The sequence below is a fragment of the Mobula birostris genome, chromosome 3 (assembly GCF_030028105.1).
Source record: "Mobula birostris isolate sMobBir1 chromosome 3, sMobBir1.hap1, whole genome shotgun sequence".
Lineage (NCBI taxonomy): Eukaryota > Metazoa > Chordata > Chondrichthyes > Myliobatiformes > Myliobatidae > Mobula > Mobula birostris.
Genome location: NC_092372.1, coordinates 24,449,095 through 24,521,183, shown reverse-complemented (window position 1 = coordinate 24,521,183; position 72,089 = coordinate 24,449,095).

The following is a 72,089-nucleotide window of genomic DNA, read 5'->3' as shown; positions in this document are numbered from 1 at the left end:
GCTGCTTACCAAGTTAAGAGCCCATGGTATTACAGGAAAATTATTAACATGGTTTCAGCATTTGGCTGATAGGTAGGAGGCAGCGAGATCCTTTTCTAGTTGGCTGCCAGTGGCTAGTGGTGTTCCACAGGGGTCAGTGTTGGGACCACTTCTTTATATGTTGTACATAAATGATTTAGATGATGGAATAGATGGCTTTGTTCCCAAGTTTTCAGATCATATGAAGATTAGTGGAGGGGCAGGTAGTGTTGAGGAAACAGGTAGGATGCAGAAGGATTTAAACAGATTAGGAGAATGGGCAAGAAAGTGGCAAATGAAATACAATGTTGGAAAATGCATTGTCATGCACTTTAGTAGTAGAAATAAATGTCCGGACTATTTTCTAAACGGGGAGAAAATCCAGGAATCTGAGATGCAAAGGGGCTTGGGAGTCCTTGTGCAGAAAACTCTAAAGGTTAACTTGCAGGTTGAGTCGATGGTGAGGAAGGCAAATGCCATGCCAGCATTCATTTCAAGAGGTCTAGAATACCAGAGCAAGAATGTGCTGCTGCGGCTTTATAAGGCACTGGTGAGGCCTCACATTGAGTATTGTGAGCAGTTTTGGGCCCCTCATCTTAGAAAAGATGTGCTGGCATTACAGAGGGTCCAGAGGAAGTTCACAAGGATGATTCCAGGAATGAAAGGGTTATCATACGGGGAATGCTTGATGGCTCTGGGTCTGTACTCGCTGTAATTCAGAAGGATGAGGGGGATCTCACTGAAACCTTTTGAATATTGAATGGCGAAGACGGAGTAGATGTGGAAAGGATGTTTCTCATGGTGGGAGAGTTTAGGACAAGATGGCACAACCTCAAGATAGAGGAGTGCCCTTTCGAAACAGAGATGAAGAGAAATTTCTTTAGCCAAAGGGTGGTGAATTTGTGGAATTTGTTGCCACATGCAGCTATGGAGACCAGGTCGTTGGGTATATTTAAGGCAGAGATTGATAGGTTCTTGACTGGACATGGCATCAAAGGTTATGAGGAGAAGGCTAGGAACTGAGGTTGAGGAAGAGAAAAAAAAAGGATCAGCCATGATTGAATGGCGGAGCAGACTCAATGGGCCAGATGGCCTAATTCTACTCCTAGGTCTTATGGTCTTATGGTCTAATAAATAAAGTAAGTAGAAAATGCTGGAAATACTCAACAGGTCAAACAATATCCATGAGAAGAAAGGCAGAGTTGATGTTTCAAGCAATGATATTTTCTTAGAACTAATAAACATTTTGATATGGAATGTGAATACTGTCACTTGGTAGGTGGTACTAGGATCAGTGTTAATTGCTTTCTTGTGTTTCAGATTCAAATTCAAAGCAATGGGGATCTTAATTTCAGGTTGAAGAGCTTGTCTTTCGCTATGCCATGCTTTTTAAATAGAAGCCTTGATGGTGGAGCAGACAATTTGCTACCTTGAATCTGTTTATGCCTCACCCTTCCCACGTGCTTCATCTGATCAGCTGGCATCTTATTTTGAGATGTAGGAAAAGCAAGCCACGTCCTGAACAAGCGATATAAGAAGATGGCAGTCCATTCATCACAGCAAGTGCCAGAACTAATGCATAACAGCAGCTAAACCTTTTGTCAGCAAAGCTCAGGGAGAAAATTATCCAACCTTTAGCTTCTGCTGGAATGCCTGTAGTTCTCTAATATGTAGTAAATAGCCCTTCTCTTCTGGGACATATTACAAATCGAAAATATGCATGGTGTTACATCACTATATTTAATCCAACACTTCAAATGGCAGATCACACACTAGGCCAAATTCATAGCATCCAGCTTGAAAAGAAAACCAGATCAATTTTTATTGATTTATCCATTGTATGCAACACTGCTTGGAACCAAGGCTTAATGTTAAAACTAGCCTGAATCATCCCATAAAATAAGATCCTATGTATCCTCCACTGAATGACAGGCACCTGTTCTTTCTTCACCTGCCTAGGAAGCAACACCAGTCGCATTATGAAATTCCACGATGGCATCCCCCAAGGGTCAGTTCTGGCTCCAACCTTGTTTGAATCTATACCTCATTGACTCCTTGAAATCAAATCTGCCAAATTTGGATATGTTAATGAGGGGGCCATAGCCTTCCAATGGGATGATGTCAAATCCTTTGAAAAAAAAGTTACTTAAGACATCAACTCCTGATCCAAACACTTTTCATAGTGCTACCAAAGTATGAATGTCAACAAAACATTAACTCCCGTATAACATCAAAACAACCAACTAACCGAACCTAAACTTAAACTCAAATTAAATGGCAAATAGCTACCCAGCGCTCCACACCCCAAGTACCTAGGAGTCATACAAGATCAAACTCTCTCATGCAAGATATAACCAATTAACCATATAAAAATTACAGCACGGAAACACGCCATCTCGGCCCTTCTAGTCAGTGCCGAACTCTTACTCTCACCTAGTCCCACCAACCTGCACTCAGCCCATAACCCTCCATTCCTTTCCTGTCCATATAGCTATCCAATTTAACTTTAAATGACAACATCGAACCTGCCTCAACCATTTCTGCTGGAAGCTCATTCTACACAGCTACCACTCTCTGAGTAAAGAAGTTCCCCCTCATGTTACCCCTAAACTTTTGTCCTTTAACTCTCAACTCATGCCCTCTTGTTTGTATCTTCCCCACTCTCAATGGAAAAAGCGTATCCACGTCAACTCTGTCTATTCCCCTCATAATTTTAAACACCTCTATCAAGTCCCCCCTCAACCTTCTACGTTCCAAAGAATAAAGACCTAACTTTTTCAACCCTTCTCTGTAACTTAGGAGATGAAACCCAGGCAACATTTTAGTAAACCTCCTCTGTACTCTCTCAATTTTATTGACAACTTTCCTATAATTTGGTGACCAGAACTGTACATAATACTCCAAATTTGTCCTTACGAATGTCCTATACAATTTCAACATTACATCCCAACTCCTATATTCAATGCCCTAATTAATAAAGGCCAGCATACCAAAAGCTTTCTTCACCACCCTATCCACATGAGATTCCACCTTCAGGGAACTATGCACCATTATTCCTAGATCCCTCTGTTCTACTGCATTCTTCAATGCCCTACCATTTACCATGTGTGTCCTATTTTGATTAGTCCTACCAAAATGTAGCACCTCACATTTTTCAGGATTAAACTCCATCTGCCATCTTTCAGCCCACTCTTCTAACTGTCCTAAATCTCTCTGCAAGCTTTGAAAACCTACTTCATTATCCACAACACCACCTATCTTAGTATCATCTGCATACTTACTAATCCAATTTACCACCCCATCATCCAGATCATTAATATATATGACAAACAACATTGGACCCAGTACAGATCCCTGAGGCACACCGCTACACACCGTCCTCCAATCTGACACACAGTTATCCACCACTACTCTCTGGCATCTCCCATCTAGCCACTGCTGAATCCATTTTACTGCCTTGATATTAATGCATAACGTTTGAAACTTCCTAACTAACTTTCCGTGTGGAACCTTGTCAAAGGCCTTACTGAAGTCCATTTTGATCCACCTTCAAAATGTTCCAAAGAAACTAAAATACAGAAATGCCATGATAATGAAGACAGCAGGAACCAAACAGTCAGTCCTATGATCATTTAGCCTAGTACTATGTTTTTCAGTCACCGAATATTGCTCACCCACCTGGGGGAGAAGTGCTCACACAAACATCATCAATACATACTTCCATACTTCTATGAGAATAATTTCAGGAGACCTAAAATCCACACCAGTTCAACAACTCCGAACAATGAGCAGAACAGTACCTCCGGAGATCCATAGAAGAGTAGTTTCCGCAAAATTCTACATACAGGCATATCCAAAATATGCCCAGCACACCCAGATGGATTGGAGGAGTATACTGGTGGGGATAATTGCAGAACAGAGACAGCTGAAGTTTTTGGGAATAGTTCACAAGGTGCAGGATAGTTATGTCCCACAGAAGAAGTTCTCAAATAGCAGGGGTAGGCGACCGTGGCTGACAACGGAAGCTAAGGACTATATCAAAGCCATGGAAAGGGCATATGAAGTCGCAAAAGTGAGTGTGAAGTCAGATGATTGGGAAGCTTTTAAAATCCAACAAAAGGCAACTAAAAAAGCTACACGAAGGGAAAAAATGAAATATGAGGGCAAACTAGACAATAATATAAAGTAGGATACCAAAAGTTCTTTTCTGTTACATAAAGAGTAAAAGGGAGGTGAGAGTTGATATTGGACCACTGGAAAATGATGCTGGTGAGGTACTAATGGGGGAAAAAGGAATGGCAGATGAACTTAATGGGTACTTTGCGTCAGTCTTCACTGTGGAAGACACTAACAGTGTGCCAGAGGTCTGTGCATATCGGGGAGTAGGAGTGAGTGCCATTGCTATTACAAAACAAAATGTACTAGGCAAACTCAAAGGTCTTAATGTGGATAAGTAGAAGTCACCTGGACCTGATGGATTACATTGTAGAGTCCTGAGAGAGGTTGCTGAAGAGAAAACGGATGCATTGATCATGATCTTTCAAGAATCCCTTGATTCTGGCATGATCCTGGAGGAATGGAAGATTGCAAATGTCACTCCACTTTTTAAGAAAGGAGGAAGGCAAAAGAAAGGAAATTATAGGCCAGTTGGCCTAACCTCAGTGATTGGGAAAGTGGTGGAGTCTATTATTAAGGAAGAGGTTTCAGCATAATTGGAGATTAATGATAAAATAAGCCAAAATCAGCATGGTTTCTGTGAAGGGAAATCTTTCCTGACAAATTTGATAGTTCCTCGAGTAAGTAACAAGCAGGGTGACAAGGAGAGACAGTGGATGTCATTTACTTGGATTTCAGAAGGCATTTGATAAGGTGCTTCACATGAGGCTGCTTAACAAGATAAAATTCAATGGCGTTATAGGAAAGATACTGGCACGGATAGAGAAATGGCTGACAGCAGGAGACAGTGAGTGGAAATAAAAGGAACCTTTTCTGCTTGGCTGCCAGTGACTAGTGGTGTTCCTCAGGGGTCAGTATTGGGAACACTGCATTTCACATTGTTTGTCAATGATTTAGATAATGGTATTGATGGCTTTGTGGCAAAATTTGAGGATGATATAAAGATAGGTGGAGGAGTAGGTTGTGCTGAGGAAGCGATGTGATTGCAGCAGGACTTAGTCAGATTGGAAGAATGGGCAAAAAACAGCAGATGGAATACAGTGTCGAGAAATGTATGATAATGCATTTTGGTAAAAGAAATAGTGCAGACTATTATCAAAATGGGCAGAAACTTCAAACATCTGAGGTGCAGACGGACTTAGAAGTCCTCGTGCAGGACCCCCAGAAGGTTAATTTACACGTTGATTCTGTGATGAATATTGGCATTTATTTCAAGGGGGATAGAATATAAAGATCAAGAGATAATGCTGAGCCTTTATAAGACACTCGTCAGGCCACCCTTAGAGTATTGTCAACAGTTTTCAGCCCCATATCTCAGAAATGATCTGTTGTCATTGGAGAGAGTCCAGAGGAGGTTCACAAGAATGATTCCGGGAATGAAGGAGTTAACATATGATGAGTATTTGCAGCGTTGGGCCTGTACTCACTGGAATTTTGAAAAATACAGGTAGTTCTCACCTACCGAATGTTGAAATGACTAGATAGGGTGGATGTGGAGAAGATGTTTCCTATGATGGGGGTATCCAGAACGGGAGGGCAGAGGGAAGAAGAAATTTCTTTAGCTAGAGAGTCGTGAATTTGTAGGATGCTCTACCACAGGCTGAGGCAGGGGCCATGTCCATGGGTATTTTTAAGGAAGGCAGAAGTTGATCATTTCCTGATCGGTCAGGGCATCAAAGGATATGTTAAAAAGGCAGGTATATGGGGTTAAGTGGGATCTGGGATCAGCCATGAGAGAATGGCAGAATAGACTAAATGGGTTGAATGGCCTAATTCTGCTGCTATGTCTTATGGTCTTATCGTCTCATTCCAGTTCGTAAACTCATCGAAAATGCTCCTCCAACTATACGACTCAAATCCTGAAAAGCTTACTACAACTTGAAAAGTCTCAACTCCTATAACAAACACACTGAATGGTGCCAATACTGCCACACCACTATGCCACCCCCCCACCCCCACCCCCGTGGAGATCTGATCGATGACGCCACCATGCTCCTCCCAGGCTTTACAACAGCTCCCAGAAAAAAGCTGGACAGCTGTGAATAGACTCAGAAGTCAACACACCAAAACAGCGTACATACTACACTGATGGGGAGCCCAACAAACCCCAGCCTCCCACTGTGCTGCCTCAGCACAGGATGTCCTCCACTTGGTCCAAAATGCACTCTCACCAAGATACGAGAAGGCTTTGCCATGGTCTATCGATGTGGCCACGAGCTGGAGGAGTAGCTTGACAAAAACCAATTAGAAGTGTGACGAGAAAAACACCTGCCACACGATACAGCAGATAGCATCCAGCAGGAAATCACACTATGCTTTGAGATAAATAAAATCAACATTTTCTCAATTTTTTTTCCCTATATATTGGGTGAATATACATGGTGATGGACAAATACAGTTTGAAAGCACAAAGAGATGGCTGTGGTCACAATAAATCACAGCAGCAGAAACTTACTAAATCTTTGATGCATAGGAAATTCTGCACTGGCCAGAAAATGCTTTGTCATCTCGCAGTGAAAATAGCAAGGCAGATAATATTTTATGTCATCTGTAAACTTATCACATGCACTCAGTTGCTGTATTGCCTAAAAATGAGACTCCTTTTCCCGTCTGTCTTACAACCTGAAAAGTGAACAGTTACATTAAAATGTGTTGATATAAACACAGATGCAAAATAAAGCCTAGTTTGACATTAATCCATACCAATAATATTTCACCTGAAATTGTTGTGATCTCTAAAGTAGTTCCTCCAGTCCTATTATAAATAGTCATATTGATTCTATCTCATACGTGATCAAGTGCACATTTGCACAATTAAAACATTGCTTCCGCAGCTGATAAGCTCTATGCTAATTGCCAATACCTCAAAGATTCAAAGTACATTTATTATCAAAGTAGGTATGCAGTATACAACCCCGAGATTCATCTTCCCGCTTGAAACAGAGAAACACCATGGAACCCATTGAAAGAAAACATCAAACATCCCCTGTGCAAAAAAAGAAGCACATCAGAGCAAATGGCAAAATGTGAGATGAGAGAATAATATTCAGAATATGAAACACCAAACAGCAGAGTCCTTGAGACGGTCTAGGAATGTTCAATCCAGTTCAGTTCAGTTCAGTTCAATTCAATTTAGTGCTGTGTAGCTTATGGACAGCAGGCTGCAGAGCCAGTCTGCCCTGAGCTAATCATGGAAAGAAAAAAGGAGTAACCAGAAACCAGAAACATCTATAACATTATCTGCAGTCTCCTCTAAAAACAAGTTCAGCCCATAAACTGCACCGATCAAACTTTGCCGAAGACCCAAGACTCCTGCGCCTTCCTGTGTGAGAAGGAATGGGAGACCATTCAAGCACACACATAGGGTGCTGAACAATCCACTCATCTTCTGCTCTCACCCTCATTCACTTCAGTCTTGCCTGACACTTTAATTGGTGAGATCAGAGAGAAGTGGAGCTGACCACTGGTTTGTGCTCTGCCATTAGGTACACTTCGTTCTCCATCTCACTCTCAATCACAGCAAATTCCCTTAGACAGCAAAAGTGCCAGATTGCTCGGTCAGACCAAAAACACATTATCAAACTGTAAATTACAGGCTCCAATCACACACAGATTAGTAGTAGAAATATATTTAAAAGAAGAAGTAGTAGTTTTGTGAACTGTCTGTAGGGCATCGCCATTAGGTGCATTGGTCACTTGCTTGCATAAAGAGTAGGAATTCATATCTTATAGAAAAAATTGTTAACAATTTGGAATGAGAGTATGATACAAGCAGATTAATTTATAGTCTTTAAAGGGGAATTGGATATACAGTACATATATTCGAGGAAGAGAAATAGAGTAATGTGCTGAGAAAAAAGTCAGGGGAGTGGGACTAAATTCCAAAAGTGCAAAAATTACCTTCTGTTATGCTTTTATGTAGATGTTTGTTGTTATCATAATTCCTTCATTAATGAACAAACTTGTTTTTCTTGCAGGGATGACTAGAAAATGACTTGCTACAACATTTGTCAGTTCAAATGGGTATGTGTATTTTATATATATATATACAGTGTATGTAGAAGATGTCTCATGCTCAACATAAGTCAAAATACACAATGGAAGGTCAAGCCAATAACCAAGAAATCTGTTTAGTGTTACATCTAATTAATTATGCATACCATTCATCTTTGTACATCAGTGACTCTCATTCAACCTTATAACAATTCATCATTCTTGGCAAGCTATAAGTAGCAGTGTCACTAAATCTTTACTTAAGACTAATTTTATTAATTGATACGGCTACCTCAGGAGCTGAATTGAAGATCCCTGAACACATATGGTAAAGAAAATTATGTATGTGCATTACATTGTTTTCAATTATCACATGCCATATATCCTTACAATATGAGATAAACTCAAACATAGAGCAGGATCTTTCTTTTTTGTTGTACAACAGCAAGTGATAGTAATGGCTTTTGACAGACAGCCATTCACATCACAGCAATCTCAATCTTAGAAAACTAAGATTCCCTGCCAAAACATTAAATGGAATATGTTTACAAAACACCTCGAATTCAAATCCATATGTCAGTATTTATGTACATATATAGCAAGTTGAATGCATAGCCAAAATTAAAAGCTAATTTTTAAAACTAATTTATGAATAGACCTTTTACATGACATAATACATGAATATTGGAGCACTATTTCTAATAAGGCAACATGTATTAATAAATGCTGAGGTGATATATTATTATATATTCATATAGAACTTGTTTCATGGTATTCCTGGGGGGAACTGTACGGATAGGCATGTGGCATCCTGATTGTATGAAGCTACTTTAATATATGTCCAAAAATGACTCAAAGACTTTGCTATTTATGGAAGGTATCATGCATTCATTTTGAACTAGGAATCTCAAATTAATTACTCTACAAATAAATTAAGTTGCTAATATTGCAAGGTTACAATGTCAGAAATGACTATTAACATCAGAATTATAACAGCATTTAGAGGACGTACTTAATTCATTTATATGTTATTAAGATGCCTAAATACCAATCTACTTCAAGAAATTTTCATCGTATTAAAATGTCAGATGGAATAATTTTACATGTATGAGCTGTATCTATGTCATATAATAACAGTATCAATAGCAATTTTAATACTTATAATTCTATGAGTTATACTTAATGGTAATTATTATTGTTCTGGCAGTATATATTTATAGGAAATTCATCCAATTTTGAATCTGTGTGATGAAATATCTGTTTCTTTTTGTTTTTGTAAAAGTGTTCATATGTACTTCAGAGCAGAATTAGGCTTTCGGTCCATCAAGTCTGCTCTGCAGGACCATCATGGCTGAAATATTATCCCTCTCAATCCCATTCTTCTGCCTTCTCCCTGTAACCTTAACTAATCAAGAACCTATCACTCTACCTTAAATATACCCAGTGACTTGGCCTCCACAGTTGTCTGTGGCAATGAATTCTGAAGATGTTCTACCCTCTGCTTCAAGAAGCTCCTCCATATCTCTGTTCTAAAGGTTTGTTCTTCTATTCTGAGGCTGTGCCTGCACGTGCTAGACCCCCCCACTAGAGGAAACATTCTTTCAATGTTCACTCTGTCTGGGCCTTCCAATATTTGTTAAGTTTCAATGAGATATCCCCTAATTTTTCTAAACTCCAGGTGTACAGTTCCAGAACCATCAAAAGCTTCTCGTACATGAACTATTTCATTCCTGGGATCATTCTCGAGAACCGCCTCTGGGCCTTCTCCAATCCCAGCACATCCCTTCTCAGATAAAGGGCCCAAAACTGCTCATAGTACTCCAAGTGAGGCCTGACCAATGCCTTACAAAATCTCAGCATCGCATCCTTGCTTTTGTATTGCAATCCTTTCGCAATGAATGGTAACATTGCATTTGCCTTCCTCACCACCAACTCAACTTGCAATATTCCAAGTATAGTCTGACCCCTAAGAGGATAGTTATCACTTAAATATAAATTAACAATAATCTTCTTACCAAAACAGGAACAGTTACCGTTGCTTATTTATGTCATTTTCAGTTCACCACTTTCTTGTCAGTTGATCTAAAAACTGTGAGATACAGAAATTCAGAGATTCTTGAGAACAAGCTTTCCTGCTGCATGTAGTCAGACTCTACCATGGCAGTGACAGAAACAACCCATGGACAACTAAAGATGGAATCCTGTATTTCATCTGAAAAAAAAATTCAGATAATAGAATTAAAAAATAGAAATTTTTGAGAAAACAGGAGGTCATTAAGTACTTTCCAAGACAATAATAATATTTTGGATTGGTATCTGTCATCAAAACAGGAATAATGGAGTAAGAAGTCATTTGGGTTCGTGGTCAAAATTCAAAGTAAATTTATTATCAAAGTGCATATAAGTCACTATATAAAACCCTGAGATTCGTTTTCTTGCAAGCATTTTCAATAAATCCATTATAGAATAATACACAATTATAGAATCAATTAAAGATCCCACCAACTTGGACGTTCAACCAATGCACAAAGGACAACAACCTATGCAAATACAAAATGAGAGAAATAATTATTAATAATTAAGCAAAAATTATAACAATTATGAGATGAAGACTCCTTGAAAGTGAGTTCATAGGGTGTGGGAACATTTCAGTGACGAAGCAAGTGAAATTGAATGAAGTTATCCCCTTTGGTTCAAGAGCATGATTGTTGTGGCGTATTAACTGTTCCTGAACCTGGTGGTGTGAATCCTGATGTTTCTGTACCTTCTTCCTGATGGAGGCAGCAAGAGGAGAGCAGGTGTTGGGTGGTGGGGGTCCATGAAGATGGATGCTGCTTTCCTTTGACAACTCTTCATTTTGATGTGCTCAATGGTGGCGAGTGCTTTACTCGTGATGAATTGGTCCATATCCATTACTTTTTGTAGGATTTTCTGTTCAAGGGTATTGGTTTTTCCGTTCCATACAGAGGTGCTGCTAATCTACGTATTCTCCACTACATATCTATAGACGTTCGTCAAAATTTGAGATGATATCATATACCAATTTGAATTTTTTTTTGCAGGCGTTTATAGGAATGTTGGCAGCATAGAGTTAGAGGAAAGGTATGACATATGATAGAAGGTGGAGGAGGTTAAATGCCGAAGGGAATGGTAGTGCAAAGCTAAGGAATGTGTTAATTGAACAAATATGAAAATAAAACATGGCTCCAAAAGGGTGTAAATGACTATGAGAAACTCATCACCAAAATTCAGAATAAGTAATTATGATTTGAATTTTTTTGGAATAAAGAAATGAATCTGAAAGATTAAGAGTCTAGTTGGACATTTCAGTATCTTGGGTCCATGCACTACAATGTAGAAATTGACTACCAGGATTTTTGCTTCCTTACGTAAATTGACCAGCACATTAGTCTTGACTTTACAAGGTGCACTGATCTGATTCAAAGTATTCTCCAGCTACACAATTAAGTGCTACTGGACAACACATGGAATGATAAGTGATAAAGGACCATTTGCATTCTTAACATGATGCATAATGTCCCAATGGCCAAGGCTTCTTGGCATGGGTCTTCATCATTGCATTATTTGCTTGGGGTGTATGGGGTGCCAGGAGGGGTAGCACCTCTGGTGGGGGAACATGCTGCATCCTTTTCAAAGCGGTTAGTCCACCTTTGGACCCTACCTGGCACTAGCTCTTACCTGTGGCTCCTCGTAGCTGTTTGCATGTGACAGCAGCCACACCCTGGGCAATGGCTTCGACAAGCTGGCTAAACCAGGTGAGGGTAGCCGACGGGTCTCAAACCCTCGGTAAGATAGGGAGTTGTCTATCCCAGCACGTGAAGACAGACTCCGGCGGATGGAGTGGACGAGACCAATGGGAGGTCCAACGGTCAAGAAAGCGGTCTCTGCAAGTGTCGTGGAACGTGTAGAGCAGGACAAGACACAGAAAGCGTCCTGGTCATCCACTGCGCCTAGTCTCATCTCCAGTTGTCTCGCCACTGGATCCAGATGGGAATTGGGAAGACAGAGTGAGGCAGACACTGCGCAACTCTCCCTCACTTAAATCCAAATCACGCGCTAGTGTCAACACCATTAATGGTGTCGAGGTCCTCATCGACGTTGACAATAGACGAACACAATTCGCTTGAACACCCAAATCATATTGGCCAAGAGCATATCAGTGATCAGAGCAGTGATATGAGCGACTTCCTAACAAAGCCACAAATGTTGCACTATGATGTTGGAATAGCAGAAATATAAAGAATTAGGTTTGTTAGTTTTTCAGGCCTCTGTGCATGAGTGACAAAGGTCATTGCAACACACATCAAAGTTGCTGGTGAATGCAGCAGGCTAGGCAGCGTCTCTAGGAAGATGTACAGTCGATGTTTCAGGCCGAGTCCCTTCATCAGGACTAACTGAAGGAAGAGTTAGTAAGAGATTTGAAAGTGGGAGGGGGAGGGGGAGATCCAAAATGATAGGAGAAGACAGGAGGTGGAGGGATGGAGCCAAGAGCTGGACAGGTGATTGGCAAAGGGGATATGAGAGGATCATGGGACAGGGGGCCCAGGGAGAAGGAAAAGGTGGGGGGAAACCCAGAGGATGGGCAAGGGGTATAGTCAGAGGGACAGAGGGAGAAAAAGGAGAGTGAGAGAAAGAATGTGTGTATAAAAATAAATAACGGATGGGGTATGAGGGGGAGGTGGGGCATTAGCGGAAGTTAGAGAAGTCAATGTTCATACCATCAGGTTGGAGGCTACCCAGACAGAATATAAGGTGTTGTTCCTCCAACCTGAATGTGGCTTCATCTTTACAGTAGAGCAGGCCGTGGATAGACATGTCAGAATGGGAATGGGATGTGGAATTAAAATGTGTGGCCACTGGGAGATGCTGCTTTTATTTTTTTGCTTAAGAATCCAAATATTATTTCAGGGTGAAGCAAAAATTCACTTACCAATCCAGTGTACTGCATTTAGAGTTCACGACATGGCCTCTTCTAGATAGAAGGTACCAAATTGGGTAATCACCATGTCCTCAGGAATGACCCTCAGCCTCCACTTAATTGCATTTTAATTCATCTGTATCAGAGATCTGAATGAAGAAAAGATATATAACGATGCTATCAGGTCTTAAGGACCTGAGTTACAAGGAAAGGTTGAACAAGGTGTGACTTTATGAGAAGTATAGATAGAGAGAATGCATGGAGGCATTTTCTCCTCTGGCTAGTGAGATTAGAACTAGAGGTCATAGATTTTTGGTGAAAGATGAAATATATAAGGGAAATCTGAGGGAGAATTTCTTTACTCAGAGGTTGGTATTAAGCATGGATGAGCTACCAGGAGGCATAATTGTAACATTTAAGAGAAGTTTGGATAGGTACATGGATGATGGGGTGTATGGAGGATGATTGACTGGGTACAGGCAGATGGGATTAGGCAGAAGTTCAGGTCAGCACAGACTAGGTAAGCCAAAGGACCTGCTTCTCTACTGCTATGCTCTATAGTTCTATGATTCAATGTAGATTTAAAGTGAGACCCAACACAAGCTTAGGAAACAACACCCACCCCTCTCATCGTTCCAAATCTACCACTCACTGGCACACCAGGGATAACCTACCTATGAACACTTATATCTTAAGGATATCAATGGAATTCTTTGCCATGGCCAGTGGTGGAGGTCACAGCTTGGTCAGGGCAAGGAGGAATATAAGGGGAAAGCACAAGACTGGGGCTGAGAGGAAAATTGTTTCAGCCACAATGAAATGTCAGAGCAGAGTCGAAGGGCCAAATGGCCTAATTCTGTTCCTTTATCTTATGGTCTTATGGATGTGGAAGGAAACCAGAGCATCCCGAGAAAATCCGTGCAGTTGTGGAAGCTGCAGCAAAGTAAAGGTTAAAATAGTGAGCCGACAGATCAAAGTACAGACCATGTACAGACTCAAGTTGAGAACTGGACTCCCTTTTCTACAGCCTATTCTATGAGTGAAAGTTCAGTACGGCAAGAGTGAAGGTGATATCTGACAGAGACCATGTGCAGACATAGTGCAGTTATTCAGGCTGAACAGGACCCTGGAAAGCCCACCTCTCCTTTGTACGACCTTTCTGTTCAAACCTTGGTAATGAGGTTATCAAGCATACCAAATACAAGGTAAAGATGGAAACAGAGGATTCTAGCACAAACAAGAGAAAAAGTGCAGATGCTGGAAATCCAAGCAGCACACACAAAATGGCGGAGGAACTCAGCAGGCCAGGCAACATCTATGGAAAGGAGTAAACAGTTGACCTGATGAAGGGTCTTGGCCAGGATCACTGACTATTTACTCTTTTCCATTGATGTTGCCTAGCCTGCTGAATTCCCCCGAAATTTTGTGTGTGTTTCGAAGGAGTCTAGCAAATGATTTCAGGGCAATACCTACTATTGGACAGTTATTTTTCTAATTCCCATGTATTATTGGAATTTATCTCATATTGAGTGCATTTCTTCGGCAGTTTGAACGGGGCATGACTGCGCAAGCGCATGAAGGTCGACCTGTGAGAACAGTGGGAGAGTTTAAAAAGCGAGCAGATTGAGAAGGGGAAGGTCATTTCTTTGGCAGTTTGAACGGGGCACAACTGCACAAGTGCGTGAAGGTTGGTCTGTGAGAACAGCAGGAGAGATTAAAAAGTGAGCAGATTAATGGAGTAGGCAACGGAGTAGTGGGAGACAGTGTAGGAAGGCTTTGGCTCAAGAGGTTTCAGCGAGCAGAGGCTGAGGACGAGCTTCCTCTCAGTGAGGTAAGGCCGGGTAAGCTCCTTTAATTAATCTAATTAACCTAGAAGTAGGTAATGGAGGCAGCAATTAGAGCAGTCGAGTGCTCCGTATGCAGTATGTGGGAAGTCAGGGACAGCACAACTGTCCCTGATGACTACACCTGTAAAAGGTGCATCCGGCTGCAGCTCCTGACAAACCAAGTTAGGGAACTGGAGCTGGAGCTGAATGAACTTCGGATTATTTGTGAGGCAGAGGCAGAAATAGACAGGAGTTTCAGGGAGATAATCACCCCTAAAAGTCAGGAGATAGGTAGATGGGTGACCGTCAGGAGAGGGAAGGGGTATAGACAGAAAGAGCAGAGCACCCTTGTGACCGTTCCAATCAACAATAAGTATACCGTTTTGGATACTGTTGGTGGGGGCGACCTACCAGGGACAAGTTGCAGTGGTCATGTGTCTGGCACCGAGACTGGACCCTCAGCTCAGAAGGGAAGGAGGGAAAAGAGGAGAGCAGTAGTGATAGGGGATTTTGATAGTTAGGGGGACAGATAAGAGGATCTGTGGGAGAGATCAAGAATACTGGATTGTCTGTTGCCCCTTTATGCCAGGGTCCGCGATATCTAAGATCGAGTTCTCAGTATTCTCAAGAGGGAGGGTGGGCAGCCAGATGTTGTGGTCCATGTAGGGACCAATGACGTGGGTAGGAAGGAGGAGGAGGTCCTGCAAAGAGAGTTTAGGGAGTCAGGTGCAAAGTTGAAGGACAGGACCTCCAGGGTTGCAATCTCAGGATTGCTACCCGTGCCACGTGCTAGTGAGGTTAGAAATAGGAAGATAATGCAGCTAAATATGTGGCTAAGGAGTTGGTGCAGGAGGGAGGTCTTCATGTTTCTGGACAATTGGGCCTTGTTCCAGGGAAGATGGAACCTGTTTCAACGGGATGTGTTGCACCTGAACTGGAGGAGAACTAACACCCTTGCAGGAAGGTTTGCTAGTGCTGCTCCGAGGGGTTTAAACTAGATTTGCAGGGGGAGGGGAACCAGAGTGTTAGAGCAGATAGTGAGGTGGAGGAGGATAAAAGGCATGCAAGAACTGCAAGTATAGTGCATGGAGTAAAACCAGATCTAACATATAAAGAGGCTTTGAGGAAAGAGAAGCAGAATAAAGGGTGTAAAGGTAGTAAGGTAGAAGGGGTAAAGTACGTGTACTTCAATGCAAGAAGCATCAGGAACAAAGGTGATGAACTGAGAGCTTGGACACATACATGCAATTATGATGTACTGGCCATTACAGAGACTTGGCTGGCACCAGGGCAGGAAAGGATTCTCAATATTCCTGGATTTCAGTGCTTTAAAAGGGATAGAGAGGGGGGAAAGGGGGAGGAGGAGTGGCATTACTGGTCAGGGATACTATTACAGCTACAGAAAGGGTGGGTAATGTAGCAGGATCCTCTTTTGAGTCAGTATGGGTGGAAGTCAGGAACAGGAAGGGAGCAGTTACTCTATTGGGAGTATGCTATAGGCCCCCTGGTAGCAGCAGAGATACCGAGGAGCAGACTGGGAGGCAGATTTTGGAAAGGTGACAAAGTAAGAGGGTTGTTATCATGGGTGACTTTAAATTCCCTAATATTGATTGGCACCTGATTAGTTCCAAGGGTTTAGACGGGGCAGAGTTTGTTAAGTGTGTCCAGGACAGATTCCTGTCACAGTATGTTGACAGGCAGACTAGGAGGAATGCCATACTAGACCTAGTATTAGGTAACAAACCGGGTCAGGTCACAGATCTCAGTGGGTGAGCATCTGGGGGACAGTGACCACCGCTCCCTGGTCTTAAGCATTATCATGGAAAAGGATAGAATTGGAGAGGAGAGGAAAATTTTTAATTGGGGAAGGGCAAGTTATGAGGCTATAAGGCTAGGACTTGTGGGAGTGAATTGGAATGATGTTTTTTGCAGGGAAATGTACTATGGACATGTGGTCGATGTTTAGGGATCTCTTGCGGGATGTAAGGGATAAATTTGTCCCGGTGAGGAAGATAAAGAATGGTAGGGTAAAAGAACCATGGGTGACAAGTGAGGTGGAAAATCTAGTCAGGTGGAAGAAGGCAACATACATGAGGTTTAGGAAGCAAGGATCAGATGGGTCTATTGAGGAATATAGGGTAGCAAGAAAGGAGCTTAAGAAGGGGCTGAGAAGAGCAAGAAGGGGGCATGAGAAGGCCTTGGTGAGTAGGGTAAAGGAAAACTCCAAGGTATTCTTCAATTATGTGAAGAACAAAAGGATGACAGGAGTGAAGGTAGGACCGATCAGAGATAAAGGTGGGGAGATGTGCCTGGAGGCTGTGGAAGTGAGCGAGGTCCTTAATGAATATTTTTCTTCGGTATTCACCAATGAGAGCAAACTTGATGATGGTGAGGACAATATGAGTGAGGTTGATGTTCTGGAGCATGTTGATATTAAGGGAGAGGAGGTGTTGGAGTTGTTAAAATACATTAGAACAGATAAGTCCCCGGGGCCTGATGGAATATTCCGCAGGCTGCTCCACAAGACAAGGGATGAGATTGCTGAGCCTCTGGCTAGGATCTTTATGTCCTCGTTGTTCATGGGAATGGTACTGGAGGATTGGAGGGAGGCGAATGTTGTTCCCTTGTTCAAAAAAGGTAGTAGGGATAGTCCGGGTAATTATAGACCAGTGAGCCTTACATCTGTGGTGGGAAAACTGTTGGAAAAGATTCTTAGAGATAGGATCTCTGGGCATTTAGAGAATCATGGTCTGATCAGGGACAGACAGCATGGCTTTGTGAAGGACAGATCATGTCTAACAAGCCTGATAGAGTTCTTTGAGGAGGTGACCAGGCATATAGATGAGGGTAGTGCAGTGGATGTGATCTATATGGATTTTCGTAAGGCATTTGACAAGGTTCCACATGGTAGGCTTACTCAGAAAGTCAGAAGGCATGGGATCTAGGGAAGTTTGGCCAGGTGGATTCAGAATTGGCTTGCCTGCAGAAAGCAGAGGGTCTTGGTGGAGGGAGTACATTCGGATTGGAGGGTTGTCACTAGTGGTGTCCCACAAGGATCAATTCTGGGTCCTCTACTTTTCGTGATTTTTATTAATGTCCTGGATGTGGGGGTAGAAGGGTGGGTTGGCAAGTTTGCAGATGACCCAAAGGCTGGTGGTGTTGTGGATAGTGTAGAGGATTGTCGAAGATTGCAGAGACCCATCGATAGGATGCAGAAGTGGGCTGAGAAGTGGCAGATGAAGTTCAACCCAGAGAAGTGTGAGGTGGTACACTTAGATTAGATTAGATTAGATTATGAGGACACTCAGTCATCGTTTATTGTCATTTAGAAATGCCTACATTAAAAAATGATACAATGTTCCTCCGGAGAGATATCACAAGAAACACAGGACAAACCAAGACCAAAACTGACAAAACCACATAATTATAACATATAGTTACAACAGTGCAAAGCAATACTGTAATTTGATGAAGAGCAGACCATGGGCACGGTAAAAAATAATGTCTCAAGTCCCGATAGTCTCATCATCTCACGCAGACGGTAGAGGGGAGGAACCTCCCTGCCATGAACTTCCAAGCACCATAAACTTGCTGAGGCATTGGAAGCACCCGACCGCACCCGACTTTGAGTCAGTCCGAAAACTTTGATCCTCCGACCAGCCCTCCGACACCAAGCGCCATCCTCTGCCAAGCGCTTTGACCCCGCCACGGCCGCCGAGCAACAAGCAAAGCCGAGGACTCTGGGCCTTCCCCTCCGGAGATTCTGGATCACACAGTAGCAGCGGCAGCAAAGCAGGCATTTCAGAAGTTTCACCAGATGTTCCTCCGTGCATTCACATCTGTCTCCATCAAATCAGGATTGTGCACGGCACCCTACTTGACAGATATCATTCACCGGAGTGGCCGCTGCAAGCTGTGTCGTGCCCCCATCTTCCCCTCAAAGTCCCTCCTCACTTTGGAAGGACAATCTCCAAGGCAGAGTACAAAGTAAATGGCAGGATACTTGGTAGTGTGGAGGAGCAGAGGGATCTGGGGGTACATGTCCACAGATCCCTGAAAGTTGCCTCACAGGTAGATAGGGTAGTTAAGAAAGCTTATGGAGTGTTAGCTTTCATAGGTCAAGGGATAGAATTTAAGAGTCGTGATGAGTCAGTGGTGGAGGCAGATATACTAGTGAAATTTAAGAGACTACTAGACAGGTATATGGAGGAATTTAAGGTGGGGTGTTATATGGGAGGCAGGGTTTAAGGGTTAGCATAACATTATGGGCCAAAGGGCCTGTACTGTGCTGTACTATTCTATGTTCTATGTTAATCGCTTTGATTGGTTATTACACCTTGAGTTATAGAAAAGTTCAGCACAGATATTGGCCCTTTGGCCCATTTAGTCTCTTCTAGGCCATTTAAGCTGCTTTGAGCTGCACTGAAACCATAGCCTTCCATTCCCCTCCCATCAATGTACCTATCCAAACTTCTCTTAAACATTGAAATTGAGCACGCATGCACTGGTAGCCCATTCCACTCCCTCATGACCTATTAAGTGAAAAGGTTTCCCCTCATGATCCCCTTAAACTTTTCACCTTTCACCCTTAACCCATGACCTCTAGCTGTAGTCCCACTCAACCTCAGTGGAAAAAGTACTTGCTTGCATTTATCCTATCTATACCCCTTATAATGTTCTATACCTCTATCAAATTTCTGTTCGATCTTCTGCATTCCAAAGAATAAAGTCCTAACCTGTTTAATCTTTCCATATACTGTAAATCAGGTTCTTCAGACCCGGACCCTGAAATATGTATTATGATAGTCATAGTCATAGTTATACTTTATTAATCCTGGGGGAAATTGGTTTTCGTTACATTTGCACCATAAATAGTATTAGAACCATAAATAGTTAAATAGTAATATGTAAATTATGCCAGTAAATTATGAAATAAGTCCAGGACCAGCCTATTGGCTCAGGGCGTCTGACCCTCCAAGGGAGGAGTTGTAAAGTTTGATGGCCACAGGCAGGAATGACTTCCCATGACGCTCTGTGTTGCATCTCGGTGGAATGATTCTCTGGCTGAATGTACTCCTGTGCCCAACCAGTACATTATGTAGTGGATGGGAGACATTGACCAAGATGGCATGCAACTTGGACAGCATCCTCTTTTCAGACACCACCATCAGAGAGTCCAGTTCCATCCCCACAACATCACTGTCCTTATGAATGAGTTTGTTGATTCTGTTGGTGTCTGCCACTCTCAGCCTGCTGCCCCAGCACACAACAGCAAACATGATCGCACTGGCCACCACAGACTCGTAGAACATCCTCAGCATCATCCGGCAGATGTTAAAGGACCTCAGTCTCCTCAGGAAATAGAGATGGTTCTGACCCTTCTTGTAGACAGCCACAGTGTTCTTTGACCAGTCCAGTTTATTGTCAATTCGTCTCCCCAGGTATTCGTAATCCTCCACCATGTCCACACTGACTCCCTCGGTGGAAACAAGGGTCACCGGTACCTTAGCTCTCCTCAGGTCTACCACCAGCTTCTTAGTCTTTTTCACATTAAGCTGCAGATAATTCTGCTCACACCATGTGATACTGAAATATGCAAATTATGAGATTCAGAAGCACCCAAGGATACCATTGGATCACTATTCATTTCAAATTAGTCCATATCTGTATAAAAAATGCATTTTTTTCAAACTTCAGAGCAATTTGGTTACTAGGACCAAGCTATTCTGATTGTGCACAAGTAAATAAAGTGTGACTGCTGAACCGGGTCTACGCCCACCAGGACAAGCCAGCGAGCACTGTGAGGGTCATGTTTTTTGACTTCTCCAGTGCGTTCAACACCATCCGCCCTACTCTGCTGGGGGAGAAGCTGACAGCCATGCAGGTGGATGCTTCCCTGGTATCATGGATTCTTGATTACCTGACTGGCAGACCACAGTACGTGTGCTTGCAACACTGTGTGTCCAACAGAGTGATTAGCAGCCCTGGAACTCCACAGGGGACTTTCTTGTCTCCCTTTCTCTTCATCATTTACACCTCGGACTTCAACTACTGCACAGAGTCTTGTCATCTTCAGAAGTTTTCGGATGACTCTGCCATAGTTGGATGCATCAGCAAGGGAGATAAGGTTGAGTACAGGGCTACGGTAGGAAACTTTGTCACATGGTGTGAGCAGAATTATTTGCAGCTTAATGTGAAAAAGACTAAGGAGCTGGTGGTAGAACAGAGGAGATCTAAGGTACTGGTGACCCCTGTTTCCATCCAGGGGGTCAGTGTGCACATGGTGGAGGATTACGAATTGGGGATACGAATTGACAATAAACTGGACTGGTCAAAGAACACTGTGGCTGTCTACAAGAAGGGTCAGAGCCGTCTCTATTTCCTGAGGAGACTGAGGTCCTTTAACATCTGTTGGACGATGCTGAGGATGTTCTATGAATCTGTGTGGCCAGTGCTATCACGTTTGCTGTTGTGTGCTGGGGCAGCAGGCTGAGGGTAGCAGACACCAACAGAATCAACAAACTCATTCGTAAGGCCAGTGATGTTGTGGGGATGGAACTGGGCTCTCTGACGGTGGTGTCTGAAAAGAGGATGCTGTCTAAGTTGCATGCCATCTTGGTCAATGTCTCCCATCCACTACATAATGTACTGGGTGGGCACAGGAGGACATTCAGCCAGAGACTCATTCCACCGAGATGCAACACAAAGCGTCATAGGAAGTCATTCCTGCCTGTGGTCATCAAACTTTACAACTCCTGCCTTGGAGGGTCAGACACCCTGAGCCAATAGGCTGGCCCTGGACTTATTTCATAATTTACTGGCATAATTTACATATTACTATTTAGCTATTTATGGTTCTATTACTATTTATTATTTATGGTGTTACTGTAACGAAAACCAATTTCCCCCGGGATCAATAAAGTATGACTACTACTACTACTCTGACTATTGAGGAACAACTGTGAGTTTTCAGTCTGGGTATTTGCTGGTGACACAGTCGCGGAGGGAATCTACAAACCCTAGAAAGTCAGTACTTGAGTTCAGAATTGCACCAGGTCTCTGGCACTATCAGGCAGTTCTACTCCCAAGTGATATTCAAATGGTGCAGAGTAAAGTTCCGTAAGCAGGAACTGATCGGATTTTCTGCTTGAACAATGTTGAAGAGGAAAAACTATAAATGCTGGCAGTGAAAATATTTGTTGGACTTCAAATGAAGTGCAAGTGAATAGGTCCAGTTCAAAGAACTCTTGTTGGCATATATATATCGTTTATCTTATTTTTTGTTTTATCAAGAGATGCAGCATGGTAACAGGCACTTCCATCTCAACACTGCCCAATTGCACCCATGTGACCTATATTCTTTCTAAGCTGTGCGCGTGTGCGTGCGCGCACACACGTTTTTCAGCCAGTGCACAAAGGAAGTTAATATGCGCACAAAAGGTTAGTTACCTAAAATAATGTAGTAATTAGTAATTATACTTATTGAAAATAATATTTTAGCTAACTGTTTCTGTTAACTAGTTAGTCGGTTTTTCAAATACCACAATGCACGTCACTAATTTACGTCATCTCACCTATCCTGTTCTGGTTTGTACAGCTGCATCATGGCGGCATCCATGTTTGGTGGACAGTGTTCATCGTAAAGTTTACAAAGATCTCTTTCAAATCCTGTAGATAGCTTACTAAGTTTTAATTGAAAAAAATATTGACTCACTGTCGAATTCAAAAGAAGCGAAGGGCATGAAGCGCAAAAGAACTGCAAATTTGTTTAAAGTTGAATGGCTTAAAAAAATAGTAGAAACTACTACACCGAAAGCTCGTGAGGTCATGAACGTTCAGCTACGAGAAATATTTATGTATGATTCGGAAACTGGGGTTATCTGTTTGTATTGGCGTGATGTGAAAGTTGCTGGGGAATTTGCTAGTGGAAAGAAGTGGGATGATATTTGGAAACTTGACTTTTTGAAGTGTCATTTGGCAAGTAAATCGCATTTGGACAGTGTACAAAAGCTCAGGCAACAGAAGTTGTCATTACCCATTACAGGATTGCTACGTATGTTATGGTTGAGTGCAGATGAGCGAGAGCGAAAACGATCAGACCCAGAGGAGATCAAAGTTCTAAGAGGAGAAGAAAGGTTTTCTGAAGATGAGGTACAGGAATGGTCAGCTTTTGATTTCTCCGCAATTGCAGATTGTGACTTCACATTTGGCGATGAACAACTTAATGTCTTATGTCTAAAATATCATGATTTTCTAGCTGAAAATACTGCAATAGTTAGACAGTTTAATGATTTCAAATTTTCTGTGCAAGAAAAAATTAAATCCAAACTGATTTCAAACTTTGCTCAAATGGTGGCATTTGTACTTCAAAATGAACAGTATTGCGACCTTGCACAGTTGATGGACATTGGGGGAACCTTTCTTGCATCTAGTGCGGACTGTGAGAGAAGCTTTAGCCTAATGAATCAACTCAAAAACAAGCTGAGAAACCGTTTAGGTGAATGTCATTTGGATATATTAATGAGAATCGAAAGCTATCAATTGGATGGAAGTTCTCTTAGTCTCGATAGAGTTTACAAAGAATGGGTAAATGCCAAAGACAGGAGAGAGAAAAAATAACTGAGTGACTTAAATATGTAACACACACAAAAAATGCTGGTGGGACGCAGCAGGCCAGGCAGCATCTATATGAAGAGGTATAGTCGACATTTCGGGCCGAGACCCTTCGTCAACTGAAAGCAACCGAACTGAAGGGTCTCGTCCTGAAACGTCGACTGTACGTACCTCTTCCTATCGATGCTGCCTGGCCGGCTGCTTTCCACCTGCACTTTTTGTGTGTGTTGCTTGAATTCCCAGCATCTGTGGATTTCCTCGTGTTTGTGGACTTAAATATGTATGTTATTTTGTTGTTATTCTGTGCAGTTTTATGTCAAATATTTTGTAAACCTACATGTGTGCATTCAGTGCGCACATACTTTTGGCACAGGAAAAAAAATTGCACAACATAAGATTTTTGCATACACTGTTGACTAAACATTACAGGGAACATTGCGTGTGACCCGTAAGTCTTTGGAATGTGGGAGGAAAGTAGAGCACTCATGTGAGAACATATAAACCCCTTTACAAACAACAGTGTGAATTGAGCCCTGGCTGCTAATCCTGTAATTAAGGCATCCATTAGTCTTGCGAGACCATGGATCTGCACCTGGAAAGTCTTCACTCTCTAGGGCACAGGCCTGGGTAAGGTTGTATGGAAGACAGGCAGTTGCCCATGTTGCAAGTCTCCCCTCTCCACGACACCGATGTTGTCCAAGGGAAGGGCAAGGGCCAATACAGCTTGATACCAGTGTCGTCGCAGAGCACTGTACGTTTAAGTGCCTTGTTCAAGGACACAACACGTTACCTCAGCTGGGGCTCGAACTCATGACATTCAGGTCGCTAGTCGAATACCTTAACCACTTGGCCACGTGCCCACACTAATAGCATTACGATAACCACTATGCTACTGTGCAGCCCCATGTTTGATATATCGCGATAACTGTGCAATTAATTGACTAAATGCACTTAGTATGTAAGAGCATAACAAGTAAGCCTGTGAAAAATTGAAGAAAACAATAAACATTCCCTGATGAACTGAAGTGCATACAGTATTAACACCCTAATCATTACAAATTGCAATCTAATTTGTTTGCATGAGAACAGTAAGACCAAGAGACTGTAATTTTGTGAATTTTAACTGCTTTTGACTCTGTAGTACAATACTGTTTGTTAGTCTATTAACTTTTCAATAAATTACTCAAAGTTATTGGACCAAATTTAAAAGGAAAAAAATGAAGTTTCATTGTTTCATGGATAAAAAAAAATGACTTCAAAGCCAGTGATATTTCAAATTACTTAAATGACATTGTCAAATAAAACTGCTTGAGCTTCATTTTAAAACCACCACAGTTGTATACTCTAGAATCCGTGGGAAAAAAATCAGATAGGCACAAAAATAGTAATGCATTGCTGAAATCCATGGAACTGTGCCTCAGAGCAGAGCATAGGAAAGAAAAACAATAAATAAATGCATCTGAAGAGGGTGTATTTTTGTTTTTTTTTGATGCAATTCTTTTGTACAAAAAATTACTCTGGACAGTGTAATCTAACTTTTATTTAACTTGTGAGAAAATGTGTGATTACTCATCTACTGTTGGAATGAAAAGCAGATTGGACTCCTGACCATATATTATCGTCAATTTCTCGATTGTAAGCTATTTGCTATGACCTTAGAAAAGTGTGACCTCCAAGAGCTAAGAATGAGAAAAGAAATTCCATTTAGAGATATTTTATTCTGCGTGTCCTCTGGGTGTTTGTTGATATGATAATGTTTGAAAGGGAAATGTTAAAATAAGCATGATATACTGTTTGTACAGTGGTTCTGGGTGGCTGGTGATAGCACATGACAACACAATTTATTGCCGAATGCTAAAATTGCCACTTTGTTAAGTCGAAGAAAAGGCACATCTCAGATGGTGAATGGGATACAAATGGCAATGTATAAATGTATTCTTTGTTATATCCCTACAATACCTAACTTTTGAGATGACAAGCAAGTTGATTTTTTTGTCCTAATGACCTTTAAGGTCTAACTTTGTGCTTCTAATCCTGTGTAATGTAGTAGAGGACATCTCTAAGTAATGAAGTCCTTTCATTTAGTTTAACTTTAGTAATGCATGAAATACATTCAATGCAGAAAACAGATAATGGTTTATTGCATTAATTTTGTACAAATCCCATGTTAATTTTAATTAATAACTTTGACATAAGCTCAAGAGTAAATGATAGTAGAATTTACTAACAATACCACACTGAAGGGTCTAAGAAATTCTTAAGAACAGAGCAGGTTTTATTGCTTGACATATACATGGCAGGTTTAGCTGAATGCAAAATAAAAAATGCAGCAATATGTTTTGAAAATAGAAAATTTAGCAAATTTGTTTTGAATAACTTTCCCAGTAGAGAAGAAGTTGATAGAGGAAAGGGAATGAGAGTAGTGAGGTTGAAGCATCAGCAAGTAGAAATTTGACAGAAGGTCATCGTCATTTATTATGTAGGAGCTTATGATCCTGAGGTATTGTTGCCAGCACTTTCTATGCTAGTTTTGAATGTTTGCATTTGAAGAATTTTATTTTTCTACAATTTCTCCAGAATCCTTTTCCTTCTTAATTTACCATTGCTCACATTTGATATTCAAATTCATCTAACAGCCTTTGTTGTAAAGGATCTATTTTAAAAAAGCTGTTTAATTATTGAAATGATAATCTGTCTCCTTTTCCCCTTTTTTCTTTCTTTTTTTAAAATTATGCCCAAATCATCTACAGGATTTTTCTTTAAATCTGCAAACTCAGAAAACCTGAATAAAAGGAGAAAATGCTGGAAATACTCACAGGTCAGGTAGCATCTGTGGAAGGAGAAACACAGTTAATGTCTGAGGTCGAAATCTGAAAGAGAGAAAGAAAAAAAATACTTCTCCATTGCAGAGAAAGTAAGAAAGGCTTAGAACAAAGAATTTCTCTGATAGGATGGGACCAAGGTTGGAATGGTAATAAGCAGATGAGAAAGCCATCTGGTTGATAGGTTAATGAGGAGAGTTAGAGAGCAAAAGAACACAACATAGGGCATTTAAAGGCTGTGAACTGTGGATCAGATGTGTAAGGAATGCTTACACATAGTTAATGCTACCACGTTCTCAGAGTTACTTGGAAACATGGCATGGTAACAGGCAATTCTAGCTCAACAACACTCAATTACACCAATGTGGCCCATTAAGCTACTAAACTATACAACTTTGGAATGTCGGAAGAAGGCAGAGTACCCAGAAGAAGCTCAGCCAGTCACGGGGAAAATGTTGAGTCTCCCTACAGAGAGCTACAAAAATGAACCCAGATCACTGCTGCTCTGGGGGTTACACTGATGGCTGCAATACATACTACCCAAGTTATTCGTTGTTATATTTATTCTGCCCCACTCTCTCTGCAACTTTAAGCTACCTTGTTATCTCTCTTTCCCAGTTCTGAACATTTCTCTTTAAGAAAGCGGAAGTGGAGAAGGTGTGTCAGTCTACAGGTACAATTGAAATGCATAGGCTTTAGACCCCCACTCCTGTCTATCCTGCCGGTTAGTGTACAGTCTATGGAAAATAAAATTCAATACCACAGAGCAAGATTGCTGTACCAGAGGGACATCAGCTGTGTACTTTAGAACATAGAAACAGTTCAGTCTCAGTCCTGCTCATACAATATGGAAAATGTAGCATTCAAATGTTGTCTATTTCACCTGCTAAGAGAGTTTACCAGCATCATCCTGTTAGCAGTGTACATTCTACCTCAGACCAACATCAGGAAGGTACTGAAGGAGCTGAGCACCATAATCAACGGCATGAAACAGCTGACCCTGATGCCTTCCCTATCATTGCAAGGGATTTCAACCAGACAAGCTTGAAGAAGTCACTGAAAACTACCACCAACATATCACCAATGGAACCAAAGGAGCTAGCACACTTGACCACAGTTATACCAGCATTAAGAATGCTTACCGTGCCGTCCCATGCTCACACCTTAGAAAGTCCAATCATCTGGCTGTACTTCTATTCCTTGTGTATAGGTGGAGACTAAAGACCAGAGCACCAGTGGAAAGGGCCAAGACGGTATGGTCAAGTGAGTTGGAGGAGCAATTACAGGACTCCTTTGAGTCAATGGAAAGGACAGTACTCATGGATTCATCTCTGAATCTGAATGAATATGCCATAGTTTCACCAACTTCAACAAGACCTTTGTGGATGAGTGTGTGCTTTCGAGAACATACTGGACATACTCAGATCAAAGCCTGGATCCATGGTCTGCAGAGGGCTAGATGTGTAGCAGTCAAGACCAGTGATCCAGAACAATACAAGAGGTCCAGGTACGACCTACAGAGGGTTATTTCAAGAGCAAAAAAATCAAATCCAATTGAGGATGATGACAGAATCTGGTGTATGTCATTCTGGCAGGGTTTGCAGGCCATTACTTCCTGAAAACCGAAACCTAATATCATGAATGGCTGTGATTCTTCACTCCCAGAGGAGCTCAATGCCTTTTATGCACACTTTGAAAGGGAGAATAGGACTACATCTGTGTGAATCTCTGTAGTTCTATCAGGTTTCATCCTTGACTGATAAGGAGGGGCCACCGCACAAGACTGATAAAAGCTGATAAAAGTTGTGAATTCTGCCAGCCCCATCATGGGCACGAGCCTCCCTGGCATTGAGGACACCTTCAAAAGGCAATGGCTCAGAAAGACGGCATCCATCATTTAGGACCCACATAACCCAGGACATGCACTCTTCTCATTGCTACCATCAAGGAGGATGCAGAGAACCCTGAAGACACATATTCAATGTTACAGGAACAGCTTCTCCCCACCCCAACATCAGATTTGTGAATAGACAATGAACCCACGACCTCACTATTTATTTTCCTCTCTTTTTGCACTACTGTACTTATTAATTTATTTTTAATATACTTATACTTCTTTTATTATTATGTATTGCAATGTACTGCTGCTGAAGAGGAACAAATTTAACAATATATGTCATGATATTAAACCTGTTTCTGATTCTGATTCAAGGATCCTCCAACTGAAATATTAACTCTATCTCTCTCCACAGATGCTGCCTGACCTGCAGAGTGTTTCCTGCATTTTCTGTTTTTATTCACAGGCTTATGTGCCTGTGAATGTGCTGCCAGTAATATACGTACTGGCTACTTTATTAGGTACCCCTGTACATCTCCTTGTTAATATAAGTATTTAATCAGACCATCATATGGCAGCACCTCAATACATAAAAGCATGCAGACACGGTCAAGTGTTTCAGTTGTTGTTCAGATCAAACATCAGAATGGGAAAGAAATGTTGATGTAAGTGACTTTGACTGTGGAATTATTGTTGGTATCAGAAGGGGTGGTTTGAGTAACTCAGAAACTGCTGATCTCCTGGGATTCTCACACTCATTAGTCTTTGGAGTTCACAGGGAATGTTGTGAAAAACAAAACAACATCCAGTAAGTGGCAGTTCAGTGAGTGAAACTGCCTTGTTAATGAGAGAGGTCAGAGGAGAATGGCCAGACTAGTTCAAGCTGACAGGAAGGTGACAGTAACTGAAATAGCCATGTGTTCCTATAGTGGTGTGCAGAAGAACATCTCTGAACACACAGTGCATCAAACTTTAAAGTGGATGGACGATAGCAGCGGAAGACCATGCACATATACTCAGTGGCCATTTTATTATGTACCGGAAATACCTAAAAAAATAGCCACTGAGTGTATGTTTGACACTTTACATTGACACAAGCTCAATTGCACACATGGGAGTGTGAATATGCATACATAACTTCTATGTTCATCTAATCACCCACAATGTATAACTACATCAGGTTTCTTATCTCTTCCTTCTGCAGATGGAGATGGGCCTCTTGTGACAAGGTCACTGCAATGAAAACATTGCAAAAAGAATGCTGTCCTTAAGAACGGTCTTGGCAATGAACTGTTTATTCATTTCCATAGACACTGCCTGACCTGTTGAGATCTTCTAGCATTTTGTTTCAAAAAGAGCTCTCGCTCTCTCTCTCTCTCTCTCTCTCCCCACCTCTCCCCATCCCCTCATTCCCTTCACTTGCCTTTCACTCCCCTCTACACTGTCTCCCCTCTCTTCTCTCTCCTTCTCTCCCTCACTCTCTCCTCCTCTCTCTCCCTCCTCTTCTCTCTCTTCCCCTCTCTCTCCACTTTCTTCTCCTCTCTCTCTTTTCTGTCTCTCCCTCCTCTTCTCATTTCTTTCTTTCAGTTTTTAACATTGAAAAACCACCTGAACCAAGGAGGAGTTGCCGAGACTAGTACTATTGACTGAAGTTTAGGAGATTAAGTGTTGACCTGAGAGAGGAATATAAGATTGTGAGGAGCACAGTCAAGGTGAAAAGACATTTTTTTTCCAGGGAGAGGTTGCTAATAACGAGAGGGTGAGAGATTTAAAATGGACATCAGGGACAGTTCATTCATGAAAATGGTGGTGCGAATTTAATATGAGCTGCCAGAAATAGTGGCTGAGTCACTCTCATTAGCAATTTATGGTACATAGAACCATAGAACACTACAGCACAGAAAACAGGCCACTCAGCCCCTTCAGTCCGTGCCAAAACATTATTCTGCTAGTCCCATTGACTTGCATCCAGTCCATAACCCTCCATATCTCTCCCATCCATGTATCTATCCAATTTATTCATAAAACTTAGAGTGAGCCCGCATTTACCACATCAGATGGCAGCTCGTTCCACACTCCCACCACTCTTTGAGTGAAGAAGTTCCCCCTAATGTTCCCCCTAAACCTTTCCCCTTTCACCCTAAAGCCATGTCCTCTCATATTTATCTCTCCTAATCTAAGTGGAAAGAGCCTACTCTCATTTACTCTGTCTATACCCCTTATAATTTTGTAAACCTCTATCAAATCTCCCCTCATTCTCTTTGCTCAAAAGGAATAAAGTCCTAACCCGTTAAATCTTTCCCTGTAACTCAACTCCTGAAGACCCGGCAACATCCTAGTAAACCTTCTCTGCACTCTTTCAATCTTACTGATATCCTTCCTATATTTAGGTGACCAGAACTGTACACAATACTCCAAATTTGGCCTCACCAATGTCTTATACAATATTACCATAGCATTTCAACTCCTATACTCAATACTTTGATTTATAAATGCCAGGATGCCAAGAGCCTTCTTTACAACCCTGGGTACCTGTGATGCCACTTTCAGGGAATTATGTATCTGATCTCCCAGATCTCTTTGTTCTTCCACGCTCCTCAGTGCCCTACCATTTACTGTGTATGTCCTACCTTGATTTCTCCTTCCAGAATGCAACACCTCACACTTGTCTGCATTAAATTCCATCTGCCATTTTCTGGCCCATTTTTTCAGTTGGTCCAGATCCCTCTGCAAGCTTTGAAAGCCTTCCTCACTGTCCACAACACCTTCAATCTTAGCATCATCAGCAAACTTGCTGATCCAATTTACCACATTATTATCTAGATCATTGATATAGACAACAAACAACAATGGTCCCAGCACAGATCCTTGAGGCACACCACTAGTCACAGGCCTCCAGTCTGATAAGCAAGCATCCACTACCACTCTCTGTCTTCTCCCACACAGACATGAGAAAATCTGTAGATGCTGGAAATCCAAGCAACCCACACAAAATGCTGGAGGAACTCAGCAGGCCAGGCAGCATCTACAGAAAAAAAGTACGGTCAACGTTTCGGGCTGAGACCCTTCAATCCTCAACTGAGAAAGGGGTGATACATTCCCCACCGACCATGACAGTGTGCCTCCTCCAAGGTAATGTATAGGTTTGGTGGTAATGCTGAGGTAAGCTATCGTGGAGTTCATGACCAGAACCACTGACCATTCACCAAAAGGCCATAAGTGCAGAATTAGACCATTTGGCCCATCAAGTCGACCACCATTCTATCATAGCTGATTTATTAAGGCTCTGAACCACATTTTCCTGCCTTCTTCCTGTAACCTTTGACACCCTTACTAATCAAGAACTTATCAACCTCCATTTTTAAATATACTCAATGACCTGGCCTCCGCAGCCATTTGTGGTAAAGAATTCTACAGATTCATCACCTTCTAGCTAAATAAATTCAGTCCTCTCCTAGCCACACTCAATCCTGTCATACAGATAGTTTGTAGTTTTCTCACAGGATTTGGATCTTAAATTTACGTCAACTATTGTAGGAGTACGTTCACCATGTCTATTAGGATTGGGTAATATATACTGATCTTCCTATCTTGAGAAATGAATCAATAAAAATATTGCATTCCTTCCTTTCTTCTTTTCTGAGAACAGAAAAGCAAGGTATCTGCTGATTTTGTACAGAGATCCAAGAGTTGATCCTTTTGATGAATGTTTGTTGGTGGACAGGAGAAATTCTGAAGGATTTGCCCTCTCACACATAGAACATTGGAAAATGTGCCATCAATCACCGATTTGTATCTGGTTATTTTTGTGTCTGTGCTAACTTCCGAACGAGATAAATTTACAAAACAACATTAACATCTTAACAACCTCAAAGTGTTGTGTAACATGGTGTGGAAAACTCTTCTGTTAATTGTCAGTTAATTAGCAAGACAGAAGATAAAGGGATTAACTGCTAACATGTTCTTTCCATTTAAGCAATATTATTATCAAAGTGGCAATGTAAGTGCATCGTTTCTAAACCAAAGGTGACAGGTAAGAGAATAATTGCTGTGCTTCCAGAACTCCATCACAGCTTTCTATTTTATGTGTCAATAGAGCAATGTTCTTAAAAATGTTTATAGCTAAGTTCTCTATGGATTTGGCCTCTGTGTATCCTTCATTATTAACACAGAGATAAAAATGGCTAAACCCCTATATAGGCTTGTCAATAAGATGTGTTTCTTTGCTGGTATGGCAGAGGTTATATGAAGATCTTCCTGTGTTATTTGTAATTCAATCTCCATGTTTTCTCCGAAGGAAGCTTTTTCCAAATGTACTATTATAATTCCTTGTGCACTCAGTGTCGCAATAAGACACTTTTAATATGCTATAAAATGAGGCATGAGGATATGCGCACTGAATAGCCTTACGTTTATAGAACATAGAACATAGAATAGTACAGCGCAGTACAGGCCCTTCAGCCCACAATATTATACTGACCCTTAAACCCTGCCTCCTATATAACACCCCACCTTAAATTCCTCCATATACCTGTCTAGTAGTCTCTTAAATTTCACTAGTGTATCTGCTTCCACCACTGACTCAGACAGTGCATTCCACGCACCAACCACTCTCTAAGTAAAAAACCTTCCTCTAATATCCCCCTTGAACTTTCCACCCCTTACCTTAAAGCCATATCCTCTTGTATTGAGTAGTGCTGCCCTGGGGAAGAGGTGCTGGCTATCCACTCTATCTATTCCTCTTATTATCTTGTACACCTCTATCATGTCTCCTCTCATCCTCCTTCTCTCCAAAGAGTTAAGCCCTAGCTCCCTTAATCTCTGATCATAATGCATACTCTCTAAACCCAGCAGCATCTTGGTAAATCTCCTCTGTACCCTTTCCAATGCTTCCACATTCTTCCTATAGTGAGGTGACCAGAACTGGACACAGTAGTCCAAGTGTGATCTAACCAGAGGTTTACAGAGCTGCAACATTACCTCGCAACTCTTAAACTCTGTCCCTCGACTTATGAAAGCTAACACCCCATAAACTTTCTTAACTGCCCCATCTACCTATGAGGCAACATTCAGGGATCTGTGGACATATACCCCCCCGATCCCTCTGCTCCTCCACACTACCAAATATCCTGCCATTTACTTTGTACACTGCCTTGGAGTTTGCCCTTCCAAAGTGTACCACCTCACACTTCTCCAGGCTGAACTCCATCTGCCACTTCTCAGCCCACTTCTGCATCCTATCGATGTCTCTTTGCAATCTTCGACAATCCCCTACACTATCCACAACTCCACGAACCTTTGTGTCGTCTGCAAACTTGCCAACCCACCCTTCTACCCCCACATCCAGGTCGTTAATAAAAATCACGAAAAGTAGAGGTCCCAGAACTGATCCTTCTGAGACACCACTAGTGACAACCTTCCATTCCGAATGTACTCCCTCCACTACGACCCTCTGCTTTCTGCAGGCAAGCCAATTCTGAATCCACCTGGCCAAACTTCCCTGGATCCCATGCCTTCTGACTTTCTGACTAAGCCTACCATGTGGAACCTTGTCAAATGCCTTACTAAAATCCATGTAGATCACATCCACTGCACTACCCGCATCTATATGCCTGGTCACCTCCTCAAAGAACTCTATCAGGCTTGTTAGACATGATCTGCCCTTCACAAAGCCATGCTGTCTGTCCCTGATCAGACCATGATTCTCTAAATGCCCGTAGATCCTGTCGCTAAGAATCTTTTCCAACAGCTTTCCCACCACAGATGTAAGGCTCACAGGTGTATAATTAACTGGACAATCCCTACTACCTTTTTTGAACAAGGGGACAACACTCGCCTCCATCCAATCCTCCAGTACCATTCCCGTGGACAACGAGCACATAAAGATCCGAGCCAGAGGCTCAGCAATCTCTTCCCTCACCTCATGGGGCAGCCTGGGGAATATTCCGTCCGGCCCCGGGAACTTATCCATCCTAACGTATTTTAACAACTCCAACACCTCCTCCCCTTAATATCAACAGGCTCCGGAGCATCAACCTTACTCGTATTGTCCTCACCGTCACTAAGTTCCCTCTCATTGGTGAATACCAAAGAGAAGTATTCATTGAGGACCTCGCTCACTTCCACAGCCTCCAGGCACATCTTCCCACCTTTATGTCTAATTGGTCCTACCTTCACTCCTGTCAACCTTTTGTTCTTCACATAATTGAAGGATGCCTTGAGGTTTTCCTTTACCGTACTCGCTAAGGCCTTCTCATGCTCCCTTCTTGCTCTCTTCAGCCCATTAAGCTCCTTTCTTGCTTCCCTATATTCCTCAATAGACCCATCTGATCCTTGCTTCCTAACCCTCATGTAGGCTACCTTCTTCTACTTGACGAGATTCTCCACCTCACTTGTCACCCATGGTTCCTTCACCCTACCAATCTTTATCTTCCTCACTGGGACAAATTTATCCCTAACATCCTGCAAGAGATCCCTAAACATTGACCACATGTCCATAGTACATTTCCCTGCAAAAACATCATCCCAATTTACACCCGCAAGTTCTGACCTTATAACCTCATAATTTACCCTTCCCCAATGAAAAATTTTCCTGTCCTCTCTGATTCTATCCTTTTCATGATAATGCTAAAGGCCAGGGAGCAGTGGCCACTGTCCCCCAGATGCTCACCCACTGAGAGATCTGTGACCTGACCCGGTTCGTTACTTAATACTAGATCTAGTATGGCATTCTCCCTAGTCGGCCTGTCAGCATACTGTGACAGGAATCTGTCCTGGACACATTTAACAAACTCTGCTCCATCTAAACCATTGGAACTAATCAAGTGTCAATCAATATTAGGCAAGTTAAAGTCGCCCATAATAATAACCGTGTTATTTTTGCACCTTTACAAAATCTCCTTCCCAATCTGCTCCTCGGTATCTCTGCTGCTACCAGGGGGCCTATAGAATACTCCCAATAGAGTAACTGCTCCCTTCCTGTTCCTGACTTCCACCCATACTGACTCAAAAGAGGATCCTGCTACATTACCCACCCTTTCTGGAGCTGTAATTGTATGCCTGACCAGTAATCCCAGCCTCCTCCCCTTTCCCCCCTCTTTATTGCTTTTAAAGTACTGAAATCCAGGAATATTGAGAATCCATTCCTGCCCTGGTGCCAGCTAAGTGTCTGTAATAGCCACTACATCATAATTCCATGTATGTATCCAAGCTCTCAGTTCATCACCTTTGTTCCTGATGCTTTTTGCATTGAGGTACACACATTTCTGCCCTTCTACCTTACTGTCTTTACACTGTTTATTCTGCTTCTCTTTCCTCAAAGCCTCTCTGTATGTTAGATCTGGCTTTACTCCATGCACTTCCTTCACTGCTCTATCGCTCCGTGTCCCACCCCCTTGCAATTAGTTTAAACCCTCCTAAACCATGCTAGCAAACCTACCTGCGAGGATATTGCTCCCCCTCGACTTCAGATGCAACCCATCCAATCTGTACAGGGAATTGGGATCTCTTCCCCAGAAGAGATCCCAATTATCCAAAAATGTAAAACCCTGCCCCCTGCACCAACTCCTCAGCCATGCATTCAACTGCCATCTCCTCCAATTCATACAATCACAGTCGCATAGCACTGGCAGCAATCCTGAGAACGCCACCCTTGAGGTCCTGTTCTTCAGCCTTCTGCCTAGTTCCCGAAACTCACACTTCAGGACCTCATCCCTCTTCCTGCCTATGTCGTTGGTACCCACATGTATCACGACCTCTGGTTGCTTTCCCTCTCGTACCAGGATGTTGTGCACCCGGTCAGAGACATCCCGGACCCTGCCACCCGGGAGGCAACAAACCATGCGGGTGTCCTTTTCACGTCCACAAAATCTCCTGTCTGCTCCCCTGAAAATAGAATCCCCAGTGATGACAGCTTTCCTCTTCTCCGTCCCACCTTTCAGCACCACAGGGTCAGACTCAGTGCCGGAGGCCCTGCCACCGTGGCTCACCCCTGGTCAGTCGTCCCTGCCAACAGTATCCAGGATGGTATAATTATTATTCAGGGGAATGGCTACAGGGGTGCTCTGCACTACCTGTCTGCTCACCTTCGCTTTCCCCCCTCTGACTGTTACCCAACGACCTGCTTTCGGCAGCCTAGGTGTGACTACCTCCCTGTAGCTCTCATCTATGACTGCCTCATTCTCCCTTATGAGTCGAAGGTCATCCAGCTGCTGCTCCAGATTCCTTACAAGGTCTTTTAGATCGCCCAGCCGCTTGCACTTCTGGCAGATGTGACTCTGCGGGAGAGGGGAGTTCCCCCAAGACTGCCACATCTCACATGAGGGGCACATCACCGTCTCAGGAGACATTGTAAAGCCTAACTGGCAGCAAGTTCATCTTTTGCCTCTTGAATTTGAGCTTTTCAAAATACTTGGTCACCTGACCTCGATTGCCCAATTAGCTTCTTTCTGCTGAGTCTGAGCTATTCAAATCTTGATTGTCTAATCAACCGCTTTTTGCTGAGCTATTTAAATCTTGATTGACTTGATTGCACAGTCCAACTGCCAAAACTGCCAGAATCTCTTGAGTCAAAGCCTCAAAGCTCCACTCCTTCACTGGCCCACTCACTCACTGGCCGTTCCTCTATTTATTTGTTTGAGCTTTGTGGCAACTCTGTGCTATGTAACATTAGTTAATTCCTTGAGGGTGGCCATTTTAATATGGAATATTTAAAGGTTTAATTCACTTGGTCATATATCCCCTTTTCTATCAATGGAGTTTAATTCTGTAGCAGTACATACACATTAAAAAAACATAAAAATTGTTACTGTGTCTGTGAGTTATTGCAGATCTCATTATGTAACTGCCATCCTGATCTCTTAAGTTAGTTTAGTTGGCTCTGCATATAGGATGTCGCACTGCACTGAAATAAAACAGCAATATTCTTTTTGGAGCTGACCTTTATTGTAAAAATGATCTTCCATTTTAAGTATTCCTACCCTGAAGAAGTTTCAATCTTCTCTTTGACAGGAGATCAGTGAGACCCTTTCTCATTGCTCCCTCTCTGTGATCTTGGCTGCTCTCCGACTCTTTGACCATGTGCTCACCCAGTCTCTCGAGCACAGTCACATGTTCTTCCCGGGAACTTGTCTCCAGAGCCATCTTGTTACCTTTTCCACCTATCACCACACAGCTTCTCACTTCATATTCCCACCCCACCTCATCCCACCCACTTACCTTCCCCCTCACCTGGCTTCTCTTATCACCTTCACCTATCACCACCTATTATTCTGACTTCTTTCCCCCTTCCTTTCCAGTTCTGATGAAGGGTCTCTGCTTCAAACGTTGACTCTATTTATTTCCATAGATGCTACCTGACCTGTTGAGTTCCTCCAGCATTTGGGGTGTGTTACTCTGGATTTCCAATATCTGCAGAATTGCTTGTGTTTCTACTTTTTTTATTCAATTGTAAGAATAGAACCATTTTAATTTTGGAACCTTAACTGAAGAGCAAATTGTGCCTCTGATTCTCTTCAAAATTGATTCCCTGGATTCAGGACCTGTATAGTTCCCAGCATCTTTTCTAACCTATTTAAGAAGGGATACAACTCTTCAGCAAGTTTGAGTTCCTTGCAGGTAACTTGGTAGGAGTGTGGTGGGCAAGTGGCCAAGTGATTAAGGCATTCGACTTGTGACCTGAAGGTCACGAGTTCGAGCCCCAGCCGAGGCAGCGTATTGTGTCCTTGAGCAAGGCACTTAATCACACAATGCTCTGCAATGACACTGGTGCCAAGCTGTATTGGCCCTTGCCCTTCCCTTGGACAACATCGGTGTCGTGGAGAGGGGAAACTTGCAGCATGGGCAACTGCTGGTCTTCCATACAACCTTGCCCAGGCCTGCGCCCTGGAGAGTGAAGACTTTCCAGCCACAGATCCATGGTCTCGCAAGACTAACGGATGCCTTATATAACTTGTTAGGGTGATTCAGAACTGATTTTAGCTGCACAGATCGATGGAAAGGTTGCCCCTCTACAAGGCTGATATATCTGTAAGATCAGTGTAAGACTGTAAGACATAGGAGCGGAATTAAGACATTTAGCACACCGAGTCTGCTCTATAATTCCATCATGGCTGATTAACTTTCCCTCTGAACCCCAGTCTCCTGCACTTTTCTTATAACCTTTCACGCTCTACTAATCAAGAACTTACCAACCTCCACTTTAAATATACTCAACAACTTGGCCTCCACAAACATCTGTGACAATGAATTCCACTGATTCATAACACTCTGGCTAAAGAAATTCCTCTTTATCTCTGTTCTAAAGGAATGTCCTTGTATTCTGAACAGTCCCTTCTGTGCTAGACTCTGCTAGTAGTGAAAACATTTACTCCAGTACACTCTATTTAGGTCTTTCAATGTGGATAATTATGATTGAAAACTCTTTTGAAAAATAAATGAATCTTTTTTAAATATGAAACTCAAGACGAACAAGGACTAGGTGAATAGTTTTGTCTTTCTCAGCAAAGAATTTACATAGGCTCAGTAGACTGAAGTGTAGAAAGGTTTTCCCTCAAGGTGAGGAGGCTAGGGCTAATGGGATGTAACAGAACTTAAGGAACAGCAGGTAGTGCACCTCATCCCTGAAATTTGTAATGGCCAGTCTCTGCAAAAGTCTTGTGCTGTGCAATTTTTTGCCCTGTAACAACATGTGTGCACTGAATTTTTAAGTGAAAGTAAACCTAAAGCTATTCCAACAATAATAAACTACCAAGTCCAGATTGTTGTTCATTGTTTAAAACAAATAAATTAACTGTCAATAAGAACTTTGATCTTCTATGGGTTTGATTATTTTCACTCTTGTTCATCTGCACTCTGACAAACATAAATAGCAGGCCTGTTGCAGGCAATGAAGGATTTTCTTGCTGGAGCTTTTGTACATCGTCAATAAAAACAGTATAAATAAGCCAGTTCTAAAATCTGCAGACAAATCATCACAAACTCCACATTGCTAACACCACCCGCATCAGACACTGGAAAAGGAAAAGTGATTTTGTACGATCGTGAAATATACTTGATATGCTAACAAGGTAGAGTGTGACAACCTTTTGCATACAGTTCAAATTCCTTTGTGCACTAGTAGCAAAAGATGTATAAACGTACACATGGGCACACCGTTGAGGGAAATTACACACCTAGTGCAACTTCTGATCTTGAATGCAACATTATAACATGCATTACCCCAAGAATCAGGGATACAGGAGCAACAGGAGAAAACAAATAAATATTCGATGAATATGAATAGTCTGACCTGAGGAAATAGATTGCCTGAATGGACAACGGGAAGGCCAGTAACAAGATATCCTCTACAGTTTATGGCTTTTTTATGGAGCCACTGCAGGATCGGTCTAACTGCGCTCATCTAATTTTAGATAGTGGCTTAATGTTTGCAGGAGAAGGCAGATGGGGTGCAGTTCTTGTCCATTCTTCTCATCTACGCCTGGTTTTCTCGTTGAGGTCCACATCTTGTAGGCAATCAAAATCAATATTTCACCAGAAAAGGAACATAGGATTGCAGTCTGAAAAGTGACTGTGGCTCAACAACTCATTAATGGGAGCAACACTATACTGATGGTACTGGTATATTATTGTCACATGTACAGTACCAAGATACAGTGAAAAGCTGGTCTTGCATACTGTTCATACAGATCAAATCAATACACAGTACATTGAGCTAGAATAAGATAGAACAATAACAACGCAGAATGAAGTGTAAAAGCTACTGAAAGGTGCAATGTAGGTAAACAATTAAGTATAAGATAAATTGTGAAGACAAGACTCCATCTTGTCATACAAAAGGTGCTTGCAAAAGTCTGTTAACAGTGGGGTAAAAGCTGTCCTTCAGCTTGGTGGTACGCGCTTTCAAACTTTTGCATCTTTTGCCTAATAGGAGATGGGAGAAGGGAGAGTGCTTGGGGTAAGCAGTGTCTTTGATTATGTTGGCTGCGTTACTGAAGAAGCAAGAAATATTGACAGTCCATGGAGGGAGGTTTGGTTCATATGATGCCCTGAGCTGAGTCCACAACTCTCTAAAGTTTCTTGTGGTCAAGTGCAGAACAGCCAGCATAACCAAACATCCACCCACCCCGGACATTCTCCCTTCTCCCCTCTCCTATATGCCATTACGTATCCGGACAGAACATTTTTCTGCTGCATTGAAAGGGAGACAACACTTTTTTTGTTGGCAGAGTTGTTGTGAATCCTCCAAGCGGACCACAACCTTGTCATTGCTTGGAGGTTTGCATGCCTCTATGGCCCAGAGAGCTATGCTGGCTGGAGTCAAGACTTTATGCTTTGTCTCCTGGTAGGGTTACCCATGCCAAATAGGTCAAAGGGTAGAGGCCAAACCTCCAGGTTCAGGGGTTCAGCTCAAGCTAACAACCCTGACTGGTCAAATAAAACTCTTATGGAAATTGCAATGAAGAATCCTTCTACATCAGAGTGCAATGGTATTCCCGAGTCTCCTCCTTGTATAACTGACATCAGTGAAAACCAAGAAGAAACTACTGACGTGATAAAGGAAGTTCTGAACACAACCAGAGACCTTAATTGCAGACTGAAACACCAGCAGCTAACGGGCAGTAAGTAAGTTGGTGTGAGTAGGGTATGAAATGTAACCTGGACTATCTTGCCACTGGAGAGATTAATAAATGTGTGAATTAAACACTAAGGCTGAATATTAATTTGAATGCGGGTAATGAAGCAGTGGGTGTGGAGACAGGAATTAAAACAGGAATGCTTCCAAAGTTCAAAAGTATAGTCGTCAAAGTCCAGAATTTACTCAAATTAGTAGAGTCATGGAGTAATAGAAACATACAGCACAGGAACAGGTGCTTCAGCCCATCTAGTCTGTGCCGAACTATTTAAACTGCTTGGTCCCATTGACTTGCACCTGGACCATAGCCATCCATAGCCATCCATACCCCTACTATCCAAGTACCTATCCAAACTTCTCTTAAATGTCGGAATTGAGCTCGCATGCACCACTTGCACTGGCAGCGCCTTCCATACCCTCGTGACCCTCTGGGTGAAGAAGTTTCCCCTCATGTCTCCCTTAAACTTTTCATCTTTCTCCTTTGACCCATGACCCCCAGTTGTCATCCAACCCATCATCAGTGGGAAAAGCTTGCTCGTATTTAACCCATTTAAAACATTAGACCAAATTCAAAGTTCTCTAAAGATTCCTTAACCTGAAATTATCTTTTTAAATCAGAGTCCAGAATTTACTCCAATTCCTTCAACACTAATTAACAAGTTATTTTCACTAAACAACTTATTTAACATTATGCTGGTTATATCGGTTGCTCCAACTTTTCTACATTTTATTACAAAGGAACTATATGGAATGAATGACTAGCTAGTCTGAAATCCAGAGACACTTTCACGTTCAGGCTTTATCAACATAATTCCATTGAGTTCCCAAAGGAGAACTGACGTACCACTGAACAGCCTGATAAACGAGTGTGTTAAAAAGCCCCATCAACTCCAATGGCATGCAATCTCCTGACCCTTAAAGAAAGGTCCCATCTGTCGTCTGAAACAATCATTAACCATTTCGTGACAACAAGTCCAGGTATTGGAGATTTATCACATAAACCCTGGCCAATCATTATTCATCAATTGAAGTAATTGGCCAATAATGTTGGGAGGACTTGTGTACAAATGGACAGCCATGTTTCTAAAACTATAAAACTTCAAAACACACTTTACCATTTACATTTTGGGATATTCCAGAATTGAGAAAAGGACTGAATAAATGCATGTCCTTTAATTTTGTACCCTTCATTTACAGTGGTAATATCTATTGTTTACAAAATAAGTGGTACAGATGCTAAAAATCTGAAAAGAAAACAGAAAATTTAGGGACATTTTAGTGACATTTCAGAGGAGGAGCTAGAAAACATGGTGTCAGAGGTTTTTGTTGACCCTGGTGATTTTTTCAAGCTCATCCATGAAACAGTTTATTCATCTTTTCTCATGTCTTTCCTTTCTTTTCAAGGTGGTTGGGGTCCGCGATCTACAGCTGCACCTCAAACTACAGTTTTCCATTACCAGCCTGGCATTTCAGTATCTTCAGGTGTGGCCTGAAAGATGTTTGCCTCCCCTAGACAATTCTGTTCTTTCTCAGCGATGGTCTCCTTCTCATGTTTCTGTACATTCTTTGATTTTTTTTTCAGTTCTGTGGATGTCTGCAAAGAGTAAGAATTTCAGGTTGTATACTGTATACATTCTCTGATATTAAATTGAAAGATTTGAACCATTTGACTCTTAGATAGGCACATGGATGAAAGAAAAATGGAGGACTAAGTGGGAGGGAAGGGTTAGATTGATCATAGAGTAAGTTGAAAGTTCAACACAACATCATGGGCCGAAGGGCCTGTACTGTGCAATGTTCTATGTAAAATATTGAAAACACAGCAGGTTAGACAAGGTCTACGGATAGAGAAATGGTAAAAGTTTCAAGTACAGGACTCTTCATCAGAACTGGGTCAGATGATAAAGCTTTTAAATTGCTGAGAAGTTGACAGGAGGAGTGAGTTGCACACATAAAATATCTGTGTGGAGGAGAGACCAGGTTAAGTAAGTAATAGGGCAGATACGTAGAGGATGATTATGTTTCTTTGTCTCTCTAATATGTTTGTGAGTCATGTCCAAAGTGGCAGTCTGCAATAATGGAAGGAGAAATACTTAAAGAATATCACAGATGGATAATTTGTAGCAGAAAAGGTTGGTGCTGGTGCAGTCATGGAAACCAAGATGACTAAACTCAAAAAAATTTATATTGATCCCATAGAGCTTCAAATATACACAAATGGCAGATGTGAGGTGTTTGACCTCAAGCTTGCACACGGTGTTGATACAGCAGTGGATGTCACAAGCAGGTAGTTCTAAATGGGATTGGCATAGTGGATTAAAATGAGAGGCATGAGGAAAGCTCCTGCAGACTGAGTGCTAATGTTCTGTAAAATCACCGAATTTGCATTTGATTTTGCTAAAGTAGAGACCATAAGACATAGGAGCAGAGTTAGGCCATTCAGCCTATCATGTCTGTCCTGCCATGGCTGAATTATTATCCTGTTCAACTCAATTCTACTGCTTTCTCCCTTAATCTTTGGCTCCCCTTGCAATCAAGAACATGCCAAACCACCTCATGAGGCCCAAAAAAAGGGAAATATTTGGGCCTCAGTTAAAGTAATGTATTGTCTCCTTGTCTTTTCATTCTGATTCTCTATCGTTACATCCACCTTCCCTCTTTTACAATCATTGCTTACAGTTGCTTTTATTAACTGATGACTGCTCACTTAGTCTTCATTTCTGAGGATCATTATCCAAATTATTTTATATGGATGCCTACTGTTGGTTTTCAGCATTTGCACTTGCAAGCTCTTTAATTAGCACAAAGTGGTGTACTCACAGAAATACCGATTACAAAATAGGACTGAAAATAGATGTGTGATTTGTATCAAAGTGTAAATTGCATGCTGGGTCTTTTTCAACATATTACAGCACCACCTTGAGAGCCCTGTTGCATGTATCTGTGAGATATAAATGAACATTACATAATATTGACTCATTTTAATTCATTTTACATTAGGAAGGTAGCAAAACAAAATTATGTTTACATTGCAGATTTAATTTATAAAAACATTTCAACAGAATGTTATCAAATGATGCTTGACACTGAGACATAAAGAAATTACGGCTGATAATCTAGGTCTGATATGTCTGAGAGAATGAATAGGAATCTCTATTATCATTGGCACAATTATGTCACGTGTACTGATTGCATCATTCCTTTCATTAACACTCTGTACTTTCTGCTGGAAACACAAACAGTATCTCCCGCAGTGTGTGTGTGGTCCGAATGACTTGAGTCTGAAGGAAAAATTAGAAAAAAGAATTTAGGAAATAATAAAAGCTAAAGCAGATTTTAAATCATGTTATTAAAAAAGAATGTGAGATAGAGAAGCAAACAGGTCTAGGGTTAGTGTTCTGGAGCTCTTAGGACAATACAGAATTCTAAGAGGTTTAAAATTTTTGACTTTGTAGAAAGGGGATAACAATTTTCAGGGTTAATTAGCAGCAAGTTCAGATCTGGAGGGACTGAGGGCCAATGACCAAAGGCTTGACTGGACCCCAGGTTTGCATTGGTGACTTGGTATGGGGATAAGCGTTGGAAATGGCATCTGCTAGCAAAGTCAAGTGGCTGGGGTTGGTGGATGCAGGAAGCCCAGACAAGACCAGGGCTAGAGTAGTAAATTAGAGCAAGCATCATGGACTTCAACCAATCAAAGATCTCAGAGTAGGACTGGTGAATGAGGAGTTAGCTGGGTGGTTGGTGCCATAATGGTTGCAATAGAAAGTAGGTTCTGAGGAATTAAGAATAAGTATGAGATTTACCTTACTGGGTCTGTTCTAGCACTATGAAGACCAATTTGTCCAACCTGGTCTTATTTTCTTTTCATTGGTTCAAGAAAAAAATGTCAGAATGACATCATACTGCACAGAGTGTGACTTCTTAAATGATTTCTTCTGCAAATGAGAAAAGGAGCAACGTGGCCTATTGTTACTGTTGTGAAATTTCAGCTATCTTCACTTTTTACCAACATTAGCAATGACTCTTCCTAACAGTTGTGGTGATGAAAATTAGTCAACAAAATGTTATTTACATTTTGATGAGAAGCTAAACTGTAATGCACAATAAATTATTTGAGCAGTTGCTGGAATGCCCATAAAATTACATTAAACTAAAATCTCCATGAAAAATTCAGCCAGTTTAGCATTATTTGCTGTGGATACAATTAAGCTAAATGAAAATTTCAGCAAAAATAGACAAGTTTGAAGTTCAAAGTAAATTTATTATCAACGTATACGTACCCATATATAACCCTGAGATTCATTTTCTTACGGGCATACTTAGAAAATCCAAGAAACATAATAGAAACAATGAAAAACTGCACCCAAGAAGGTGGAAAAACAATCAATGTGCAAAAAACGACAAACTGTGCAAATTTAAAAGAGAAATAATAATAATAAATCAAGAACATGAGATGAAGAGTCCTTAAAAGTGAGTCTATAGGTTGTGAGAATAACTCAGTGATGGGGCGAATATAGTTGAGTGAAGTTATCCCCACTAGTTTAAGTGTCTGATGGCTAAGAGATCCATGTTGATGTGTTCAACAAATATTAAACAATAGAAGTTAGATTTCAGTAAATTTTCAAGGGGGCAAATTAACTTGGACTCTTTTGATGTCCATTTTACTGAAAATGTATTTTTACAGAATTTATTTCAAGCTGTGGATTATGCATAATTTTGTTGCCTAACTTCATACTTAGAATGAGAATTACAATCTAAAAAAATTCCATTGCTTCTGATGCTCAACAATCTATATGACCGGTTAATAAGCAAATCTCATCAAAATCTCTAACTTATTCAAATGTATATCCTGCTGAGAAAATAAAAATAAGCTCCTTGGGATATGTATTTTGTCTGCTTAATGAAAGACAGCATGTTTTATGAGAATAAGTTGAGTGAGCTAAGCCTTTTCTCTTTGGAACAAAAGATAAAATAACTTGATAGAGGTGTATATGATAATAAGAGGTATTGATAGAATGAACAGCCAGAGACTTTTCCAGTTAGCAAAAAGGAGTTAAAATTTCCACAAGTGTTAGGGGTTGAGAGGAAAATTGGATCAACCATGATGAAATGCTGGAGCAGACTCGATGGGCCAAATGGAGTAATTCTGCTCCTATATCTTATGGTCTTCTGCTTATGGAACAGAGAAAGACGTACAAAATAGTTCTGCAGTAGTTTAGTTCAACGCTCAAAACTTGACTGATCTAAATTGCAATTATTTAAATAAATTTCTACCCCATGTACTTTGTTCTACTAACAGAGAATGAACTTCTAACTAGGTGCTGTATACTTTAGGTGTATCAAATGACAAGAGAAAAGTAAAATACTGGGAAAAACTCTGTTCAGAAAGTGAAACTTATTAACCACCAATAATCCTCTGTCACAGGATTCCTGAAGCACAAAATGGAAAGTGGAGTATATTTAAATAAAAAAAGTGCACAAATCAATTGCTGTCTCCAAGCACGGATGACTGGAGAATTATCTACTTGTTTCCATTTTAACCAAGCCTCCAAGAATCATTAGATCCAGTCATAATTTTTTCTGCACATCTTATTCCAACTTCTGTTTGCCTTGAACCATTGTCACACTTGTCATTTTATCACCCAATCCCATTATTAACCTTCCTCGGTCCTTGCTTGCATAAAAGCTGTTCATTGTTACCACCCACTGAGTTTAATGCATATCCATTCACCTCAATCATTATACTTCTTTCCTTACGTATGCAGCCAGGTCTGTCTTCAGCATTTATTTATTTTTAATATCTTTTGTCCACCTTCTTGATCCCGTTTTGGAACCTACTGCCTTACTATTTTCTAGGATTTCAAATTTACCAAAATCCATTTACAAAGCCCCATCTTGATTTTCCTGCCAACATTTTTCAGTCCCTGACCATCATCTGGTGAAAGGCCTTTGAGCGATCTATTCTGATGCAGGCCGAGCTGCAAAAAGAAATAAACTAAAGCAGCGAATGATGCCAAGTTAAAATATAGTCAAGGAGTTTTCATAAAAGAATCTGATAACACTAAACTTTTAAAATTACAATAGAGTACCTGATAGTTTTGTAGAAAAAGATTTCATCTGCATTTCAATATCCATCCATATAAATGGAATATCAGTGCTTTCATTCACAAACATAAAGGTAGATCCCTGTGTGGACAAAATACTTATGCCATGTTCTTGTTAGAATTGTGCTTCCTTAGAGAATTGCACATCTCTTAAATGAAACGTGAAGATCATACCAAGGAGCAATTTAGAAAAAATAATGATGACTTTTGGGTGTTAAGCCCTAGTGTGCCTTGAGGTTATTTAATTGTTAATAAATGAGATATAGACTGTAGAAAACAGTGATTGCATTTCAAGCTCATAGTTCTTAATAATTGAGCCATTTAACAAATGTAAAACTTGGCCCAAGCTTTACCTAAGCTAGACTTTATCGACATCGTTCGTGTTTGCACTACTAATATTGCTGATTGATATTCTTAATGCTATTCTGATAAACATTGCAACAAGGTGTGAAATATTTAATGAATGATTAAATCTCAGTCTGCTGGTACCATATTTGGAAGGATATCCATAGAGGACTGACCAAAAATTAAACCAATATTTCTTTACATTGTTGTACCAAGAAGAGTTTAAAAAAAGAAATAAATGCAGTTGTTCCAGACTCCAGCTTATTTGAGATCAATGAGTTGAAAACTTGCATCAACTCTTTTTCATAAGGAAATCCAAAAAAATAAGCAATAATCCAGTACTTCAATACAACTAAAAGACCCAGCCACCGGCGAGAGCCAGCACTTACTGTGCAGACAACTTTGCACCAGTAAATGTGGATTCCAGATCAGTTTCTACACCAATAGTCAACCCCTTAGGAAAACATAATACTTGACTTGAGTAATCACACTACCATTCCTAACATGATATCACTTTACATCCGCCTCTTCCCATTTATAATAACTGATTTCCATTTTGTTGCAAATCATGATGATGCGCTGCCTGAGTTCCTACTTTTCCTTGTCGGCTTCCATCTTTAGGAAACATTGGTAGAGTTGTCTCATCAATACCGAACTTATCTTATGTTGTTCTGCTTCTTGGGACCACAATTTCTTAGTTCCTCTTTTCATCTTCTTAATTATAGTTAAGTAACATCAACCAATGGCTTTCCTTCATCACCAGAGAAGTCAGTGAATGGACCCTAGCACCACCCAAATTCTATAGCTCAACAATGCTTGGTCTTGCAACAGTAGAACGTAGAACATAAGAGAGTCAGTATAGAATTGGGTTAGATTAATTTTATTTGTCAGATGTACATTGAAACATCAAAGCATACAGTGAAATGTGTTTTTTGCATCAAAACCAACACAGTCCAAGGATGTACAGGGTGTAGCCTACAAGTGTCACCATGCCTCTGGCACCCAATATAGCATATCCACAACCTACTAACCCTAACTGTATCAAAGTTGCTGGTGAACGCAGCGGGCCCAGCAGCATCTCTAGGACCCGACTCAGATTGGGAGATCGTTTTGCTGAACAGCTATGCTCTGTCCGCCAGAGAAAGCAGGATCTCCCAGTGGCTACACATTTTAATTCCATGTCCCATTCCCATTCTGATATGTCTATTCACGGCTTCCTCTACTGTAAAGATGAAGCCACACTCAGGTTGGAGGAACAACACCTCATATTCCGTCTGGGTAGCCTCCAACCTGATGGCATGAACATTGACTTCTCCAACTTCTGCTAATGCCCCACCTCCCCCTCGTACCGCATCCGTTATTTATTTATATACACACATTCTTTTTCGCTCTCTCCTTTTTCTCCCTCTGTCCCTCTCACTATACCCCTTGCCCATCCTCTGGGTTTTTCCCCCCCTCCCCCTTTGCTTTCTCCCTAGGCCTCCTGTCCCATGATCCTCTCATATCCCTTTTGCCAATCACCTGTCCAACTTTTGGCTCCATCCCTCCCCCTCCTGTCTTCTCCTATCAATTTGGATCTCCCCCTCCCCCTCCCACTTTCAAATCTCTTACTAGCTCTTCTTTCAGTTAGTCCTGACGAAGGGTCTTGGCCCGAAACGTCGACTATACCTCTTCCTAGAGATGCTGCCTGGCCTGCTGCGTTCACCAGCAACTTTGATGTGTGTTGCTTGAATTTCCAGCATCTGCAGATTTCCTTGTGTTTGCAACCCTAACTGTATGTCTTTGGAATGTGGAAGATAACCGCAGGAGCACCCGAAGGAAACTCACGTAGTCATGGGGAGAAAGTACAAACTCCTCGCGGATAGTGGCAGAAATCACACTGTGATGGAAACACTGTAAAGTGTTACACTAAATACTACACTGTAAAGTATTCCACTAATTACTACACTGTAAAGTATTCCACTAACTACTACACTGTAAAGTGTTACACTAACTACTACACTGTAATGTCTTCCACTAACTACTACTCTGTAAAGTGTTTCCATCTGTCATTTCTCCATCCAGATGATTTATACCCTGATGTATCCTTTGATAATCTATTTGAATATCCACAGCTCCACTAATGATCATGTATTTGAACATTTATTAATTGGAGCACTTACATTTTAGTCCAAATCATTCATGTACATCACAAAACAACAGAGGTCCCAGCTCTAACCCTTGCAAAACTCCAATGGTCACAAGTGTCCAGCCAGATAAACACCATACACAACTGCCCTTTAAGATCTTCTATGATTACTTTTCTAAACCAATTATAAGGTCTTTGATATTTTCCATATTCTACAGCAACACACTCAACCTTCCATGCCAGTTTCTTTCTTGAATATTTCCATTTTAATGGCCTTTTAATTGAGTGTAAACATTGTCTGAATTGAAGTTCAAAGATGAAAGTCAATTTATTCTCAAAGCACATTCAGTACTGTATAAAATTATGAGAGGAATGAGTAGAATAGAAAACAAAAATCATTTCCAATAATATCAAAAACAAGAATGCATAACTTTAAGGAGAGAGTAGGACATTTAGATATGATCTGAGAGGCAAATCCAATCACAAACAACAGAAGCTGAAAATCCAAGCAACGCACTCAAAAGGATGGAGGAAATCAGCAGGCCAGGCAGCATCTATTGAAAGGAATAAGCAGTCGATGTTTTGGGCAGAGACCCTTCATCAGGCCCGAAAGGTCGACTGTTTACTCTTTTCCATAGATGCTGCCTGGCCTGCTGCGTTCCTCTGAGAGGTAAGATTTGTTTTATAGAAAGTGGCTGATGTCTGAAAGTCACTGCCATTGAAAGAGGCCAGTTAACCCATCACATCCACATGGACCAATGGGCACCATCGATATTAATCCAATCTTCGCCTCTTGGCCTGTATCCTTCTGGTCTTGCCTTTTTAAGTATCTATCAAAATGCCTCTTAAACCTCATAATTGGGCATGATTCCACTACTTTGCTAAGGAGAGTGGCAGAAGCAGAATTGTCAGCTGATCAGGAGGAAGTGACAACTGATTGTGAATGAAACAGGATCCTTGACATTCAGGAACCAGTGCCAAGGATTAAATGAACAGTCCCTCTTGTGTTTTCATATTCCTTAACAAATTAAAATAAGAACAATTCAACCCATAGAATCGCTGCCAGGTCACAGAGAAATCTTCTTCCCTCAGCAATTGTCCCTGTAGCTGATTCCCCTCACTTTCCAATCAATTCGTCCCGAGATTCTTCCGCCCTTCTGAACAATACGGACGAAGTGGTCAACTGAGCTACCAACCTGCATGATATTAGAATGTGAGAGGAAATTGGAGCACCTAGATGCAATATGTTATCAAAGGGAGAATATGCGAACTCCATATGGACATTGTTGGAGATTAGGATTGAAATCTCGTTACTGGAGCAGTGAGGTAGTAGTATTGCTTTGCTGCGTCACTGCAGCACATTCAGGTAAGCCACAGTCAAAGGGTTTGTAAAGGCCTTGTTCGTAGGAGTGGAGAATCCAAAAACAAAGGGGCCTAACCTTTTCTTGTAAGGACTAAAAATTAATTTTGCTTCATGTGGTATCATCAAGAGTGTTAAAATTAGCATTTCAATAAGTGCTCACTATTACTCTGAATTTTCCTTAAGAGTTTGAAAAGATTTGGCATGGCATCTAAACCTTTGATTGACTTCTGTAGATGTGCAGTGCAGAGTATACTGACTGGCTGCATCACAACCTGGAATGGAAACAGCAATGCTCTCAAGGGAAAATCTTACAAAAAGTAATGGAGATGACCTAGTTCTTCATAGGTAAAATCGTTCCCACCACTGAGCACATCGACACAAAGCATTGTTGCAGGAAAGCAGCATCCATCATCAGGGATTCCCACCACCCAGGCCATGCTGTCTTCTCATTGCTGCCATCAGGCAGGAAGTATAGGAGCCTCTCACCACCAGGTTCAGGAATAGTTATTACCCCTCAACCATCAGCTTCCTAAATTCACTCAACCTCACACCCAATTGGTGAACTGCTCCCACAGCCTATGGACTCACTTTCAAAGACTCTTCATATCATGTTCTCAATATTTATTGCTCATTTATTCATTATTATTATTTTGTTTGTTTTTTTTTTCTTTTTATACTTGAACAGTTTGGTGTCTTTTCCAAATCAGAGAAAATCTGCAGATGCTGGAAATCCGAGCCACACGTGCACAATTGCTGCCTGATCTGCTGAGTTCCACCAGCATTTTGTGTGTGTTGGTGTCTTTCATTGATTCTATTATGATTATTGGATTTATTGAGTATGCTTGCAAGAAGATAAATCTCAAGGTTGTCCATGGTGACATATATATATACTGTATATATCTATCAAGTTAACCTCTCAGCCTCTTTCAATTCAGGTAAAATAAACCTAGCCTATTCAATCTCTCCCTGTCCTGATGAGAAAACAAAATATTGGAGGCTCCACGGGTGCTGCTTGCCCTGCTGATTTACATGAACTGTTTGTTTCATTTTCTAGACCATAGGTTCTACAGTCTCTTGTCTCTCCGACATGTGGTGAATCTCCTCTGTACCACATCCTCACTGTATTTTTTGTCTTGCAAGGTCAAGGTCCAGATAATTCATAACTCCCTACACCCTAATTAAGAACTGACTGAAACACTTCCTTTTGTCTTGGGAATAAAATTCCACTGCTAAATTTTGAGTCTATCAAATTGGTGTTTTTAGGGAGAGGTTTCAGAATACTGTTCAATTTCCAAACAAGATTTAGAATTCTACAACCATCACCAAAGCTATGATGTATAAAAGGAGCTTTAATAAGAAGTTCAGCAGCATCTACAAAGAGAGAAAGGAAGTAACTTTCAATTTAATGTGACTCGGTAGTGTAGTGGTTAGTGGAATGCTTTACAACACCAGTGATCAATAATTAGGGTTCAGTTACTACCACTGACTGTAAGCGGTCCCCTTGACTGCATGGATTTCCTCCAGGTGCTTGAAATACCCCCCACATTCCAAAGACATACAGGTTAGGTTTAGGAAGTTATGGGCATGCTATGCTGGCATCAGAAACATGGGGACCTTTGTGGGCTGGCCCCAGCGCATTCTCGAATTGTGCTGGCTGTTGACAGAAACAATGCAGTTCACTGTAATTTTGATATTTTTATGTGCAGTACTTGTGACAAATAAAGCTCATCTTTAAGAAAATCTTTATTGTCTTTCATTCATCCATGCTCCTCTGCAAGAATTCTGGCATTTTTACGATATGATTTGAACAAACTCTTGTATATTTGACCAAATAGTATAGTCTGCATGGTTTGATATTGAGGTGTTTGATACTTCCAGGCAAGATGGCAGCAGCAAGCAACGCTTCCTGGGGTGACATCTTTCAGATAGCAAATTATTTCAATTATTTCACGTTCTCTATGTCTTCTGTTTGTTCTTTTTGACTTGATTGCGTTACGGAAACTGCTGGAGCCTATGACGTGTAGTAAGGAATTTGATTAAATGATCTCGCGCTCTGCTGTGACCTCAGGGGACTGGGAGCATGAGCGTGAGCTGTCTCGTGGAGAAGATCAGAGATGGGGTCCCAGAGGGGACTGAGAACATAGAAACATAGAAAACCTACAGCAGAATACAGGCCCTTCGGCCCACATGCTATGCCAACCATACCCTTACTTCAGAAATTACTGAAGGTTACACATAGCCCTCTATTTCTCTAAGCTCCGTGTACCTATCCAGGAGTCTCTTAAAAGACCCTATCGTATCCATCTCCACCACTGTCATCGGCAGCCCATTCCATGCACTCACCACTCTCTGAGTAAAAAAACTTACCCCTGACATCTCTCTGTACCTACTTCCAAGCACCTTAAAACTGTGCCTTCTCTAGCTAACCATTTCAGCCCTGGGAAAAAGCCTCTAATTATCCACACGATCAATGCCTCTCATCATCTTACACACCTCAATCAGATCACCTCTCATCCTCCGTCACTACAAGGAGAAAAGGCTGAGTTCAATCAACCTATTCTCGTAAGGCATGCTCCCCAATCCAGGCAACATCCTTGTAAATCTCCTCTGCACTGTTTCTATGATTTCCATGTGCTTCCTATAGTAAGGCGACCAGAATTGAGCACAGTACTCTAAATGGGGTCTGACCAAGGTCCTATATAGCTGTAACGTTACCCCTCGGCTCTTAAACTCAATCCCATCATTGATGAAGGCCAATGCACTGTATGCCTTCTTAACCACAGAGTCAACCTGCATAGCAGCTTTGTGTGTCTTATGGACTCGGACCTCAAGATCCCTTTCATCTTCCACATTGCCAAGAGTTTTACCGTTAATACTATATTCTGCCATCATATTTGACCTACCAAAATGAGCCACCTCACACTTATCTGGGTTGAACTCCATCTGCCACTTCTCAACCCAGTTTTACATCCTATTAATGTCCCGCTGTAACATCTGACTGCCCTCCACACTATCCAAAACACCCCCAACCTTTGTGTCATCAGCAAGTTTACTAACCCAACCCTCCACTTCCTCATCTAGGTCATTTATAAAAATCACAAAGAGTAGGGATCCCAGAATAGATCCCTGAGGCACACTACTGGTCACCGGCCTCCATGCATAATATGACCAGTCTACAACCACTCTTTGCCTTCTCTGTGCAGGCCAGTTCTGGATCATAAAGGAATGTCCCTTTGGATCCCATGACTCCTTACTTTCTCAATGAGCCTTGCATGGGGTATCTTATCAAATGCCTTGCTGAAATCCATATACACTACATCTACGGCTCTACCTTCATCAATGTGCTTAGTCACATCCTCAAAAAATTCAGTCAGGCTCATAAGGCTCGACCTGCCTTTGACAAAGCCATACTGACTATTCCTAATCATATTATGCCTCTCTAAATGTTCATAAATTCTGCTTCTGAGGATCTTTGCCATCAACTTACCAACCACTGAAGTAAGACTCACTGGCCTATAATTTCCTGGGATATCTCTTCTCCCTTTCTTGAATAAGGGAAAAAACATCCACAACCCTCCAATCCTCCAAAACCTCTCCTGATGATGCAAAGATCATTGCCAGAGGCTCAGCAATCTCCTCCCTTGCTTCCCACAGTAGCTTGGAGTACATCCTGTTCGGTCCTAGAGACTTATCTAACTTGATGCTTTTCAAAAGCTCCAGCTCATCCTCTTTCTTATTATCTGCATTCTCAAGCTTTTCAGTCCACTGCGAGTCATCCCTACAATCACCAAGATCCTTTTCCGTAGTGAATACTGAAGCAAGTATTCATTATGTACCTCCGCTATTTCCTCCGGTTCCATATACACTTTTCCACTGTCACACTTGATTGGTCGTATTCTCTTACGTCTTATTCTCTTTCTCTTCACAAACTTGTAGAATGCCTTGGGGTTTTCCTTAATCCTGTCTGCCAAGGCCTTCTCATGGCCCCTTCTGGCACTCTTAATTTCATTCTTTAGCTCCTTCCTGCAAGCCTTATAATCTTCTAGATTCATATCATTACCTACTTTTCTAAACCTTTCATAAGCTCTTCTTTTCTTCCTGACTAGATTTACCACGGCCTTTGTGCACCATGAATCTTGTACCATACCATCCTTTCCCTGTCTCGTTGGAACGTACCTACTCAGAACTCCACGCAAATATCCCCTGAACATTTTCACATTTCTTTGGTACGTTTCCCTGAGAACATCTATTTCCTACTTACGTTTCCAAGTTCCTGCCTAATAGCCTCATAGTTTCCCTTACTCTAACTGAACATTTCCTTAACTTGTCTGTTCCTATCCTTCTCCAATGCTATGGTAAAGAAGATAGAGTTGTGATCACTATCTCCAAAATGCTCTCCCACTGAGAGACCTGACACATGACCAGGTTCATTTCCCAATACCAGATCAATTACAGCCTCTCCTCTTGTAAGCTTATCTACATATTGTGTCAAGAAACCTTCCTGAACACACTTAGCAAACACTAACCTATCTAAACCCCTCACTCTAGGGAGATGCTAATCAATATTTGGGAAATTAAAATCTCCCACCACAACAACCCTGTTTTTATTACTCCTTTCTAGAATCTGTCTTCCTATCTGCTCCTTGATGTCCCTGTTACTATTAGGTGGTCTATAAAAAAACACCCAGTAGAATTATTGACCCCTTCCTATTCCTAACTTCCACCCATAGAGACTCCGTAGACAACCCATCCATGACTTCCTCCTTTTCTGCAACCCTGACACTATCTCTGATCAACAGTGCCATGCCCCCACCTCTTTTGCCTCCCTCCCTGTCCTTTCTGAAACATCTGAAGCCTGGCACTTGAAGTAACCATTCCTGCCCGTGCACCAACCAAGTCTCTGTAATGCCTACAACATCATAGCTCTAAGTGCTGATCCACGCTCTAAGCTCATCCACTTTATTTATGATACTCCTCGCATTAAAATAGACACATCTCAAACCATCGGACTGAGCGTGTCCCTTCTCTATCACCTGCCTATCCTCCCTCTCACGCTGTCTCCAAACTTTCTCTATTTATGAGTCAACCTCCTTTTCCTTCGTCACTTCAGTTCGGTTCCCGTTCCCCAGCAATTCTAGTTTAAACTCTCCCCAATGGCCTTAGCAAACCATCCCGCCACAATATTGGTCCCCGTCGGATTCAAGTGCAACCCGTCCTTTTTGTACAGGTCACACCTGCCAGAAAGAGGTCCCAATGATCTAGAAATCTGAATCCCTGCCCCCTGCTCCAATCCCTCAGGCACACATTTATCTTCCACCCCATTCTATTCCTATACTCACTGTCACATGGCACAGGCAGTAATCCTGAGATTACTACCTTTGAGGTCCTGCTTCTCAACTTCTTTCCTAACTCCCTGTAGTCTTTTTTCAGGATGTCCTCCCTTTTCCTGATGGTATTTAAGAATTTGAGTTTAATTCAAGAATTCTGCACAAAATCTTCAATCAATAAAATGGACTGAAAGCTACTGGAAACTCATAAAAATTGCAGATTCACTCTAATATCTTGACATCTAGACTTGTTCATCCATTCCTACATCAAACCAGCTATTTGTTTACTGTCCTCTGTAATGATCAAACACATCATTCACCAGACCTCCTGCCATCTTACTAGTGAAACCAGAGATGGATAGTTAAAGTCTCCACGTCCCACAAACATAATTAAAATTGTGATTGAGCATGTTTTCCAAATTACTTCCATGTGAGCAAGCAGCAAGAAATTCATCGTAGGAAGACCTTGAATTTACAAAAACGGCAGAAAAAGATAAATTGGAAAATTAGTGCAGGAGAATGTGTCTTGGGAAATGGAAAGTGAGGCCTTGGGATAAGAAGGAATTATTCTAAGAACCTTCTCAAACTGAAATTTGGGGAGTAGGCCCAAAGCTAATTGGGTGAATTGCATGGTCTTCGTCAGAAATCATTGCCCCATTCAATACAGGACATCAGCTGTTCCTTGTGGAGTCACTGACCTATTTCTGAATATTCTTATGCAACATCATAAATGTTCTTTCAGTTTATGCCAGCGGGTATTACAGGACTGGGAAGGCTGGGAATACCCAGGAGTACTTTTTGTGAACTACAAATCTTCCTTTCTGCACTCTCTGTTCTGCAGCTGTTATTCCGCACATTGCAATGACAAAAAGCATCTCACATAATTTAACAGCAATTTATGTGCCAGAAGATTCCTATGGCACTGATTTAATGGACATAAATTTAAGACTGCAATTTTTCCCACTATTTTAAAGGGTTACTATTTGCAATAAAGTATGTGAAAGCAAACATAAACAACAACATTCGTGTTAAAATAAACTACAGCAGCTGATTCTCTGGACCTGTTGAACATTTATATACACCACGTGTGGAATTTAGGAAAAAAGACCTTCTTCACATCTGATATTTCACTTCAGTTTAATCTACCTTAAAATTTATCCACTGAAGAAAAGATTTCCATTTTTTGCCCCATTCTCTTCGCCTAAAAAGGAAAACTATAGTATACATCTGATTACAAGTGGAATTCATATAGGAAGGTCAGAAAAATATCTGGAAATATCAGAAAGGTTGTTCCATTAGTCTTTGTTGGACTGCAGATCTTGGACTCTCTTTGGGGGCTTGCTTGGTGGGTGGTGGGTGCAAATGCTTTCTTCTGAAATAAGTAGGGATGGGGAAGGTTGATGCTTTGCTGCTGCTTGTGCATGGGAGGGGGAGGGGGCTTGAGGTTCTAATATTTTATTGTCATTCATTCTTTGGGGGGTTCTCTTCTGTTTTTGTGGCTATCTGCGAACAGAAAGATTTTCGGGTTGTATTCTACATGCATTCTCTGACATTAAATGGGACTATTGAACCATTGAGAGGTGAAATATTTAAGGGGAATATGACGGAGAATTTTTTCACTCAAAGGATGGTGTGAGTGTGGAAAGAGATGCCAGCAGAAGTGTTTAGATGCATGTTCAGCGATAAACAGCAAAAAGAGAAGTTTGGATAGGTACATGGTTGAGAAGGGTATAGAGGGCTGAGGTCCAGGTGCAGGAAGATATAGCTAGGCAGAAGACCAGGCTGGCATGGACTAGATGGGCCAAAGGCCCTGTTTCTGTGCCTCTATGAGAACATGAATCAACAAGGCACAGACAAAGTGCAGGTAAATGGGATCAATATTGATAAGTATGGTGGTCACCAGGGATACTGACGACCAAAGCGCCTGCTTCTGTGCTGTATGACTCAATGACTCTAGACCTGCTTTGTTTTTCCTAGTTCAAATCCACATAGATTTTTCATTTGTCGCCTCTGTCCGGCATCCTGAATGCCAGGAATCTTTAACATGCGAAAGCCTGCTGATGCTGAAAATACAAAGCAACACACACAAAATGCTGGAGGAACTCAGCAGGTCAGGCAGCATCTATGGAAATGAATAAACAGCCAATGTTTCAGGCCAAGACTCTTCATCAAGATGGAGGAAGAAGAGGAATATGCCGGGATAAAAAGGTGGGTTTATGGGAAAGAGGCTTGTTGGAAGGAGATAGGTGGGGGGTGGGGGGTGGGGGTGGAATTTGTTTACCAGAAGGAGAGATCAATATTCATGCCATCAGGTTGAAGGGTCCCAGAATCTTTGTTGATTACTGTATTACAGGCTTACTAACATAGTCAAATATCTGCCTTCTCTCTCCTGAGCTGGTTATTCAATCTACTCCAAATGCACTCTGATCTACTCTAAAGAAAAACTGAAAATGCTGGAAATATTCAATAAGACTGGCAGCATCTGTGGAAAAGAGTTAATATTTCAATTCAAAGAGCCTTTTCTCAGCTGAAAAAGAAATGAAAAACCAGCATTGGAAGCATGAGTTGCTTGTCTTTTTATCAATGTAACCCTCTTTCCTTCTCACTTTTCTCCACGCTGAATTGCGTAGGATTCCTGAAGTTACTACCCAGCTCTTTAGCGGCCATTGAGAGAAAGTTTGTAGTCATGACTACACGTCACTAGATTTCTATTTCCTTCCTGTAATCTGACATTATTATTTGGTGGCATCATTTGCAAACTTTTAGGTGGAGTTAGAGTAGAATTGGGCCACCCTGTCATGAGCATACAAAGAGGATGAGCATGCAGACTTTTGTGGGCTGCCAGTATTGAGATTCAACATTCAAGATTGTTTTATGTCATTTCCTGTACACAAATATAAGGAGAACTAAATAATTGTTAGTCCGATCCGATGCAACGCAAAAAAACACAAAAGATTAAGATAAGATATAGGAAAAGAATTAGGCCACTTGGCCCTTCGACTCTGTTCCACTATTTAATCATAGCTGATTCGATTTTCCTCTCAGACTCAGTCTCCTGCTTTTCTTAAATATACATAAGCACTTGACCTCCACACCTGCCTGTTGCAAAGAATTCCACATTTTCTCCACACTTTGGTTAAAGAAATTCCTCCTCAGCTCTATTCTAAAAGGACACCCCTCTATTTGGAGGCTGTGCCTTCTGGTCTGATACTTTCCCACCAAAGGAAACATTCTCTCTGCATCCACTCTATCGAGGGCTTTCACCATTTGACTGGTTTCAATTAGGTCACCCTTGTATTGAATTCTAGTGAATACAGGCCCAGAGCCATCAAATGCTCTTCATATGACAAGCCATTCATTCCTGGAATCATTTTTGTAAACCTCTTTTGAGTTCTCTCCATTTCAGCACAGCCTTTTTAAGACAAGGGGCCCGAAACTGCTCACAATACTCCAGGCCTGAACAGTGCTTTATAAAATATCCACATTACGTCCTTGACTTTATATTCTAGTCATCTTGAAATGAATGCTAAATTTGCATTTGCCTTCCTCACCACAGACTCTACCTGCAAATGAACCTTTAGGGAATCCTGAACTAGGACTCTTAAATCTTTTGAATCTCAGTTTTTTTGTATTTTCTCTCCATTTGGAAAATAGTCAACCCTTTCAGTTCTTCCACCAAAGTGCATGACAATACACTTCCTGACACTATATTCCATCTGCCAGTCATTTGGCCCATTCTTCAAATCTAAGTTCTTCTGTAGCCTTTCTGCTTCCTTAAAACTACCTGCCCTTCCTCCTATCTTTGTATCATCTGCAAACTTTGCAACAAAGCCATCAATTCCATCATCTAAGTCATTGACTTATAATGTAAAAAGAATCAGTCCCAACACAGACATCTGTGGACACCACTAGTCACCAGCAGCCAATCAGAAAAGGCTCTCTTTATTCCCACTCATTGTCTCCTGCCAACTAGCCACTTCTTTATCCATACTCTAATCTTTCCTGTAATACCATGGGCACGAATGCAATAAACACAATAGATGTTAAGATGTCATTGTCTGGCCTTACAATATTTCTGTTCTGTTGGTCAGGGTACTAGTGATCCAGCTGCAAAGGAAGTCCCAGGTTTAGGGGTTTGGAGATGAATTTGCTTTGAATTATAGTATTGAAGATGGAGCTATATTCAATAAACAATAGTCTAACATAGGTGTCTTTAGAGGTGAATGTTGAACTAAGAAGATGGCATCTGCCATAGATCTGTTTCAATTGTTAGCAAATTGCAGTGAGCAAAGTTTGTCTGGGAGACTGGATTTGCGCATGCCAAGACCAACCTCTCAAAGCACTCTATGATGTTGGATGTCAGAGCCACTAGGCAGTAGTCATTAAGGCTACTTACTGTTTTACTTAAGTACCAGATGGCATTAGACTCCTTAAAGCAGGTATGACCCTCAGATTGATGCAGGGAGAGGTAATAAGTGTCTGCAAATACTCCCACCAGTTGAACTGCACAGGATCAAAGGACACCAGGGACAGTTGCAGGCTAGTTGCTTTCCATTTGTTCAAACTCTGGAAGACTGATCTTACATTCACAAAGTTCGAGTGAAATAGAGGCTATCAGATTGGGTGGTGAAATTCCAATCCCCCACAGTTCAAAACATGCACTGAAGTTGCTGAGGTCGAGAGGCTTTAGAACTTCATATTCCCAGGAGATAAACTGAGCTGTTCTCACCACAATGGCCATGCAAGCCCACAAACACCCCTACGTCCTGAAGATGCTAAAGGTATTTGGCATGTCTCCTCTGACACTTATAATTTTTTATTGATCTACCATAGAAAGCATGCTACCTGGATGCACCATGGATTAGTATGACGACTTTTTGGCATATACCTGCAAGAAACTGCAGAGAATTGTGGCACAGCTCAGCATCGCAAAAACCAATCTCCCCTCCATGGACTCTAAAGGCCTTTTCCGCGCTATCTCTCAATCAATATATAATACGAACAAGATTTTCTGCAGATGCTGGAAAACCAAAGTAACACACACAAGATGCTGGGGGAACTCAGCAGGTCAAGCAGCGTCTATGGAGAGGAATAAAGAGTTGAGGTTTCAGGCCAAGTACTTCATTTGTCAGCTCCAAGGGATTTACCACCTTAATTAAATAAAGACTGCAAGCACCTCCTCCTTTGTAAACAGTCTTCTGTCCATGACCTCACTGCTGCCTTTCCTCACATTTACAAACTCTGTGACCATCTCCTGATTAAATATAGATGAAAAAAATCACTTTAAAATCTCCTCCATCTCCTTTGACTCCATGTATAGGTTACCAATCTGATCTTCCAGAGGACAAATTTTCTCTCTTGCTATCCTATATCTCTCGATATATCTGTAGAATCCCTTAGCCTTCTCTTTCACCTGATCTGTTCTTGTGATTGCTTTCTTGTGCAAGTGTTCTGTTGCATTTTTTATACTCCTCAAGTTGTTCCTGCCTACCCATACCTGCTATGCACCACTTTCTTTTTCTTAATCAGGGCCTCATTATCTCTCGAAAACCAAGGTTCCATAAAACTGATATCATTACATTTTATTCTAACACGAACATACAAACTTTGTACTCTCAAATTTTTACTTTTGAAAACCTCCCACTTACCAAGTACACCTTTGCCAAAAAACAACCTGCCCCAATCCAGATCCTTTCTGATACCTTCAAAATTGGCCTTTCTCCAAATTAGAAACTCAACCCAAGTACTAGATCTAGCTTTTTGCATAATTACCTTGAAACTAATCACATCATGATCACTAGATACAAAGTGTTCCTCTGCATAATCTGTCAGCTCCCCTGTCTCATTCCCTATTGGGAGATCTAGTACTGGATTCTCTCTAGTTGGGCCTTGTATGTAGTTATGAAGGAAACTTTCCTGAACACATTAGACTCACTCTTCCCATTCCAGCACTTTTACAATATGGAAGTCCCATTCAATATATGGAAAGTTAAAATTACCTACAATCACAACCTTATGTTTCTTGCAATAGTCTGCGATCTCTACAAATTTAATGCTATAAATTTTGCAGACTGTTAGGCGGTCTGTAACAGTTTTTCCCAACTTTTTTTTTTAGCCCAATGCCACCCAAAAGCATTTTCATATTTGCCAACTCCCCTCCTAAAGCACCTTCATATCTGCCAATGCTCCTCTTAGACACCATATACTTTCCAGTGACACCGCTTCCATAGTGTAAAAACATTCTTTACCATATGCTAACATGAGAAAAATGATTCTGCTTTAAATTGTTATTTGTCTTAAAATCTAATTCACACAGTACCTGTATGCTCAACAGCAGCTTCAATATCAATGTGATCCATGGCTTGATGGCTATTAGCAAGAGTTAAAATATCTGGTTCAAGTTGTGGCAGCAGAAGCTTTAAGTCCCCACGTGTAACAATGTCCAAGCGGTTTCTGTTTTTTTTGTGGATATGAAGATCACTGCATTGAAGGCTCTTTCAACAAGGTAGGAGGATAGAAATGCAATGAAGAGCAGTTTGGTTCTTCTCCAAAGACAAGGAAACTTTGTATGACAATGTAGATGCATACCACAGAAGCCAACATTTTTGAAAAGCATTTTTGCTTCTTCATCATTCTAAATTTTGAGAATTTCTTCTTGAAAACTCTCTTCCAGTTCTTCCAGCTGGCAAAGAATGGGTTGATTATCCAGTCCAGCATTTCCAGATTGTTCAAATCTTTGAATCAATTCTGAAAATTCTTCTTCAGTGACTGCAGGTGTAAGCAGTACTCTTGCATATCACCGTCGATGAAAGAAAGAGCCATACTTTTCATGCAGGGAAACTGTATGAACATTCTTCCAATTTTTCCAATTTTCTCATAAAAGTGGACACTGTACCTTTTGTCTGGATTAAATTGAAATTCTCACCCTGCAGTTTCGCAGTTTCATATTTAGAATGTTAATTTTGTCACACAGATCGGCTAGGTATGCCACATCTCCACATAGAAGTTCAATCTTGTTTCCTAAGCTCTTCTCAATTTTGAAAAAATATTCAACCAGAGTCAAAAATATCAAATAAATGTTTTAAGCAGCAGCCTTTTGACAGCCATTGCACTTCAGTGTGAAGAAACAAGTGTTCAAACTCTTCATTATTATCTTGGCATAACTGGTGAATTATTCTGCAATTTAATGGAGGAGCTATAATTTTGTTGGTAGCAGATATTACAAGAGTCATGCTTGAAAAAAGTTGCTGGCTGAGGTTTTTGGCTGTGAGATGCTGAAGGTAGAGGGGCGCCTTTTCAAAACAGATGCGGAGAAATTTCTTTAGCCGAAGGGTGTTGAATTTGTGGAATTTATTGCCACATGTAGCTGTGGAGGCCAGATCATTGGGTGTATTTAAGGCGAAGTTTGATAGGTTCTTGATTGGACATGGCATGAAAGGTTACGGGGAGAAGGCCAGGAAATGGGGTTGAGGATGAGAAGAAAAAAGGATCAGCCATGACTGAGTAGCAGAGCAGACTTGATGGGCCAGATGTCCTAATTTTGCTCCTATGTCTTATGTCTTATGGTCTAATTACACAATGGATTGCAAACACACCTGGAATTTCTTTTCTCATAAAAGCCATTAAACTAGCATGGTGACCTGTTATATATGCGGCTCCATCTGCTGCTAATCGGAATACTTTTAGCCTCAATATACATTCTGAGCTTTTCATATATTGATTCCCTGTAGATATTTAACTTTCTACAAAAGTGAATCTCTTCATCAACTTCTTCATTTTTGATAAACTGCACATATGCCATTAGCAATGCTTCATTGTCTCGCACAGTTGACTCATTCAGTTGTTTCCCAAATTCTGTTGCTTTGAAGCTCTGTTCATAGTTGATACTCAATGTCTGCACTCATTTCATCAATATGACAAGCTACAGAGTTATTACTCAGAGGAATTGATTTTAAAATATTGGCATCTGTTTTGAGAATGTTGGTGAGCACTTCTGAATCAGAAGGCACTATTAATCTTTCACCAATTGTATGAGATTTTCCAGACTTTGTAATCATTTTGGTAATGTTAGAAGAATCAATGAAACCACTGTCAAGGTCATTTTTAGCTTTGTAGGTAAACGGCTTGAGTGTGCAACTCTTTTCAAATGCTTCTTTCATCTTCTGGAACCGAGTAATACCATACGTAGCCTTTTTGGGTCTCTTTTACTGAAGTGTTCCTGCAACCTTGGTAGTTTCATGGCAGATGGTGCATCGCTGATCCGATAGGAATGGAATAAAACCATACTCCAGGTATCTAGCATTGTATTGACACACTTACTGTACTTTCTGTTTCTTAGCAGGATTAGATTTCAAGGCTTCACCACCTTCAGATTCATAGAGATCACGCCATACGTATTTATCCATCATTAATGTGCGTAAGTTAACATTTTTAAAAATTAACACAAACTTGGAATGCCTATCCGGTGTTGACTATGGCAGTGAGTTGACACAGTCGGGTCAGGTCTCGTGCCACAAGTTATGGTAGCGCTTACCGCCATCCCCCCCCAAGAATCTTGAATGCCCCTTGACAACTTCTATTTCCCCTAATGCCCCCTTTGGACATGTAACTGCCCCCGCTGGGAATTACTGGTCTATAACATAATCCCTTTAACATGACCATACCTTTCTCACTCCTTAGTTCTACCTATACAGCTTCACTAGACGAGCTCTCCAGCCTGACCTATTCAGGCACTTCAATGACATTTTCCCTGACTGATAATGCCACCTTGTCCCCTTAAATCCCTCCAGCTCGATCAAGTCTAAAAGTATCGAAACCTGGAACACTGAGCTGTTAGTCCTGCCCCTCCTGCAACCTGTGGCTACAACGTCTTAAATCCAGGTGCTGATCCATTCTCTAAGCTCATCCGCCTTTCTTACAATGCTCCTTATGTTGAAATGTACACAGCTCAGAACATTTGTTCCACCATCCTCAACAGTTTTCTTCCTGACCTTGTATGTAGGCTGAACACCATCTTTGTCCACAATCATTCCATTATCTATTCTGATGCTCTCTTTCCCCATCCCCCTGAAACTCTAGTTGAAACCACCACCATTCCTCCACCCCTGCCACAACCCCTGTGCAGCAGTAGCACAACTTCCCACTAGGATATTAGTTTCCTCTAGTTCAGGTAGACTGTCCCTTCTGTAGAGGTCCCACCTTCCCTGGAAGAGATCCAAAAATTTGAAAGGCTCCCTCCAGAACCAACTCCTTAGCCATTCAAACCATTCGATCATCCTGTTTCTTGCTTCACTAGCATGTGGCATGGCTAGCAATCCTGAGATCATAACCCTGGGATCCTGTCTTTTAACTGAGCACCTATCTCCCTGAACTCACTTTGCAGGATTTAGTCACCTTGTATGTAGGTGTATCTACACACTTTACTGGCACACATGTGGGCCAGGACCTCTGGCTACTCACCTTCCCACTCAAGAATGTAGAGTACATGATGCGAGATGTACAAGAGGCAACAAACCATCCGAGATTCTCCTTCTCATTCACCAAATCCCCTATCACCACAGCCAGCCACTTTTCCTCCTTCCCTTCTGAGCCACGGAGCCAGACTCAATGTCAGAGACCTGACAGCAGTGACTTTCGCCTGCCGGGTTAGCCCACCCTACAATATTCAAAGCGGTATACCAGTTGTAGAGAGGACCAGCCACAGGGGTACTCTGCACTGGCTGCCTATCTCCTTTCCCCCTCCTGCAGTCACCCAGTTATCTGTGTCCTATTCTTTGGATGTAACTACCTCCTTATATGTCGTGCCTATCAACCCCTCAGCCTCCCAGATGATCTGCAGTTCACACAGTTCCAGCTTCAACTCCTTAACATGGTCTGTCAGCAGGATCCACTTCTTTCAGGGACACTGGAGATCTCTTTGCCATTCCACATCCCGCAAGAGGACAATTCCCCTACCCTGTTTGGCATCCCAACTGCTCTAAATGCACAATAAGAAAGAAAGAAAAATATATAATTTTTAAAAAATCCACTTATGGTCTATGTCTCTCATTGCTGAAACCTCGATGATTCGAAGCCTCAAGTCACCATTCTAACACTGGCCCACTCATACAATGGCCAATCTGCTTAAACCTAACTTCTCTTTATTGGACCATGCCGAGTGCCTAATTATGCACAATCTAATATCTCATCAGGAACTGTGGTGCACAAAATGTGCCAAATGCCCCCATTCACTTCTTTTGAACTCTCTCTCCCTCTACGTAATCTGATAATTTCTCAATCTATGGCATGCAAAATGTACCAAGTGGCCCCCGTTCATTTCTTTTAACCTCTTTCTCCCTCTACACAATCTGATGACTTCTTGGGACTGTGGCACACAAAATGTGCTGGCTGCCCCCATTCGCTTCTTTTAAACTCTCTCTCCCTCCACGCAGTCTGATGACCCCTTGGCAAAAATGTGCACGTTGTTAGATACACATTTACACTTGCTTGTTAATGCAAGTATCTAATCAGCCAATCATTTGGCAGCAACTCAATGCATAAAATCCTGCAGACATGGTCTGGAGGTTCAGTTGTTGTTCAGATTAAGCATCAGAATGGGGAAGAAACATAATCTAAGTCATTTTTTAGATTATGAGAACACTCAGTCCTCATTTATTGTCATTTAGAAATGCATGCATGCATTAAGAAATGATACAGTGTTCCTCCAGAGTGATATCACAGAAAAACAGGACAAACCAAAGACTGACACTGACAGAACCACATAATTATAACATATAGTTACAGCAGTGCAAAACAATACCGTAATTTGATAAAGAACAGACCATGGGCACAGTAAAAAAAAGTCTCAAAATCGCGAGTCGATTGACTCCCGAGTCCCTGATAGCAGGCGGCAAAGGGAGAAACTCCCTGCCATAAACCTCCAGGCACCAACAACTGCCGATGCATTGGAAGCACCCGACCACAGCCGACACTGAGTCCCTCCGTCCGAAAACTTCGAGCCCCCGACCATCCCCTCCGATACAGCCTCCCGAGCACCAACCTCTGCCGAGCGCCTTCAACCTCGCCTCGGCCGCCGAAACAAGCAAAGCCAAGGACTCTGAGCCTTCTCCTCCGGAGATTCCGGACCACACAGTAACAGCGGCAGCGAAGCGGGTATTTTAGAAGTTTCTCCAGATGTTCCTCCGTACTCTCACATCTGTCTCCATCAAATCAGAATTGTGCATGGTCCCCTACTTGACAAATAACAGACATCACCACCGAAGTGGCTGCGCGCGCTGTGTCGCGCCACCATCTCCTCCTCCTCCATTTAGACCACGGTATGAAGGTTGGTCCCGAACGGAGTGCTTGGAGTATCTCAGGAACTGCTGATCTCCTGGGATTTTCCACGCATAACAGTCTCTAGATTTTACAGCCAAAGTTGTGAAAACCAAAAAAAAATCCAGTGAACAGCAGTTCTGTGGGCAAAAATGCTTTGTTAATGAGACAGGTCAGAGGAGAATGGCCAGACTGTTCCAAGCTATCAGGAAGGTAACAGTAACTGAAAAAACCACGTGTTAAAACAATGGTGTGCAGAAGAACATCTCGGAACTCACAACATAACACACCTTGAATTAGGTGGGCTACAGCACTGAAGATAACATAGGGTTGCAATCTTGTACCTAATAAAATGGCCACTGAGTGTTTGTGTAGTTGCAGAGATGTGGTTTGAAGCTTTGATTTCAGCTCAGAAATGCAAGTTAGAACTTTTGCTTATGGGAATACAGTGAAGATCAAATTGACCATTTGATCAGTGTGGCAGGATTAAAACCAGACCTCAAGTTTTATTGACAAATTAAGAGCAATTTCATATTTAGCAATAAAACCTAACTATGTAGTGCAATTCATTACTTTAAAATCTCTGAAAAATGTTACTTTAATTAATGGAAGGAATGACAGGACTTTTGGATCTCTGTCAGGCTTATTCCTTGTTCTGTTGGGCTTGAGGCTTCCTCAGCAAACACACTAACACCTTTAGGGCAAAATTTATAAGCTGCTGTGATGTGGAAAAGAAGAGTCCACAAATGAACTTTGATGCAGTATTGTTTTTCTACCTTCAACATAGCATTGGTTCCACACTCAAGATCGTCTTTTTAATTATGAAGTGCCCAGAAAGTCAAGCCCTGAGGCAAATGGACCAAAGCTTATCATTCTTTCTACATATATAAAATAAGCCTTTAGTAATCTGGCTTTACTGGACCTTGTTAAGATTGCCAAAGCCTGCACTTTATTCCCAGAGCAGAATCAGAAATATAAAAACATGACACAATTTTTGTGATTTTGTTATTTTGTTGCCTCATGGAAATGGGTTTTCTCACCCTTCTTAGGTGATCTTGGTGTCATGTATAGCTTCTTGCTTGTCAGACTCTCAGGACCTAAATACTATATGTCTCTCTTGTTGCTTGGGGAGCAATTATTTTCCCTTTAATTTTATTTTATTGTCTTAGCTTTGGCTTTGTTTCTTCCTTGCATACCATATTTGAGGCATTTCTGAGAGAGAAAGGCACTGAATGAATTGAAGCCATTTGATCTTTATGGTGAACAGCTTAACTATCAAAAGGTGCAAATTAAAAACTAAGAGGTGAAAGTTTCTGCAATCCCACCCTTAGAATGTGTTGTAAACACATATCACATCCTGGTACCTAAGAAAAGTAAGGTAATAGTCTTTAATGACTCTAACCCATCGGTTTTGACATCTACCACCATGAATTGCTTTGTGAAGCTGATCATGCGTGTATTAATTCCAGCCTTCCAGACAATCTCGACCCACTGCAGTTTGCCTACCATTGAAACAGGTTTACGGCATAAACATAAGAAAGTCTGCAGATGCTGGAAATCCAAAGCAACATATACAAACTGCTGAAGGCAGACCCCATATATTGGAAATGAGTAAACAAGCTGACGTTTCGGGCCGAGACGTTTTTTCAGGACTCTTAAACCTGGGACACAACACCACCCTTTGTAACAAAAACCTTGACTTACTGACCAACAGGGCGCAATCAGTAAGGATAAGAAGCTACAGAAATAAGTCTGAGAGAGATCCAAAGGTCCTGCCATCCATTCCATTAATTAAAATGACTTAATTAAAATGTGACTATTTCCAAATGTGAAATTACTCGTAACTTTTCTTTATTTTGCACTCCATGGGATTAATTAATCAATTAATTCTCTGTGAAGGGAAATTCAATTACACTAAATTTCTCTCATTTTACACTCTTTTGTTTTATCTTGTAGTACCTCAATGCACTGTTGTAATAAATTGATCTGTATGGACCACGTAAAGGACAAGTCTTCTACTGTACCTCAGTACGTGAGATTGTTACAAGCTCGGCTCTCCGCAAGTAACACAGAGGAGTTAGGCCACAATAGGAATTACGAACAAAAGATACTTACTAAAATAAAAATAAGGTAAAGGGAAAAAGGTTGATGTAAGTTGTGTCAGTGCTGGCTGCAGAACAGGAGAGAGAGAATGGGAGTGGCCTTGTTTTTAAGCAGTGCCCAGCAGGTACTGGCAACAGAAGGGTAATTGCAAGTGTCCCAGGAAACTGCAACACAGTTTAAAGAGGAAACACAGGCCAGGAAATGTACAGGATATAACAGTGACAATAATAAACCAACTTTTCAATTTACACACAATTAGTGCTTTGTGTTCATTTTTTAGAACTGTTTTTGCAAAAGTTTAAGTTACAGCTCAAGGAGTAGAATTGAAATTGGAATTGGTTTTATTATTGTCACATGTACTGAGTAGAGTGAAAGGCTTGTCTTGCATATTGTTCATACAAATCAAGTAATTTTACAGTGCATTGAGGCAGAACAAGCTAAAGTAATAATAGAATGCAGAATAAAGTGTAACATTTGCAGAGAAAATACAATTCAGGTAAACTATAAGATGAAAGATCATAACAAGGCAGATCGTGACATGAAGAACTCATTTTATCATGCTAGAGGAGCGTTCAATAGTCTTATAACAGCAATGGAAACACTATCCCTGAGTCTGGTGACATGTGCTTTCAGTCTTTTGCATATTCTGCCTGATGGAAGAGAGGAGAAGAAAGAATGTCCAGATTTGGGTGGGTCTTTGATTTTGAAACTTGCTCTCTGTCGGAGGCTGTAACCACATGATGTAACTTGCATATTAAATTCTGCTTCTAAATTTTGTTTGCTTTGCTTTGATCAGCCTGAGGATCACTCAGATTTTGGATGATAACTTCTTAGAAAACAGTGGGATTCAATTTATTATTATTATTACTATTACTATTATCATTGACGTAAAACAACAAAGAAACAGATATTGGTAAAAAAGCAAAACTGGAAGGACCTAAAGCAGGGGTTCCCAAGCTGAGGTCCATAGACTCCTCAATTTATGGCAGGTGTTCATGGCATTAAAAAGGTTGGGAAACGCTGAATCCAAATCATTGTTCTACCTCAGACAAATAGAAGTCTATCAAGTTGAAGGGCTGTTGTGGCATGCTGGTTAACTTATGAAACAAGAATCCAGAGCTCTGAGGTATTGATTCAGAGATTTGCATTCAAATTTTATCTAGGCAGGTAAATTAGTTAAATTCAAGTAATTGAATAATTTTGGAATAAAAAGCAAGATTTAGTCATGGTTAACAATTATTGAAGATTGGATAAGTATGGTGACTAGATTGTTATTAAAGATCTACCTGGCTTGCTGGTGTCCTTCAGAGAGGGAAATCTGCCTTCCACACAGTTCTGGTCTACATTCAATTCCATATTTCCTAGTATAGTTATTGCCTGTGGTCCTCTGTAAAAGAGACCTATTGCATGCAAATGGGATTAGTGTTGATAGGCAAAAAGGTCTGTATAGACATGATGGTTCTTTTTGTGCGGGAGTGGGGTCAGTTTGGGGTTGATGTTCTTGTTGCCATAGTGCACTTTGTCAGTTTTCTTTGGATGATGGGGGGTGGGGGGGGGGAGTGGTTTAGGTGTTGATTATTGTATTGCTGTTCTTTTTGTGGAGGAGTGGATTTGATGCTGTTCTTGAATGACTTCCAGGGTTTTCTTTGTTTCATGGCAATCTGCAGAAGACAAATCTCAAGGTTGTATACTTTGATAACAAATGAACCTTTGAACCTTTGAACTTTGGTTGGGTCAAAAGGCCAGCTTCTGTGCAATACAAATTCAAGATACTATGATTGGATGCATGGACCTGAACTTTAGGGAGAAATTGGGCATGCTAGGATTTTATTCCTTGGTGTATTGGAGATGGGGAGGGTTGGTCTTAGAGAAGTGACAAAAACCATGAGGAGTACAGGTATAGATGTGGTGGACACTCATATTCTTTTTCCCAAGGAAGGGAAACTAAAATCCAGAAGGCATAGCTTTAGGGTGTGACAGGAAAACTTTGTGGAGCCTGTTGTATATATGGAATGAAGTGATATCGAAAATAGACGTGTCAGATACATTAACAATACTGAAAAGACAATTGGATAAGTACACAGATAGGAAGTGTTTAGAGGGATATAGGCCAAACACGGGCAAATGGGACTATCTTGGTGGACCCCATGGTCAACATGGAATATTTGAGCTGAAGGGTATCTTCCGTTCTGTGTTACCCTATAACTCTGTGACTGAATTTAAAGTTCAATGTAAATTTATTAACAAAGTACACATATGTCACCATAAACAACCCTGAGATTCATTTTCTTGAGGGCATACTCAGTAAATCCATAATAGAATAATAACCATAACAGAATGAATGAAAGACTGCAGCAACTGCACCATTCAACCAGTGTGCAAAGGAGAACAAACAGGGTAAATACAAAAAGAAAGAAATAATAATAAAAAATAAATAAGCAATAAATACTGAGAACTTGAGAAGAAGAGTCCTTGAAAGTAATTCCATAGTTTGTGGAAACATTTTAGTGATGGGGCAAATGAAGTTGAGTGAAGGGTGAGCAGTAAA